At 45.8% G+C, this 65,242-nt stretch overlaps 4 protein-coding genes and 1 long non-coding RNA gene across 6 annotated transcripts in view; 2 read left to right on the top strand and 3 right to left on the bottom strand.

The window, feature by feature from the left end:
- The window catches only part of xylt1 (xylosyltransferase I), a 39,360-nt gene extending 38,127 nt beyond the window's left edge, over positions 1 to 1,233 (bottom strand). The window contains exon 1 of the mRNA XM_030348038.1: positions 684 to 1,233. Within this exon, the coding sequence (XP_030203898.1) occupies positions 684 to 983 (300 nt within the window). The 5' untranslated portion in view covers positions 984 to 1,233. The remainder of the gene's footprint in view (positions 1 to 683) is intronic.
- A 20,507-nt stretch (positions 1,234 to 21,740) lies between these two features.
- LOC115557234 (uncharacterized) lies at positions 21,741 to 32,498 on the top strand. The gene is made up of 2 exons (XM_030374901.1): positions 21,741 to 22,594; positions 32,316 to 32,498. The coding sequence occupies exons 1-2, from the start codon at positions 22,130 to 22,132 to the stop codon at positions 32,496 to 32,498; spliced, it is 648 nt and encodes a 215-aa protein (XP_030230761.1). The 5' UTR covers positions 21,741 to 22,129.
- An 8,254-nt stretch (positions 32,499 to 40,752) lies between these two features.
- LOC115557886 (uncharacterized) lies at positions 40,753 to 41,923 on the bottom strand. The gene is made up of 3 exons (XR_003979271.1): positions 41,605 to 41,923; positions 41,171 to 41,305; positions 40,753 to 41,031 (listed from the first exon to the last, which is right to left on the bottom strand). It is a non-coding gene; the product is annotated as an uncharacterized LOC115557886 (long non-coding RNA).
- Positions 41,924 to 43,436: 1,513 nt separating this feature from the next.
- LOC115557228 (cholinesterase-like) lies at positions 43,437 to 49,312 on the bottom strand. Its single transcript, XM_030374889.1, has 8 exons — positions 49,123 to 49,312; positions 48,623 to 48,692; positions 48,268 to 48,368; positions 47,535 to 47,771; positions 45,390 to 45,700; positions 44,972 to 45,181; positions 44,709 to 44,866; positions 43,437 to 43,593 (listed from the first exon to the last, which is right to left on the bottom strand). Exons 1-8 carry the CDS (start codon positions 49,276 to 49,278, stop codon positions 43,541 to 43,543), a joined length of 1,296 nt encoding a protein of 431 aa, XP_030230749.1. The 5' UTR covers positions 49,279 to 49,312; the 3' UTR covers positions 43,437 to 43,540.
- Positions 49,313 to 55,767: 6,455 nt separating this feature from the next.
- On the top strand, positions 55,768 to 57,738 carry LOC115557848 (uncharacterized). 2 transcript variants are annotated; one of them, XM_030375972.1, is made up of 3 exons: positions 55,768 to 56,124; positions 56,570 to 56,848; positions 57,091 to 57,738. In XM_030375972.1, the coding sequence occupies exons 1-3, from the start codon at positions 56,013 to 56,015 to the stop codon at positions 57,474 to 57,476; spliced, it is 777 nt and encodes a 258-aa protein (XP_030231832.1). In that variant the 5' UTR covers positions 55,768 to 56,012; the 3' UTR covers positions 57,477 to 57,738. The 2 variants fall into 2 exon arrangements, with proteins under 2 accessions (XP_030231832.1, XP_030231821.1); XM_030375961.1 differs by having other exon boundaries at positions 57,088 to 57,738.
- Positions 57,739 to 65,242: the final 7,504 nt, after the last annotated feature.

Below are 65,242 nucleotides of genomic sequence, written 5' to 3'. Positions count from 1 at the left end.
CACGCACACACACACACACACACACACACACACACACACACACACACACACACACACACACACACACACACACACACATGCATGGAGAGGTCCAACACACAGACACTGTCTCAAGACAACGTGTCGTCCAGTGCGTGTGTGTCTGTCTGTCACAGACTGCGCTTGTCATTCACGGTGACATGATTTCGGTCCGGAATCAACAGACACCCCTCGATGTCGGACGTGGTGGCGGGACAGCATATCGCTCCTCAGCCTATACGACCCGACACACGACCGTGTTGGTGGACTGTAGCCTCATCCCCTATACGTTGTTATATGTGCGCTGTCCTGCGCTGTACATGCAGCTATCAGCGCGTCTCTTCCATGTCGATCCTCCACGGTCGTGCAGAGAGAGAAATTACTTTCGGCAAAATATCGTCTATTCTGATATTGACAACAGCCTCGATTCGAGCTGGCAAACAGCAGCTGCTGCCGTCTGGATTGGGGGGGGGGGTGGGGGCGTTAGTGGTTGATAGCATCCTCTCAATGGCTCAGCACGCGGGTACCCCACACCACCACCACCCCCAACACCACTAACCCCCTCAGAAAAAAACCAACATCTCCGATCCGAGACCGATCTCGGCTCCAGACGTGGACCTGTGGTGCGGTGTTGACGACACGATGGAAGGAAAAACAACACTCACCACCCGGACCTTGTTGTGCCGAGCGACGGCCGCCTTCCCCCCAGGCTGCAGCTGCGGCGAGCCCCGCTTCAGGAGCCCGCTGCGGGGGTACTCGCTGTAGGCTTTGTTGACCCCCCCTCCGCCGACTCGATGGTCCCTCTTCTCGCGGCTCCTGTCGGCGCCCTTCCCGCCGTCCTCGCTCGAGTCCAGGGTGCTGAAGTTCCACACGATGAGCGTCTGGATGAGCAGCACGCTCAGTGCTGCGATCAGCGCAGACTTGGATCGCCGGGCCAGCTTGCGAGCACACGGGTTGCCGACCATCTTTGGTTCTCCTCCTCCCCCCCCCCTGCCGCGGGTCAAGCTGCCAGCGGCCCCGCGTCCGCTAAATGCCAACAGCGGGTCGTGAACGCTCCCCTGCTCCGTGTGCTGCTGCGAGGTGCTGCTGGCGAGTGGAGGGAGAGAGAGGGGGTGTAGTAGTAGGAGGAGGTGGAGAGGAGGAGGGGGGAGGAGGAGTAGGGCATTTGGCAGGCGCTTTAAATGAGGAGAGCTGGGGAAACTACATAGAGAGAGAGAGAGAGAGAGAGAGAGAGAGAGAGAGAGAGAGAGAGAGAGAGAGAGAGAGAGAGAGAGAGAGAGAGAGAGAGAGAGAGAGAGAGAGAGAGAGAGAGAGAGAGAGAGAGAGAGAGAGAGAGAGAGAGAGAGAGAGAGAGAGAGAGAGAGAGAGAGAGAGAAGGAGGTTGAGACAGAGTTGGAGGGAGAAGGAGGGAGAGAGAGAGAGAGAGAGAGAGAGAGAGAGAGAGAGAGAGAGAGAGAGAGAGAGAGAGAGAGAGAGAGAGAGAGAGAGAGAGAGAGAGAGAGAGAGAGAGAGAGAGAGAGAGAGAGAGAGAGAGAGAGAGAGTGGGAGGGAGAGAGGGAGAGAGGGAGAGAGAGAGAGAGAGAGAGAGAGAGAGAGAGAGAGAGAGAGAGAGAGAGAGAGAGAGAGAGAGAGAGAGAGAGAGAGAGAGAGAGAGAGAGAGAGAGAGAGAGAGAGAGAGAGAGAGAGAGAGAGAGAGAGAGAGAGAGAGAGAGAGAGAGAGAGAGAGAGAGAGAGAGAGAGAGAGAGTAGAAGTGAGTGGACATTGCCCCCGTGTGGCGCAAAGGAAATGTACATCTTGGCAGCGAGATTTATTTATTCCACTAACGTTGAAGAGCCAACATTTGCTTGGAAAAAAAAGGGACAGCAGGAATATGTGAAGAGGTATCTGCTTGTTCCGAATCATGCATACGTATTGCGTACGCATATGAACGTGTTTTACGCAACATGTTGGAGCGTCCCCATGAAACGCGGCCAACCACCAGTTGACCTCACGGATCGGTCGCCTCCGATCCTCCCTAAAGTTTTTACGTGTCGGGCGTTGGCTTCCAGTTGTGAATGAATGTGCCATAAAGTACAAGGCTATAATCAGACGGCACGTGTTTAGGATACAAACACAGCATTCCACCACTGCGTCACAGGCAGACAGCCGCCAAGCACCTCGCACAGAGACCTACTATCGTCCACATTTCTCCTGCTGAGGTAAGAGTGGAAAGCTGTGATATCCCCAGAAATGCTCTGGACATAGGACCACACAGGACCACTGGGTGTGCGTGTGACACACACACACACACACACACACACACACACACACACACACACACACACACACACACACACACACACACACACACACACACACACACACACACACACACACACACACACACACACACACACACACACACACACACAGAAACAGGACACATACACACACACACATACACGACATCAGTTGCTCTACACAATCAAACATATTCGGAACGATTCATAACAACTCATGTTATGAACATCCAATATCACAACAAACGAAAGTGGTGGTGACAAAAGTTTAAGTTGAAAAGGAACAGCTCTGCACCACCAACCCCTGCCCACCCCCCTCCCCCCCTCTAACCCACCGCTGCACCCCACTGTCAATCAACCTCACCCGTCCATCAAACGCATCACAGCTGGAGATTCGGAGACGGTGTAAATACCATTGACAGGAGGATGCACCCTGCCTGTACAGCACAATGGCTGTTGCTGCTGCTTTGAGCGGTGATCAACGCACACTGATTGACACTTTATATGTAATCTAGAGGACGCTGTTGTTTTTCTTGTATAATATTATCCTTGTTTGTTCCCTCTGCCTGTCTCGGTGTTGTGTGACGTCAACACTCGTGAGGGCCTCTTTCCCCGATTTGTTTGGCAAGGAAGACGTTACACCGCTCTATTATAGCAAGACTGCTGCTGATTTTCAGAAAAGACTCACAACTTTTTTATACCAAATTTATTTTTATAAATTGTTTTTGGGAATGACACGATGAAAAACACAATTTCTTTAAAATTCAAATGTATCAAAAAGCAGAGCTTTGGCCGAATGGGGCAAATCTTCTCATATTTTTAACCTCAAAAACAGGTGTGCTCCCACTTTATTAATAGCAGCGATGGCCGGGCATTTGCCCATCCATAGGGGTTGGAGCCAGGCAGTGGTGTAGTGGTCCCTGGAGAAGTGGGTATACTCTAAATGTTTGCCCTTTTTTAACGCAGCCCAGAAAAACGCCCTGTTTTAAAAACAGTGACATGTGAGACTACTCTATTTAGTTTTCTCCAAAAATGCTTCAGTAGTATTTGTTCATTGTCACATAAATTCTGCTGCTTGATCACAGGGAAGGATTATGAAACTAAACCAATACTGGCCCACAGACTAGTGACAGACAACTATGCATTTTGAGTGAACTATTCCTTATTCCTGGAATGACACCTATTCTCTCACTTAGCAAGTCAGTAATTTATTTAGTAAACTGTGTCTTTGAACAGCTGATTTGCAACACAGCATGCGCCAGAGTGGGCCACTATTATACAATTAACATGACTAGATCAGGAGCAGTTTGTAGGTATTACTGGTCACACAGGCAGCCTGCATGAATGTAAAATATAGATGAGGCAAACATGGTGTTTCATTAATTTTTTTAACATTTATTTAAATAAAATACCTCAGATCTGAATTTGACAATGCATCCTTGTTCATATTTCACCTTAGATTATAAAAAGCGCACATCATTCTCTTCCACATAAATCATCTCGTTAGATATATATAATATCGATATATATATAAATATATATATATATATACTCGAATCAGTAAAGGCAGCGAGTATTAGCCAATAAGAGGCAGAGTAGCGCTGCGTGGGTCATGACGCAGAGATTTTGGCCCTGATATTATGTATACACAATTATATTATATTATATACTATTATATATAGAGCTCCGGGAGTCGCAAACGGCAACATTCACTTTCTCCTCCATGCTGCAGTTCACCCCGGACTGCACTGCACTGTGTTTGACGGTTGAACGCTGATTGGCTGTTACGTTACATATGTCACTCAGTGGCCACGCTGTTGAACGCTGATTGGCTGTCATCACACGAAATTCGCGTCAAAGTTGAAATATTTCAACTCGAGCGAATTTGTCGCTGCACAAATCCTCGTGAACGCGCTCGCCTGTGCACGGCGAAAGTGTTGCGCGACAAATCAAAACTTGTCGCCGGTTTTCTCTCGTGAAAATTCGCCCGATAAGCGTCTCTACGTTCACTTGTATGGGATCTTGTCGCCCCGTCGCGTTTGGTGTGAACGCAAAAAAGTGGGCAATTTGGCTTGCAGGTGTAGTCCAGGGTATACGCGGGTATACGGCACGCCGTATACCCGCGTATACCCTGGACTACACCAGTGGAGCCAGGGCCGGCGCTCGGCATAGGCGAGCTAGGCGACAAATGCGTTGGGGGCGCCCTCTGGTGGCGCCCTTAATTAGTCAATTAAAATATACCACGCGAACTGAGAAGGGAGGGGGCGCGGGAGCAACTGCCAGTGCGGCTCGAAACCGTCATCGTAATGCGCGGGACAATGCAACGAGCCCCCTCCGGACGCGAGTTGATTTCGAGTTGCCTCGGGCGCCGAAACGGCCAGCGCCGGCTCTGGTCGGAATGATACACTTGGCTATCGTGATGCGGCTGGGGTCCCAGACGCAGTCCTCCTCCATGCCGCTCCTCGTCATGCCGCAGTCCGGGGGGCACCAGGCAGTGTCGTAGACCTTCCCGTACCGGCTATCGTGCCAGTTCTTCCGGCGAGGATGGCCCTGGTAGTTAATCGCGATCACGTTCCCCACTCTCACCTTCACCCTGATCACCGCCCGCTGGGAGTCAGGAGTGCCGATGGGATACTTTCTGGCCTTGTTCAGGTCACGGCTGAGGTAGACGCCACCGCCCAGCATCCCGTCCGTAGACTGGCGGAACCCCTCTCTCCGGATGGCCTTTGCCTTGGTCCTTGTGGTGCCGTGGTACATGACGTAGGTCTGACCGCAATTTGGCTGTCCATGGCCACATTTCCTAACTCCATATGGAAGCTGAAAGTCATCTTCCTTCCAAAGGTAGGACGGATGATGGTACATTTTTGAATAGGAATGTGCCTGCAAAACACAGTCATAGCCGTTAGCGACTGTTGAAGGAATCAATACACGAGACGTTGCCTTGCAGAGCAGATGTAAAACAAGTAGGCCTACAGTCGTATAGACAAGAGTACAAAACATGTGGAGGTTTACTTTCACTTTTGAATACTTTCTCTCTCGTTAACATTTATTTAATTGAGCTAAAAACAGCAGGGATAGACAGGAATTCGATTTTTTTTATCTCTGAATCCACAGAAGTACCAGTGGACGCACACGCCTACACAACAAATGAACAGCCACACAAAGACACACACACACACACACACACGCCTCTGACTGGAAAGGATGACCTTACCCTAACAAAAGGGAAAAAATGTAATAATAATAATACTTACAAATACTAAAAGATACTACTACTAAAATAAAATATATTCATTGATAATATATAGAATGGATCAAATCCCAACGACATAGCAGAGAAACGTAAAATGAAATGAAAAACACACTGAGGAAGGGGGGAGGGAGATTACTGAGAAACTTCCGTAGAAGAAAAGTGCACCATTTTTTATTCCCTGACCCGGGTCGTATGACTTTTCCCAGTTTAGTGAAGAACATGAAGTCCCTCATCCAGGGAGAATACGAGGGTGGGGAGGCACCTTCCATGACCACAGTCTGATCTATAAAATCGTTCAATTTATGGACAATGTATCAATGTAAACTAAAACAGAACATTCTTTCTGGAGGAAACCACAACTTTCTATTTAGTTCTACCTAAGAGGCATGTAGTTGACCATGTGGTCTTTTAATCTTTTGAATAGGGTTTTTTCAGACTAGATTTTAAATAATTGCCTACTACAGTTTAATCAAAACCAATGCTATGCAAAATAATTTGCTCCCGCAATGGAAAAGCAAAAAGCAATATCTGGCGCCAAAAGAATACAGATAACTTACCTCTGGGTAAAACTAGACCTGCTCAGTGTGTGGGTAGAGTGTGAATGACTATAACTGGGTTGTCCCTAATATATGGCATGTAACAGTGTGACGTGGAGTTTTGTTTAACTTTCACCTTCTTGTCACTTTTTTTTCCTCCTCAAATTTCGAACAGGATGCTCTCAGTGGAGGCGGGGCAGAGGGAGCAGACAGAGACACAACAGGGTTCAACGTCTTTATTTTGTCAAATGCAAAGCAAGCATGCAGTAGCAGTCATTGCTGGCAATTCAATTCCAGTCTTCTAAACCAAGTCTCCTCGACAGTAATTTAATAAAATAAAGTAAAACTAAAAAGAGTGATAACATTTTCATATATATGTCCAGTAGTATACATAATACCTAAGTTCAACGTTATTTTGTGCGTGTTTGTTGGGGTGATCACAGTGCAGATTTCGATAGTCTTCTAATCATCGCTCTCAATCTCTAATCATTTGTGAGAAGAAGCTGTCCTTGAACCTGGTGGTTCGTGTGCTGATTCTCCTGCTCCAGGTTGTAGAGGGCAGTGTGGAGGGCGAGGGAGATGGCGTCCTCTGTAGACCTGTTTGGCCTTTAGTGAACTGTAGTGGCTCCAAGGAGTGTTAGGTATTACAGTACCGAACATTTATTTTTATTTAACTGAAACCAGCAGGGATAGACAGGAATTCTTTTTTTTTTATCTCTGAATCCACACAAGCACGAGTGGACGCACATGCCTACACAACAAATGAACAGCCACACAAAGACGAACACACACCTCTGACCGGAAAGGAAAAAAATGTAATAATAATAATAATACTTACAAAATAATACTACAAAAATAAAATAGATTCATTGATAATAGAATGGATCCAATCCCAACAACGTAGCATAGTGATGAAATGAAATTAAAAATACACTGAGGAAGGGGGGAGGGAGATTACTGAGAAACTTACGTAGAAGAAAAGTGCGAAAAGTGTTTGTTGGGGTGATCACAGTGCAGATTTCGACGGTCTTCGTTTCTTCTAATCATCGCTCTCAATCTCTACTGGCTCCAAGGAGTCAGGCATTGAAGAGGTGATGTGGGTTTTGACTACCCGCTCGAGGAACTTCCTGATGACGGTTGTGATTGGAGGGCAGTAGGCTTTGTGGAATGCTGTCTAACTGGAAATCATTTCATTAGTGCGTGGAAGAACACAGGGAAATTCCTTCACCCACTCTTCTTAGTAATCCATGATGATCCATTTAGGAATTTGTTGCATGGAAAACTTTAAGGTATTCATGTGGCGAAGTGGGGTCGAGTAAGTGAGGTCTAACTGCCAAACGGACAGGAAGTTAGCCGATATGGCGTCATCGCGCACATTGCTTTTAACACTTACATTATTATGTAATTTATAACAGTACTTGTAATCCCAAGCATTAAAAGAGCTATGTATTGACTGGGTTTTCCGCCTAGAGAAAAAAAGGCGCAGGGGTGACGCTTTTGGTCGGTGGCAACCGTCTGGGATAGGCCCGATTCCCACATCGGAGACGTCCACCTCGACCACGAACTGCCGTTCAGGACCCGGCATGACAAGAATGGGGGCCGAAGTGAACCTTGAGGGCCTGGAAGGCGTCATGGGCGGCCAACGTCCACTGGAAAGGCACTTTTGAGGAGGCGAGGGCCGTGAGGGGGGCTGCCACCGCGCTGTAACCTCTGTTGAACCTCCGGTAGAAGTTGGCGAAACCCAGGAAACGTTGAAGCTGTTTGCGGGAGTACGGGACGGACCAGGTAGTGACGGCGGAGACCTTGGCTGAGTCCGTCAGCCCGGCCCCCCTCCCTAGGATGTACCCCAGGAAGGAGGCAGAACTGGACCTCACACTTTGACGAAGAGGGAGTTCTCTAATAGGCACTGCAGGACCGCCTGGACCCGGTGGACGTGTTCGTCTTTCTTTGCAACAAAGAAAAACCCCGCTCCTGCCGGGGATGAGGAAGGGCGGATGATACCCGCCAATAGAGAATTATTAACGTACGTGCCCATTGCTTCTACCTCAGGGGCGGCCAGGGCGTACAGGCGGCCCGTAGGCGGAACGGAGCCGGGTTGGAGGTCGATCTCGCAGTCGTAAGGTCTATGCGGTGGAAAAGAGGTAGCGCTGACCTTGCTGAACTCCTCTCTGAAGTCAAGGTATTCTGCGGGGACCCCCAACACGTCAGGTGCGGAGCTGGAACTTGTTGCCTGCTCGGGTCAGGCCCGGTTCAACGGGGATGCATAAGCATGCATTGCACCCCCAAAAAAAATTGTTTTCACCCTCAATTGAAAAAAGGAGGGAGTTAACATTGTTTATAGAAATATGATAAAAAATAATGAAATACTTGCTCACAAGACAAATTGTAATTAAACTTGTGACAATTTACATTAAATACAGTTGTTTGCTGCGTTTATTTTGTTCACTTAACCGATAAGAACGTTATTATTATAATGACAGGTGTGCAACTGCACCCCGGACGGCGGCTGGCGTCCGGTGCAAAATGCGCGCACCCATGTGTATAGTATATCTATGGCGTGCACGGCAGCGACATTTAAGCATTTAGCAATGGATATCCGAAAATGTCTCAAAAGAGCATCGCAGAATAATCAAATACATCAGACATTAACCAGAGCAGGGAGGAGGATGGATCCTGTGCCCCCTGGTGGATCAATTATGCCACTGTCCTGGAACCTCCGACCTACGGTCTCCACTCTCCAGCTTGTTGTTCGTTCATGAATACTTGACAAGCGACAACATGGGACAGTTTGAGAAAATGGATTCTGACAGCCTGCTGTCTGCACAAGTTACAATTGGAATGACATTGTTAAATCATTTGTTCTCACAAAGCTATGTCAGCAACAGCTTATTTTATTAATGTATTAAATGTATTATGTTCATACCCATATTTGCCAGTTGTGTTTTGATTGTATTTATTTACAATCTTGTGTGCTTTAAGAAAGTCACTATGTATTATTGATTACCTTTTGTGAAAATAACATTACTAATTGGGTTTTATCTGTCAGCATTAAGAATTTTGGGCAGCAGAATAAGCACTTATTGACATTAAGTGGTTCACATGTGCAGTGGCGTCTTTGCATTAGGGGCCAGTGGGGCACGGCCCCACCAGAGAACGCTGCCGTGCAGGGCACGATTATACTTTTCTTTTTTTTTTCAAAAATGTCATTGAGCATAAGTTAATAATACATTAATTGTTAATAATTAATTACATGTCCGTAGTTTTAATTTGATGAACGCAATTGTTGTATTGTAGTAGTTGTGTGTGAAATAGTTCGTTGCTCCGTCCGTCTGTTCCGCTCGGTGGGGCCCAGCCGAGATGGCCCTGTCTGCTGCAGTGTAGAAAACTGGTGCTGTTGCGCGAGCAAGCGCGTGCGCAGCGCCCGCTTCTGTTTCGGCGGTGGGGCCAGAAGTTTAGTGCCCCAAAGCTCTTCTCATTGGCTGATTTGTAGAAAGGGCGGGGTTTACGGCGGGAGCCGATCAGATCTTGATAGCTAGCTAACGTAGTTACTGTTACAGTTACAGTTACAGTAAATAACAACAAATGGACGTTTCATTCATTAAATGATGAATCGTGTTGAGTATCTGTCTCATGTGAGATTTAGCACTTGAACAGAAGTTGGAGATAAAACGTTTGGGACCACATCGCCCGACGGATTTAATCATTATTCAAGAGGGAAAGGACAAGAATAGATCGTTCAACCAGGAGTGGTTCAAGCGGAAAAAAATGCTTGTGTTTCACCTCAGCCACACAAAGGAGACCAGACAGCACTGTCCTTAAAGCACAGGTAATTACCATCTTAGCCCAAACTTACTTAAATTTTCACCCAGGATTATCCAGGTCTGAATAGGCAACCACTCTATCAGGCTAGATTCATTGTTAATTGTACAGTATGGTGGCCTGCAAACTTAATACAACTTAAACCATACTTCTTCTTTTTTTGGTATATTGTGAGTGGTGGCTTTGTATATTGATTGCTGTGTAAAGGGTGTGCGCCATTGTGTTTTTATTGTTGCCACGTTGTTGTTTTCTTGAGTTTTGATATTGTGAGATCTTGAACGCTGCCATTTGGTGGTGCTATTGCTATAGTAGCCTAATGCCGCTTTTCCACTGCATGGTACCAGCTCGACACGACTCGACTCGACTCGACTCAGCTCGCCTTTTTTGCGTTTCCACCGCGAAAACATGGTATCTGGTACCTGAAGTGGCTGCTTTTTCTAGTACCGCCTCGCTCTAGGTTCCAAGCGGCTGAGCCGATGCTAAAAGGTGACGTCGGCAGACGGCCGGCCACTGATTGGCCAGAGTGTGACGAAGTCACGAGAGCGACATGGCAACCATGCTGGTAACAGCCATAGCAGCGCCGCAGCCGACATATTCCACTTCTTCAACATGCCAGCTAATAATACGAACACGAATACCATCGCATCGATGTTCTCCATTGTTGTTATGTGGGTTCTGTCCATGTGTGGGTTACGTAGGTGTTGTTTGCGTCGCGTACAAAAATACGTCACGGCCCTTTCGCGCAGCCGACCCCGCCCACGTCCCGGAGGTACTATTTGCGGTGGAAAAGGACCCGCGCTGCTACCGTGTCGAGTCGTGTCGAGTCGTGTCGTGTCGAGTCGAGCTACATGTGCGGTGGAAAAGCGGCATAATATATGTCGTCAGATTCGCGTTTGAGTGATGGCATTATTCAGCTGCAATTTTGGTCCCCTCTGTCACTTGCTACTGTTTTTGTTGTGATGGTAGTAATATGTGGTATTTCTGGATTGCGTTATAATATTTTCCTGCATGGGCCCCACCAGAGTTTCCAAACCAAAATCGCCACTGCACATGTGCATCTCATAATATTAGAATATCAGGGAAAAGCTCTTTTTTGTAATTTACTTCAAAAGGTGAACGTTCCATATAATCTAGATGTATTAGACATTAAATTATATATTTAAAGCATTATCTTGTGAATGTTAAATTATTTTGTGACATTTAGTGGTTCACTTACTATAAATACAGAGCATGTTTTATTTTGAAGTTACAATGTAGATGACAATGTTAAATTATTTGGTCTCACAAGGCTACAGTGCTGCTTGGTAGTATGTGAACCTCTAATTTAACCATTATTATATATTTTTTTTTTCATATAAAAAATATATTTTTTATATTTTTTATATGAAATAACAGATGTGTTTATAAATTCCACATTTAAATTTTCCGAAAAACAATTGTTAAAACGAATTATTTGCCCACTTGTGTGTGAAAAAGTAAGTGAACCCTGAGCTGCATTGCTTAAATCGAGCAGGTAAACACAATCAGGTGGGACAAATGTAGTGATGAAATGGACCAATGTAATGAGAGATCATTAGGGAAGAAATTGGGCGTCACTAGATAAAACAGATCAAACCAGGTAGGTTTAGGCTCACCAAAGTGAACCCATTCAGGTTAATCACTAAATGTGTCCCACCTGATTGTGTTTACCTGCTTGATTTAAGCAATGCAGCTCAAGGTTATCTAACTTTTGCACACAAGTAAGCAAATAATTGTTTTATTTGAATCTTTAACTACACAATTGATTTCTGGAGATTTTTTTTTTAATAGATAAACACACACCTGTTATATAATGTAAAACATAATATTGATAAAAATGAATTAATAATGGTTAAATAAAATTCCAATTAGGCTCAAGAGGTTGACATACTTTCTACCAGCACTGTTTGTCAACAACAGCTTATTTTAGTTATGTTCAGTATTATGTCCATAAGAACCCATATTTGCGAGTTGTGTTTTGATTGTATTTAATTAAAATCGTGTTAACTTTAAGAGGCACTATTACTCATTACTTTTTGTGAAAGTAACATTAATAATTGGGTTTTATTGTTCAAAGCAAGACAGAGAAAGGCAGTGCAAGAAGCCATGACATTTTGTGGTTCACTTTGGTAAATGCAGAAAAAAGTTCAAGGTTTGAAGTGTTCTTTCCTTGTTCAGCTGAAATCTGTTTTATTTTTAAGTTACAATGTGAACGACAATGTACAATTATTTTCTCTGTCAAATATCCTGCCACAATTTAGTAAAAAAAATGTTATTTTTGCATTGCAGTCACATGTTGTTGTTTTTTCCAGTGTAGATTTCTGCTATTTTTTACACCTCACACATCGCAAATATCAAAAACCTATCTCATATCCAAAGCTTGGATATCAATAAGCTAATGTTGCAGCTGAAACGTTCTCCGGAAAGTGTTTTTTCCCAACATGTCAGTAGAACTACCCAGAAGTGCTTGCCCATCTACTGGCAGAAAGGCCTGTGTAAAAAGACAAGCCTGGACTGAAGCTGGGTAGCTGGTTTTAGTATAGTACTGGACTGGTGCACCCCTGTAATCCAGTGTTGTGCCTGAACGCGTTCATTGAACGTTAGTTCTCTGGCTCATAGCTCAGCGGACTAGAATACCTCCTAGAATCATTGCTTGTTGGCCGGAAACGGAAAGGGGGGGGGGTTCACGTTTGGTTGTAGTCTTTTCGCTTGGTTCTCCGTCTGGACATAAAAAGAATGGACCACGGACTGAAAAATATCCGCCCATTCATTCCTATGAAAGCTGCTCAGTGGCGCAGGGGAACATCAAGGAGAGATTTTCTTACGCATCATGGGCGCCTAGACACGCCCTAGTCTGTGACATACCGGATGCAGAAATATTCTTGTTTTCTAGCATCTCGTTTGTTAGCATTGTAGCATTGTAGCATCACAAACGAGTACACTCGCATTGTTTACCGACCATGGAAGTATACGTTTCTAACCCCCAATTTATATAATTCATATTTATAAATAATATATAGCAAGTGTTGACACGTAAATTAAAGGACTTGCATATGTAGGTTACAGTTACAAAATATCTGTTCGCTACAATCAAGCATGGCACGTTGTTGTCAGATGACGCACTGCACACGTGATTAGCGCATAGCGTGAAGGACAGTTCAAGCACCGGAGAAGACGACCCATCTACTGCTTGAAGTCAAGAGAGAGAGATGATTCGTGTTTGTGTTTCCCCGGCTTCGGAAAACAAATGAAAGGTTACACCCAGAAACCTTCCATAGACTGCCATCACGGTACAATGATCGATCTCTGGTAGACCAGTGGCTTATTGTTTTGATTATGGACATTGAGACGCCAATCGAGATGCTGATGCAGAAGGATCACCGTGTCTGCAGTGCCCATTTCGATAAGGACGACTTCATCATAGAGAGCATAGACATCCCATATCAGAACAAACGACAACAATAGCGTATTTAAAGCTGTAAGTGACGAAAAACCTACATCAAATGCCTTGTGACCTCCTCCTAATCACCAACCAACATTCTCGTTCTTATTCGACTGTTTTCCTTCGTTATGCTTCGGACCAAACTTCAGACTCCAAACTTTTTTAGACAAAATTTATTTTTATAAAATGTTTTTGGAAATGACACGATGAAAAACATGATCTTTAAAAATCTGACTCCTCCGACCCATCCGACCCCCGGACCCATCCGACCCCCCGGACCCCCCCGACCCCCCGGACCCCTCCGACCCCTCCAACCTCTCCGACCCCTGCGACCTCTCCGACCCCTCTGACCTCTCCGACCCCTCCGACCTCGTGATCGGAGCGATACACCTGTCTATCTCAATGCGGCTGGGGTCCCAGACGCAGTCCTCCTCCATGCCGCTCCTCGTCATGCCGCAGTCCGGGGGGCACCAGGCAGTGTCGAAGACCTCCCCGTACCGGCGATCGTGCCAGTTCTTCACCGCGGTCAACAATGATAGTTACGTATTGTAACTCTAGATTCTATGAGTATAGGCGCAGCCTTTTAAGGCTATCGCTATTGGGTTATCCCTAGGCGTGAGCTGTAGCACTGAGGCACGTCCGCGTGCGGCGTGCCTCAACAACGTCCGAATTTCGCAGATATAGTCGGGCGCCGGCGGACGTTCTGCTCCCAATAAACAGCTTTTCTTCAGCTATTTAAAGGACAATGAGGCCGACACTTAAAAGGCTGCGCCTATACTCATAGAATCTAGAGTTACAATACGTTACTATCGTTCTATGTCGTATAGGCTTCGCCTTTTAAGGCTATCGCTATTGGGTTAAAGGGCGAAGCACGATGTAGTCTATGCCTCATTGGTCCCGATCAGTACCGGAAACACAGCTACATACGCGCTAGTATCATGCATCAGACGTAGCATAACATACATCATGCGTCTAACGGCACGTCATCAACGACCACCTCCAATGTGTCTGATAAGACGCAAGAGCTCTCAGCATGAATATTTGACTCCTCCTCACATTGTCTAATATGCGAGGGGAATAGTCACACAATCACACTCACTCTGACAAAGCACCTAGAACTGAGTGCGTCATAGAGAGGCGCAACATGTCTCTTAGGTAAAACCTAATAAAAGAGCATGGGGAATCCCAAGAGGCTGCTGTGCAGATATCCTCCATAGGCATCCCTCTTTGCAGAGCGACAGAGGACGATAATCCTCTGGTGGAGTGAGCTCTGATAGTCTCAGGCGGCTCTGCCCCCGCTGACACATAAGCCTGTGTGATAGCATCACACAGCCAATGTGACAGCCGTTGTATCGTCAGGGGGAGGCCCTGGGAATGTTCTCTGTAATGCACAAATAACTGTTGTGATTTGCGCAGAGCCTCCGTGCGATTCACATAACAGGCAAGCGCGCGTACGGGGCACAAGAGATGGGCTGTTGCCTCCTCCTCCGATTGATGAGGAGGGAGAGAGAAACCATTGAGTGTTATTACTCTCGATCTGAACGAGCTAGTAATACTCTTAGTAATATGGCCGAACTGCCGTCCCCTTGTATTCTAAGACAAGAAGGGGTTACAGAGAGTGCAGACAGGTCGCTCACTCTCTTAGCTGACGTCAGGACCAGCAGCAAAGCTGTCTTGGCTGACACAAACTTGAGGGGCACCCGGTCAAGAGGCTCAAATGGGGCTTTAACCAGTGCGCACAGCACCAGTGTTAAATCCCATTGTGGAGTGAGAGAGCGCATCACGGATCTCTCTCTCCAAACACCTTTTAGGAAGCGCTTCATTAAGGGGTGACTAAAAACAGTTTTATCCCCGAAGCCTTCGTGGCATGATGAAACAGCAGCCGCGTACGTCTTATCCGTGCTAAAGGCCAGCCCTCTTTCCATCAGCGTCTGGAGGAAAGAGAGCACACGCGGCAAAAGGCAGGAGATGGGATCACAACCCCTCTCCGTGCACCATTTCTGGAAAGCCGCCCATTTAGCCGAGTAACACGCTCTGGTGGAGTCAGCTCTGGCACCCTGGATGGTCCGTACGACCTCTCTGGGTAATCTTTGATTGCTCCCCCTGCCTGTGAGAGAGCGTCCCGCCGCCAAGGGAGTTCCTTCGGCGGCCCCGAGAGCAGACGCTGGAGGCAGGGAAACCACGGTGCACTCGTGCGTTGCGGTGCTATGAGAATCATACACAGCCGCTCCTCTTGGACTCGGTCCAAGACTTGGGGAATCAGAGGGACGGGTGGGAAAGCGTACAGGAGTGTGTTCAGCCATGGTCTGTGAGCGAACGCTCACAGACCACAGTGGGTCAAATCGGGGCCCACTGATAGGGGAATGGTCACTATGCGCCGCCGTTGGCGCACCGGGTCGATGCGCAGGCGAGAGAACCATCTCTGCAGCCGCCTCATGTGAAGCAGCCCCAGCGGCACCACCGTGTGAGCGGCTGACATCATGCCCAGCAGCCTCATGACAGTGAGGGCTGTCACGACGCTGCCCGGGGAACAGCGGCGGAGGAGAGACCACAGCGTCTCCATCCTCTGCTGTGCGAGCCTTGCTCTCATTACAGCTGAATCCAGCTCTACCCCCAAATACATCACACTCTGTGAGGGGAGGGGGGAGCTCTTCTTCCAATATATGGTGAAGCCTAAATTCGACAGGTGAATCAACAGCTTTTTTGTTTGAATAGCTGCCTCCTCCTTGGAGCGAGCCATCAAAAGCAGATCGTCCAAGTAGAACAGTACTCTCATTCCCGTTGCGTGAAGCGGCCGGAGAGCCGTCTCCACGCACTTGGAAAATGTTCGTGGGGCTAGAGAATAGCCGAACGGGAGACGGTTGTACTGGTAGTGTGACCCTTGGAACTAGAAACGCAGGAATTTCCTGTGTTTGGGGATCACTGTGACGTGGAAGTAGGCGTCCTTCAAATCTATTGAGGTGAACCAGTCGCCCGGCTTTACACACTGTAACACTCGTCTGATTGTTAACATGTGAAACAGCCTCTCCGCAATGCATTTGTTGAATAGGGCTAGATCGAGTGTCTCAGCCCTCCTGTTTTCTTGGGTACCAGGAAATAACGGGAATAGAATCCCTGCATTTCCTCTCCCTTCGGGACCGTGGAAATCACTTTTTTCGCTAGAAGCTGCTGGAGCTCCGCCAAAAGTGACAGCTGTTGATCCTTGGATGACAGCGTTGTTTCCACAATCCCGTTGAATCGCGGCGGAACGGAGGTGAACTGCAGGGTGTGACCCTTGCTGATCAGCCTGTCCATCCATTTGGCCAGGGTGCATGCGTTCAGCCATTCTGAGTAATGCTCTGAAAGCGGCTGTGCAGCCCCTTGTTTTGATGCGGCTGTCATGGAAACGAGCCACGCTTGAGCCCCTGCCGCCGCTGCGAGGGGAGGAGTCCTCCCCGCAGCCCATGGGGAGCTCTGCCCGAAAGGGCTGGGTGTGTGTGTCATTAGCAGAGGCATGCCCTGCCTGCTCAGCTTGTGACAAGAGTGTAGTCCTCTCTCCTGAGCGTTGGGACGCGAGGAGGAATAACACTGTGACTGGGCGGCAGACTGCTGACACTGAACGATCTGCGTGTCATTCGTAGACAGAGAGCTCGTTTTAGCGGTCGTCTCGCCACGTGTCATGCCAGGCATGACGTGGTGAGGGGAAAGTAATGTAGGGCTGGCTCGATCAATAATACGAAGTTTACTGACGGCCTGCCTATATGTGGGGGGGATGCGTGTGAAACAGTTATGGCCGGGCCGGTAGGCTCCGGCGTTAACTGTGTGGGGAGAAAACAGCCGTCTTTAGTAAAGAGGTGTTTCTCGCTGTCACACGTTTCTCCCTCGCCCCGTAATAGCCGGAAATGTAAATGCCCGAGGCTCCTGCTGGCCGCTCACCGCCGCCTGCGATGGAGGCGGGCGGGGCTGGTAAGCAGGGCGAGGTCGCCTTTTTAAAAGCAATGAAGTGCTGGCTCGACCAATGACACGAGGTGTATTGACGGCCCGCCCATACATAGCAGAAGATGCGTGCAAAACAGTTATGGCCGAGGCGGTAGGCTCCGGCGTTAACTGGGGCACGGGGAGAAAACAGCCGGTTCTAGTAAAGAGGTGTGTTTCGCCGTCACACGCTTCTCCCTCGCCCCGTAATTGTCGCCGGCGCTTGTGGGGCAGGGCGCCCACTAGCCGAGGCTTTTGCTGGCCGCTCGCCTGGGCCTGCGATGGAGGCGGGCGGGGCTGGTAAGCCGGGCGGGATTGCCTTTTGAGGCAAGGCAATGAAAGGCTGGCTCGATCGATAATACAAGGTTTATCGACGGCCTGTCCATATGTAGCGGGAGACGCGTGTGAAACAGTTATGGCCGAGCCGATAGGCTCCGGCGCTAACTGGGGTGTGTGGAGGAGACAGCCGTCTTTAATAAAGAGGTGGGTGGCTCTTATAAGAGCCGTTGTTTCCTCGCCGTCGCACGCTTCTCCCTCACCCCATCACAGCCTTCGCCGGCGCTTATGGGGCGGTGCATTGCCCCATGAGCCCGTTGCCCGGGGCCCTTGCTGGCCGCTCGCCGCAGCCTGAGACTGAGGCGGGCGGGGCTTGTAAGCCGGGCGAGGCCGGTAAGCCGTGGGGCCAGAAGGAGGAGCTGTCGGCGCCTGGGGTCTGCTGTAACCACAGGATCCTCTGGATGAGGTGCTGCCACGCCGCCGTCCGGGCCGCTGTCACCGCACCGGTGGAGCAGAGGCAGAGGATGACGCCGGCGGCTTTCGCCACGTCGACTGCCCGTTCGGCCAGACGATGAGGGTCGGCCGCCATGGTGGAGATGTCATGTGCCATTAAGACGATGTTGTTCATGACAGCCTCCTGCTGCATCATGCACTGATGCGCTCTGTCCGTCAGCTTCGCCGTCAGCTGGTCTTTGGGAGTGGGGCGGCGGCGGCCGAGCCCCGGCTTCACTCCAAAGACAGCACACAGAGCGGGATCCAGCGGCGGTACCGCCCTGTAACCCCAGTCCGTCAGACCCTCCGTCTTCGTGACATGCAGCTGGCCAGGGCGGTGGGGGGCCTGAGGCAAGGGCACCGCAAGGCCAAGGTTTGCGGCTGCCCTGGCGATAATGCCCGGGAGCTCTGCCACCAAAGCCCCAACCACTGGAAGGGAGGTGGTGGCAGAGACGGGCAACGCTGCTGCCCCGGGCTCCGACCCCTCCATCCGGAAGGGGAAGCCGGGGGAGACGCCCCCTCCTCGCCGCGGGCGGAGTCGTCCAACTCCGAGCCCACGAGGACGGAGAGGGCGTCGTCGAGCGGGACGGTGAAGTCGTCGGCACCCTCAATGATGGCGGCGGCAGTGTCGGCCCTGCGCTGTCGGTATTCCACCGACAGCGCCTTACAATGCCGACAACAGGCAGAGCGGCGAGAGCGCCAAGAGGGCATGGTCATGCCCCAGACAGCCCTCGCATACTTCATGGCCGTCGTGAGGCAAGATGTAACCCGTGTTACACTGCTTGCAGATGGTGACCGTCCTGGAGTCCATGTTCGTATCTTTCAGTATGCTCGGAATGCTGAAGAAAACGGGGGCAGAACGTCCGCCGGCGCCCGACTACATCTGCGAAATGCGGACGTCGTTGAGGCACGCCGCACACGGACGTAATTGAGGCCCACGCTGTTGGTGGGTGGGGATTACAATTTTTTCTGTGCTACGGCTCACGCCTAGGGATAACCTAATAGCGATAGCCTTAAAAGGCGAAGCCTATACGACATAGAACCACAGGCAACAATCCCTTTCTCCTCCATGCGATACATCCACTGTAAACAGAGTGCATGGTACCGTGGCCGCAAGCTGCTCAGGGCCACACCCCCACCCTCCTCCTTGACCCACCTCTCTCACCCTCATTTGCATCAAAGCTACCGACACCAAAACGGCGTGTTTGGGGAAAGCTCAATGTGCGAGTGGTTCGTAGTGGCTGTAATTCTGCACCACGGCTGGATTTCGGGAACGTCTTCAAATACTGTGTTAGGGGCCCACTAATATCTATATTAAAGCATCCATAAAGTAGCATGCCATGGAACCCTTAACATTTAGGGCCATTAGTAAATTTTTTTATCCAGTTTCATCAGCAGCTCTGTGTGTGCGCGCGCGCACATACACATACGCAAGCACGCACACACACATGCACGCACCCACGCGCACACAGTGGTCCTGTGTGGTCCTCTGTCCAGAGCATTTCTGGGGATATCACAGCTTTCCGCTCTTAGCACTTTGGTCAACTACCATTGTTTTAAAATGTGCTATATAAATAAACTTGACTTGACTTGACTCTTACCTCAGCAGGAGAGATGTGGACGACAGTAGGTCTCTGTGCTGAGGTGTGTGGCTGCCGCCTGTCTGTGACGCTGTGGTGGAATGCTGTGTTTGTATCCTAAACACGTGCCGCCTGATTATAGCCGTGTACTTTATAGCACAGTTGATATGTGCTGTTCAATGTTGTTTTTCTAAAATGACTGGGAATGACAGAATGTTATGTTCAGCTTGTTCATAATGCTCTATTTGGGATTCAAACACTCAACCTAAGGAACACCAGTACAAGACATTATCCCATTGAGCCACTGACATTCCTGAACTGCATGAAGCCTCATTCACTTGGTGAAAATTTCTATTGATAAGCAGACAACATCAAGAAAACTCCAAGCACACATTTCACAAGAGAATTAAGGGCTTCCTTAAAAGAGTATAGATCTGAAAATTTGCGCTGTTAATGGTATACACCTAATGATAGCCGTATGGTAGTTATATATTAACAAAGTGGTCATATAGGCAAAATGGGTTGAGACTGTGGAATTTGGCTTTTCTATGAAATTGTGGGAAAAGTAAACAGAAGCAGAAGACCAGGGTGAAAAAGATGCATCTGACTTTTGAGATTAATATTATGAAAGAATTTTGAGTCAAGGAGAATCTAGTAAGGAGAAATAAGGCCAGTTCATAATTTTTCTAAATAGCGCCACCTTTGGGTACAGTACCACAATTTGGGTGTATGGGTAGTGGGGGGTATTAGCCTGGCGATGTCATACTCATAATTCTAGTCAGAATATGAGTCTGAGACCGAACCATTGGGCTGTGATTATAGGGCGGAACCAGGAAGGAAAATGCCTCTTCGCTCAATTGGATAGACCTAAAACCAATCAGAGCAACGTAGTATGTGACGTATGTTGTGCGAAGCACAGCTATTCTCAAACTAACTCAACTGAGCGCACGTTCGAAGAAGTAGAAAAAGAAGATGGACATAAACGAATTATGCCTGTTTTGTAAAAAGAATTTAAGGATACACGGACAAATTGGCAACACGGTCAGCATTTTTGGGAAAAAAAGTAAAAGCGCTGAGTGCTCTTTGGTGACGTGGTTGATTACGTTAATGTGTATCATCTGTCCATCAACGTATAAAGCCCGCCCTTACAATTTGATTGGTCAGATCACTTTTTGATCTGACCTAATACCTCCCAACGAGCTCAATTCCAGACTGAATCTCTCAGACCAAATATTTTGTGGGCGGAGTTCAGGCTGGTATCCAAGATAGGGGGGTATTGGTATCAACCCCAAAAAAACAAAAAAGTTACAGAAACAATAGGGGTCCAAGCAGCTTCGCTAAATACACAGAATGATAACAGACATGACATACATTACATGAATACATAACATAAAACAAAAAGAACACACAGACAATATGCAATTACATTTCACATAAAACATGGTTGACATCAAAAAACAAATACAAAACAAAACAAAACAATAAGACAGTAGCATCAATTAAAGTTGATATTTAGATAATGACTTTAAGTTGTCTTTTAAAGCTATATAGATTTAATTGAGTAATATGATAAGGGAGTGAGTTACACTTCTGCATTGGCCATTATATAACTGAATGTTGAATCATTGTCTTGGATCTTGGTAAAGTGAAACAACCTCCAACTGCATGCCTTGTTGAATAATTATGTGCCACTGAACTGAACAAATTTCTATAAATAATATGGGGTGATTTTGTTATTATGACAATGACCAAAATCTCGTTTTTACATCTAACCAACCTAATGATTTGTGCATTTCAATAACATTAGTTCTCCATCCACAAGAAAGAGCTACTCTTGCTGCTTTATTCTGGAACAGCTGTATTTCCAAACCAAACCATTATATTTCCAAACCAAAGCCTGTAGCACTTGCCTAACAAGTTGGTGCGTTCAATATTTAGCACACCTTTTGATTATTGATATGGCGTTTCCCATTTTAGTCACACCCATTTGCATATGTTTATCCCATGATAATTTATTGTTAATGATGACTCCTAGAAGTTTTACATCTTCTTGTTGCTTTATCAACATTTTATTTATTGTGAGATTAAGCTTTGACTTTGGACTCAAAGAATGATTTGTACCGATTACTATGCAATTAATTTTAGACACATTCAAGATCAGTTTATTGTTATTGATCCAGTCTACCACCTTAGTCATCTCAGTGGCTAAATTCACATTTAAATCATCAACTGTTGCTGCTAAATATATAGTGGAGTCATTGGCATACATTGAGATATGAGCTTTGCTTAATACACGTGTAAGGTCATTAGTAAATATAGAATAAAGGAGTGGCCCCAGGCAACTGCCCTGAGTCACTCCATACTTCACATTTATGATGTCAGAATAGCTTCCATTGAAGTACACCATTTGCTTTCAATTACTTAAATGTGATATGTTTTGCAGGCACATTCCTATTCAGAAATGTCCCATCAGCAACCGTTATCCTGGGTGGAAGATGTCTTTCAGCTTCTATTTGGGGTTGAGCAAACTGACCATGGAAAGCCAAATTGCAATAAGACCTACGTCATGTACCACGGCACCACGCGGACCAATGCAACTGCCATCCAGCGCGATGGTTTCGTACAGTCTGCGGGCGGGATGCTGGGCCGTGGTGTCTACCTCAGCCGTGACCTGAACAAGGCCAGAAGGTATCCCATCGACCCTAGTCTACCTGACTCAGAGCGGGTGGTGTTAAGGGTGGAGGTCAACGTGGGGAACGTGATCGCGATTAACTACCAGGGCCATCCTCGCCAGAAGAACTGGCACAAAGGTGGCTGGCTCGGGAACAGGGAGGTCTTCGACACTGCCTGGTGTCCCCCGAACTGCGGTATGACGCCAGGGGGCACGGAGGAGGACTGCGTGTGGGACCCCAGCCGCATCAAGATAGTCGAATGTATCTCTCCGACCCAGAGGGGTCCGAGGGGTTGGAGGGGTTGGAGGGGTTGGAGGGGTTGGAGGGTTTGGAGGGGTCGGAGGGGTCGGGGCACCCCTCCGAGAGCCACCATCGTTAATATAAGCGTAACGATGGTGTCAATGTGAATCAGTGTGAATGTTGTAGGAGGAAGACCAGCAAGCACTACAGTAAAATATACAACTGCTTACAAAAACGTGGTTTTGAAACTTTCTTTAACACTTTACTTTCTAAATAATGGCACCTCAAGTAAAATTTGAGTAAAATTGCAAGTTGTTTTTATTCCCACAAGTGTATTTTCTATTTCATAAGACTTAATTTCACTAATGTTATAGCCAATAACTGGATACATCAACAAACCACTCTCCTACCTGATAAATGATGAGTTAGGCCATACTCTGGAGACTACATTTGTACTGCATGTCAACTACGACATTGAAAATATTAGTGTGTTGGTGGATGCAGATGTATAAAAGACAAGAAATTGCTATTTTTTTGTAGATAACCACAAACGTTTGTGAAACCAACGTGTTTGTTTTCACTGTCGTGGCTAATGTTGGTAAACAGCGACACCTAGTGGAGCTGTAGGAAAGGGGCATCTCTGATGCCAATTTATTAATTGAGTTGCTAGATTCTGAATATTTTCAGACAACCCTAGATAATGCATTTTTTTTCCTAAAAGCACTACAGCTGATATATTTTATCCGTTAACCTTTAGCAACATTTGAGGGGTGACTCAAACACTACAACGCACAAGCTTTCCTTGACACAAAACAATGTTCTCACTAACACAACACATGGTCCGTCCGTATGGAGGTAGATTTGTGTCTTTATTATGCAATCAAAAATAATAGGTTTGAGAGCAAAACTTTCCACACTGCAATCAAAAAATAGGTTTGAGAGCAAAACTTTCCACACTGCAATCAAAAAATTGATTTGAGAGCAAAACTATCGACACTGCAATCAAAAAATGTTTTTGAAAAAAAAGATAAGTAGGTGTAGGTCCCGCCCACGAGATTCAGCTCAACAGCAAGCAAAGCTTTTGGATTCGCAAGCTAAACTTTAGGATTCGCAAACAAAGCTTTTTGATTCGCAAACAAAACTTTTGGATTCGCAAACAAAACTTTTGGATTTGCAAACAAAACTTTTGGGTTTTCAAACAAAACTTTTGGATTCCCATTAATATTTTTTTTATCACATTAATTTATCTTGCAATAAAACATTTTTTGATTGCAGTGTCGATAGTTTTGCTCTCAAATCTATTTTTTGATTGCAGTGTGGAAAGTTTTGCTCTCAAACCTATTATTTTTGATTGCATAATAAAGACACAAATCTACCTCCATACGTCCGCCTTGCTGCAGAAGTGCATTGAGATCAGCAGTCACTGAGTGTTTCCGGATTGGGCCAGATTTCCCGCACAATCTGGCCCAATCTGGCAACACTGTCAGTAATTGCTCTGTCTCCTCAGGAACCATTACTGGCTGACTGCATTCAGGCAGCAGTAGCATGTATTTGACCAAAAAAAAACCTACATCGTTTTAATTTGAACTCTGAGTCTATAAAAGAAAAGTCGGATTTAGGATTTATTCTGCTTATTAGCGTTAATGTAGCCTGGGTACCATACCGCGTTGAATTATTTTTAAGTGGATATTCAATGGATATTCAGTCCGGTTCCAGTGTTACACCGAATTCTGCGACCCATCGAAAAGGGTGACCCCAGTGGGCGCTGTTGTACATTTTCTGCAACATGCACGTTTGCATTATAACAAAAACAAAAATAAAACATAAGATCTCCCCCCAACGGTGGGTCTTTCTTTTCTTGATACTAACATTAATTCTAAACAGCGTTTTACAGAGTAGCCTATAATAGGAAATGATCAAAGGTAAATCAGCGTAATTTAACACTGACTGTAGCTTTTTATGGGTTAAGAAGCAACGGTGAAGGACCGTACTAAACGCCCTATTTTACAAAGGCGTATTTTAGCATTTTACAGACCCATACAATGGTATGGGTCTGTAAAATGCTAATCAAATCAAAACAAATGTATTTATCAAGCACCTTTAATAAAAAGGTAATTGGTTGGGGGGAGATCCTATGTTTTATTTATGTTTTTGTCATGCCTGTCTACGCTTCAAACTCACGCATATTGCAAAAAATATGCAACAGCGCCCCCTGGGGTCACACTTTTCGGTGGGTCGCAGAATTCGGTGTGAAGGTGCGGCCACACTGAACGCGTTACGCGTGTTAGAGGTTTTGGAAATTGGCATTTTTGCATAGGGAACTTTTGGTTAAGGCGCGTAGATGAGTTACACGCGCTAAAGCAGCGCGTTAGGAGCGTTAGGCGCGTTTCACGCACCTAAAAAACGCGCCCAACACACCAACGCATGGAGTTCAAAAAATGTAACTTTCGACGCGCCTACGCATGACGCTTAGCCGCGATAGCCAATCAGCGTTGAGCTTAACCCGATGTCACTGGCAGAGAGACGGAGGACGCACAGAAGCAGAAAGAACATGGACGACCAAGTCATCGTTTCAGTGTGTGCTGAAACGATGAGGAGGTGGTGAAACTCCGGGTCGGGCCAATATTTCCCACCACTATCCTCGGGCCGGGTCGGGCCGGGCCTAATCATTGCTTTATTGGCCTCATCTGAGGAGAAATCTATGCCATAAACAGAAATATTATATTACACGGGTCTTCTCAATGCAATGGAACGCTCCATTCACTTGTGTTACGTATTTTAAGAACATGGCCACATAGCCTCTAGGAAGCAGATTCAAACACACAAGCTGTATTACCCTCACATAACCACTAGGAAGCAGGACCAAACATATAAGCCGTAAATACTATACATAGCCACAAGGGGAGCAGGACCTTACTGAAGGCTGTGTCACGTTAAAATTGTACCGGGGGTGAAAATTGTACCGGCCTACGTCATCAGTTGTTGACAAATTCCAAACCTGCCTGGCAACGGGCGATCGCGTCGAATGACGTAGGAAGGTTCTTGAACATCCGCGAACTTTCATGCTCGTTCATTGCAAAAATGAACGGAAAAAAAAAATTGTACCGGGGGCGAAAATTGTACCGGCCTACGTCATCAGTTGTTGACAAATTCCAAACCTGCCTGGCAACGGGAGATCGCGTCGAATGACGTAGGAAGGTTCTTGAACATCCGCAAACTTTCATGCTCGTTCATTGCACTCCTTCATTGAGCATGACAGGTTTTTGAAACCTGCTTTAAACACTCAGTTTACTAGCTAAATTCGATTAAACAATTCAATACAATACAAATATAAAGTAAAAACAAGTGTTATCTAGCGATCCGTTATCTGGATTATGTTATTTCGTCTTTGGAAACATGAGCCGAATGTTTTTTGAAACCTGCCCGGCAACGGACAACCCAATCAAATCAGTTGTCAAGTTGTCAACAACTGATGACGTAGGCCGGTACAATTTTCGCCCCCAGTACAATTTTAACGTGACAGCTGCAATAGCTGCTCCATCCACAGAAGGCAGCACCTCAGACAAGTGAGGAAGCCGAGGCTAATGCGTCACACCGGCCACGGCCACTTCACACAGGCCACGTGGATTTGACCATAACAGTCTCTACAGAGAGGTGGGACGCCAGAATCTTCAGGTAGCTCAGGACTCGCGGGCTAGAGTTTTGATCAGCTGGGAGACGCTCAGCACGTGTTCGACACACTTCCCCTCCTTTTGCTCCGTAGTTACCATACCGAAATACTTTGACAAATAAAGTGAGTTAAAAGCGATCCGGATTGGACTACTTTCTTCGAAGAATAATGCTGCACTTGCATAGGTAGTACTCCGGTAACTTGTGAACCCCAGCGTCTTTGGTTGCTAAGCAACATCAACGTCTTTGGCGGACTATTTCTCTACTAATCAACACTACGAATGCTGGTAACGAATAAATTGCAAAAAGACACACCATGTGAAGTTATTTTTTCGTCTTGGCAAGTAGCCTTGTAATAAACGGGATAATGCATAGAACGTAGGCGCGTTAGGCGTGTTGAACCGTTTTTGTGACACACAATGATCAAGCGTCAGGTTTGGCGCGTTACGCGCATAATCTAACGCGCGTAACGCATGTGGCCGCACCTTAACACCGGCCGTGACTTTACTGAGGCTTTCCTAGCGTTAGCAGCAGGAGAACGGTTAGCTCACCTCCCAGCATAGATAGATAGAGTATAGATACACACAGCATAGATACACTGACTAGATATCGTATTCAGCCTCTAATGGTGTGTTCCAGGTGCCTCTTACAGCGACCGCAGGAGTTGCAAGGGGAGAAATCTCCCAGCTTTCTTGCGGTATTTCACAAAGGAACGCCCCCTTCTGGTCGGTCCTGAGAGATAACGATAACTTTCATTTATCCAATATCCACAAACAAGGTATTATTGGAATCCTTTGGCCAAGCCGAGTTCAACGCACCCATGTCATCATTTTGCGCCATGATGGATATTCCGCCATCTTGGTTTATGTCAAAGACCTTCAAAATGCTACTCCTATCACACATTTTGTCCAATCATCTCGAAACTTGGTACACATGATCTTCAGGCCATGCTTGATATAAAACAATGAAAAATGTTTCAAACTCAAAACCGTTTGGCCGCTACAGCCAACCAAATTTGCCGGCAAAGCCGCCAAACAGGAAGTCAGCCAATTTCTCAGCAGCCCTTTGACATGACTGCTTGAGCCTCTCCCCCCGCGACCCGACCCCAGATAAGCGGATGACGATGAGGACATATCATAACCAAACTTAGATCCATGACCTCATCATGGTGACACCAGAGAATGTCTAATATGAGGAGAATGGGCACTCGCTGGTTAGTTCCGGTTTTCTGGAATGGTTGCAGTAATAATCTCTGTCCACGCGGGGCGCTCGTAGGCGAGTCCAGAATGAATGGGAGCCTATGGGGTTTTATCCTCAGAATCCACCTTTCTCACGATGTAATTTTTTGTCAAGTAATTTGAAAGTTGCGTTCAAAAGGTGGGGCTAAAATAATAAACTCAGCTGAATATTGCATTTTTTAAGGTCACGTATCTGTTCTAAAAAGGTCTTAAAAAAAATACGATGGCGTCACACATTGTCATACTGTCAGAGGTACTGCTTTACGGCAGTTTCTGAAGCACTTCCCGCAACGATAATACCAGCTGTTGGAGGTAAGGCTTTTTCTTGCTTACTAGTTCCCGAGTTTTAGTGAGCTAATGTACAAAAAAGAAATGCGCGAATGTTTTACATATGTATGTAACTTACAGAGTGTTTTTTTTTAATACTCACTAGTGCCGATGATAAAGCTTTTTTTTTAGTAACGATTATGAGCCATTTCTTTCTCCTGAAATAGAAACCTGGATTAGAATCATAATTTTAAGACTGCATCCACTAAGTTTACATCAGTAAACAATTTCCTAGAGAGCAGTGTTCTGTTGTGCTCCTCCTCATGCCTCTTCTTTTCTTGATCTCTACAGTTGGACATTGATGCTGTGACAACGGACAAGTCTTCTACCTCTGTCCTTTTTCCCTGCCTCTGTTCTGCCTCTGTTCTGTATGTTTAGTGTTGTTAAACACTTTTTTTATTTAAAAAAAGTTTACTAACTAAAAGTAAATTTTTTAGTTTATTTACTATTAGTTACTGTTCTTATTGTGTTCTTGTTATTGTGATGTTTGAATAAACTTGCCTGTTGCAATGTTGGTATAATGTTTGGATAATTACTGTTTCAATGTGACCCAGACCATATTTCTCATTTAACAAACATGCGTAGCTTATAATGTGTTGCAGGGCAGAGCAATTATATTCAATGGCTTAAAACAAACCCATCTGTAAAGATCAGTGAATGCATAGCAATCAATGACCAGTGGTGTAGATGGTTTTCGCTCTGTGCAAGGTCATTAGCCCAAGTAAGTCCTACAAAAAAAGAACTAGAGTAATAGCAGATGTTGAAGTTGTTAAATCGTTAACAAACAATTTGTATGGAACAATTGGTTAAGGTAAGTTAAGTGCTTGAGTCTCGACACTCGCGATTTTACCCGGGCTCCAGCGCAACTTTCCCTACCAGGTGCAGCCTCAGGTAGCCTAGGACCATTCATACAGGAGCAAGCAAGAACGTTACCCTTTTCTGTGTTTGGGAAACGAAAAGACGGACAATCCGTTTCCACTGTTAGAGCAGTTTATCATTGCACATTTACGAGGCATTTATTTTTTAAACTATCTTTATTTTCGAAAAATAGACAATGACAGATGAAATTATATTGAGCGGGACATTGACTGTATTATTTAAGGTGGTCATACCGTACCTACCATGTATATAACACGTTGAACATTGAACACAAGAAATGGAAGAAATTCCATTATGCCCATGTACTTTGGCCATACATAACTAGGCTATATAAAAAATAAAAGGGCCTGCAGGAAAATATAAATACAGTACACAAAAAATTAACTTCGACGGAATGTTTCTGATCGTGCTTCAGCTTCAGATGCCGTCAAGAGGAGTCTCTGGTCGTAATCAGTCGCAAGTCCGTCCCTGACCAATCAGCATTCATTAGCAGAATGCTAGCGTGTACGGCCAACAACGGCCCAAAGTGTAAGAAATCGAATCATTCGACTTTTGACCTATAATCTATATTGAACTTGCGGAATCTACAATAAGATTTGCGATATTTCAACGACAAGCAGGTGAAAGAGACATATTTAGCCGTCTAGCCCAGGGATGGGCAACTGGTGGCCCGCGGGCCGCATACGGCCCGCATCCTCACTCAGTCAGGCCCGCACATAATTTTTATTTAATAAAAAAAAAGCAAAAAAAGAATCGAGTTAAAGAGAACTTAAGAAAGAAGAAAATCAGAGTATCTGTTCATAGAATTCAAAGGCAAACCCATGTGTCTAGTTTGCTTAGAAGCGATATCAGTCATCACTTAAGTCGCCACCACAACTACTACAACTGCCCTGAAGTGAATATCACGCTTGTTGGATTTGAGTCCATTGAGTTGTTGCACTTAATGTTGGGCCACTGTTTTTCAGTTATGTGACATCATTGAATGATGATGTATGTGAGCCCTTTGCACTGATCAAAATACTAAGTAATCAATTATTTTTGGGTCTAGACACAGGTTGTCTGCTAGGCCAAAATAAGACTTGTATGTGGACAAAGTACCAATTAAACAAGTGGAGAAGGTACAATTACTTGGCATGGTCATTGATAACCATCTGACATGGTCAAAACAGATTGATAACGTCATTAGAAAAATGGGTTTTGGCATTCATATGACTAGACGATGTGAACCATATGTACCATCTCATATTCTTGAACAAGTGTGTCGATCTTTTATACTATCCCATCTGGACTACTGTTCAGTGGTATGGGCCTCAGCCACAAAAACAGTATTATTAAAACTACAAGTTGTCCAGAACAGGGCTGCTAGGCTTATTCTTGGTTGCTCGTCAAGAACTAGCATTCGTAAGATGCAGTTTAGTTTATCATGGCTTAGTGTTGAAAATAGGCTTGCCTCAAGCACAGTGACATTTCTTGGCAACACATTGCGGACACACAGACCTGAGTTCTTGAAAGAGCAAATTGTTCTTTGTAATACTGTGCATAAACACAATACAAGAAAGGCTAGCAATGGTGATATTGTGCAAGCTCATCCAAAAACCAATTTTCGGAAAAGAACAGTGCTTTACAGGGCAAGTAAAATTTGGAATGAATTGCCTCAAGATATCCGTCAAGAAAAAAGCAAAATATCCTTCAAAAGGAGAATAAAGGTGCACTTTTCTTAGTGGTCATATGGACGCTGCTTTTTGTAGGAACAATGTATGCTTTCATTCATGTTGTCTAGGATTACTATCAAGTATTCTAGTTTAAACTGTACTGTTTTAGTTATTCATTATACTGTATTAATAATTGCTGAACTTTTGTGATGTATTATGTATACTGTTATTATAGTTGTGTTTGTAGGCCTATGAACTGTATTTTAATACACTTAATAGTATTACTTGTAATGTGGATTTTATGTGGACCCCAGGAAGATTAGCAAACTGCTATGGCATAAGCTAATGGGGATCCTTTAATAGAATAAAAAATAAAAAAATAAATGTGGCTGTTTGAGCATTGAAATCATGAAATAAATGTATGTTGGTTCAATCAACATACCATACATAGTTTATGAATGTGGAAGATTTTGTAGGTAGTGGCCATCCCCAAAATGCACCAGAATACAGGAAATCATATCCAACTAATTCAAAAATGTGTAGCTTCTCTCAGTTTACGTCGGGTTGAAGTCACATGGCCCTTCTGATGGTGATGATGAAGAATTGTGGCCCTCTTTATCATGAAAGTTGCCCATCCCTGCTGTAGGCGAACTGTAGTGGTTCCAGGGAGTCAGGCAGTGAAGAGGTGATGTTGGTTTTGACCAGCAGTTCGAGGCACCTCATGATGTGAGTGCTACGGGCCGGTAGTCATTTCACCTGAGGGTTTTGGTTTTCTTGGGGACGGGGACAATGGGCTCCTTTTGAGACATGTGTGGACTACAAACTGTTGAAGATGTCCGTGAATACATCTGCCAGCTGGTCTGCACACACCTTGATTACTCTGCAAGGGATAATGTCCAGGCAAGGGGGCATTTTTTGTGCCAGGTACTCTTTTCTGCTTTTTGCTGTTTTCAAAGGGGACACATTATGAAAACAACACTTTTCCAGGGATTTGGGATGTTGATTTGGGTCTCTGATGCTCCCACACGCATACAAACTTTGGAAAAAGTCTGTACATGATCCTTTGAGTGAGATATGCATTTCTGAAAGCACCCCGCCTACAGTTACCAAACGAGCGAGTCAGTTTCGGCGCCCACTCCTACGTAGGAAGGGAGCACAGTTGAATATTACCTCCCACTTCCCCCCACTAGCCCAGCTCCGGGGGTACAATCCCTTTCTCTGCCGGACTGCCGCCGAAGCTTCGGCCGCAGTCCGGAGGAGGAGACATAGAGGAGAAAGGGATTGCACTCCGCTGAGCTACCCCCGCCGAACTGCCGCCGTCGAAGCCGTCCGGCCGCCACCGGCCGTCCAGCAGCTCCGGCGGTGTACTCCGGGAGCTGAACTGCCGCCGAAGCTTTCCGGCTGCTCTGGCAGGTGTACTCCGGGAGCTGAACTGCTCCGGCGCGAGGAGCTCGGCGGCAAGTCCAAGCTCCCGGAGTACAATCCCTTCTCCTCCATGCTGTGGTTCAGTCTGACAGCTCATTGGTCAATGGACAGGAGCTAATTTGCATTAAAGCTACAGACACCAGAAACAGCGCATTCTGAAGGGACTTTAATAGGGGGGAATAGCGGTAGGCGAGATTTCTTTCTCCTAAAATCTATTTCCAGCAAACCGCTTCAAAAACATATTTTCTGGAACCCAAATACTATGTCTATACGATGAGCCAGCGTACAGGGGGAGGTCCAGCACCTAACTACGTGATGTTTAGACAACAACCTGTCCCTCAACCCCTAGAAGACAAAATAAATGATCGGGGACTACAGGAGGTCTAAAGGTGGAACGCTCACCCCCCTCTGCATCAACGGAACGGAGGCTGAGCGTGTCACCAGTTTTAGGTTTCTGGGGGTCCACATCTCTGAGGACCTCTCCTGGTCCATCAACACCTCCGCCCTGATCAAGAAGGCTCACCAGCGCCCAACTGCCGCCTCAGAACCTGGTGAACTTCTACCGCAGCACCATCGACAGCATACTGACCAACTGTGTCACAGTGTGGTACGTTAACTGCTCCGCCTCTGACCGGAAACCACTGCAGAGGGTGATGAAAATAGCCCAACGGATCACCGCTTCCTCCCTCCCCTCCATCGACTGTCCAGACAAAGCGGTGCCAGCGTAAGGCCTGCAGCATCGCAAAGGACAATTTTCATCCAAACAACTGTTTACCCTTCCTCCTCTGGAAAGCGGTACAGGGCCCTCGGCACCGGGACCAGCAGGATCAATCAATCAATCAATCAATCAATCAATCAATCAATCAATCAATCAATCAATCAATCAATCAATCCTTTACTTAACCAGGTAGAAATTCATTGAGATTAAAATCTCTTAAGATAATGCTCCATGATAAAATAAACAGAATCAAGTCACATAAATTCTCACAAGCCACACTCAGCACCAATCATTGTAAAGTACAAGATTAGGGACACGACTATGTATGAAAAACGGGAAGCATTGTCCCTCAGGCTCTTAGCCTACTGAACCCCACACCCCTGTGAACTTCTGCGGGGGTACTCGCTGTAGGCTTTGTTGACCCCCCCTCCGCCGACTCGGTGGTCCCTCTTCTCGGGGCTCCTGTCGGCGCCCTTCCCGCCGTCCTCGCTCGAGTCCAGTGTGCTGAAGTTCCACACGATGAGCGTCTGGATGAGCAGCACGCTCAGTGCTGCGATCAGCGCAGACTTGGATCGCCGGGCCAGCTTGCGAGCACACGGGTTGCCGACCATCTTTGGTTCTCCTCCTCCTCCTCCCCCCCTGCCGCGGGTCAAGCTGCCAGCGGCCCCGCGTCCGCTAAATGCCAACAGCGGGTCGTGAACGCTCCCCTGCTCCGTGTGCTGCTGCGAGGTGCTGCTGGCGAGTGGAGGGAGAGAGAGGGGGTGTAATAGTAGGAGGAGGTGGAGAGGAGGAGGGGGGAGGAGGAGGAGTAGGGCATTAGGCAGGCGCTTTAAATAAGGAGAGCTGGGGAAACTACAGAGGGAGAGAGAGAGAGAGAGAGAGAGAGAGAGAGAGAGAGAGAGAGAGAGAGAGAGAGAGAGAGAGAGAGAGAGAGAGAGAGAGAGAGTAGAAGTGAGTCGACATTGCCCCCGTGTGGCGAAAAGGAAATTTACATCTTGGCAGCGAGATTTATTTATTCAACTAACGTTGAAGAGCCAAAATTTGCTTGCAAAAAAAGGGACAGCAGGAATATGTGAAGAGGTATCTGCTTGTTCCGCATCATGCATACGTATTGCGTACGCATATGAACGTGTTTTACGCAACATGTTGGAGCGTCCCCATGAAACGCGGCCAACCACCAGTTGAACTCACGGATCGGTCGCCTCCGATCCTCCCTACAATATTTACGTGTCGGGCGTTGGCTTCCAGTTGTGAATGAATGTGCCATAAAGTAGGCTACAAGGCTATAATCAGACGGCACGTGTTTAGGATACAAACACAGCATTCCACCACAGCGTCACAGGCAGAGGGCCGCCACGCACCTCAGCACAGAGACCTACTATCGTCCACATTTTTCCTGCTGAGGTAAAAGTGGAAAGCTGTGATATCCCCAGAAATGCTCTGGACAGAGGAGGACCACACAGGACCACTGTGTGTGCGTGTTTGCGCGTGCGCGTGTGTGTGCGTGTGACACACACACACACACACACACACACACACACACACACACACACACACCCCCACACACACACACACACACACACACACACACACACACACACACACACACACACACACACACACACACAACATCAGTTGCTCTACACACTCAAACATATTCGGAACGATTCATAACAACTCATGTTATGAACATCCAATATCACCACAAACGAAACCTACCAATAGCGTATTCAAAGCTGTTGCAAGATGAAAAGGAACACAACTCTGCACCACCAACCCCTCCTCCCCCCCCCCCCCCCCCCCCTCCCACCCTCTAAACCACCGCTGCACCCCACTGTCATTCAACCTCACCCGTCCATCAAACGCATCACAGCTGGAGATTCGGAGACGGTGTAATTGCCCTTGACAGGAGGATGCACCCTGCCTGTACAGCACAATGGCTGCTGCTGCTGCTTTGAACGGTGATCAACGCACACTGATTGACACTTTGTATGTAATCCAGAGGACGCTGTTGTTTTTCTTGTATAATATTATCCTTGTTTGTTCTCTCTGCCTGTCTCGGTGTTGTGTGACGTCAACACTCGTGAGGGCCTCTTTCCCCGATTTGTTTGGCAAAGAAGCCGTTACATCGCTCTATTAGCAAGACTTCTGCTGATTTTCAAAAAGGACTCAAAACTTTTTTATACCAAATTTATTTTTATAATTTTTTTTAGGAATGACACGATGAAAAACACAATTTCTTTAAAATTCAAATGTATCAAAAAGCAGAGCTTTGGCCGAATGGGGCAAATCTTTTTCATATTTTTAACCTCAAAAACAGGTGTGCTCCCACTTTATTAATAGCAGCGATGGCAGGGCATTTGCCCATCCATAGGGGTTGGAGCCAGGGCCGGCCCTCGTCATAGGCGAGCTAGGCGACAAATGCGTTGGGGGCGCCCTCTGGTGGCGCCCTTAATTAGTAAATTAAAATATACCACGCGAACGGAGAAGGGAGGGGGTGCGGGAGCAACTGCCAGTGCGGCCCGAAACCGTCATCGTAATGCGCGGGACAATGCAACGATGACTTTAAATTAAAGGACTTGCATATGTAGGTTACAGATACAAAATATCTGTTCGCTACAATCAAGCATGGCACGTTGTTGTCAGATGACGCACTGCACACGTGATTAGCGCATAGCGTGAAGGACAGTTCAAGCACCGGAGAAGACGACCCATCTACTGTTTGAAGTCAAGAGAGAGAGGATGTTTCCCCGGCTTCGGAAAACAAATGAAAGGTTAAACCCAGAAACTTTCCATAGACTGCCATCGCGGTACAATGATCGATCTCTGGTAGACCAGTGGCTTATTGTTTTGATTATGGACATTGAGACGCCAATCGAGATGCTGATGCAGAAGGATCACCGTGTCTGTAGTGCTCATTTCGATAAGGACGACTTCATCATAGAGAGCATAGACAACCCATATCAGCACAAACGACAACAATAGCGTATTTAAAGGAGTAAGTGACGAAAAACCTACATTGAATGCCTTGTGACCTCCTCCTAATCACCAACCAACATTCTCGTTCTTATTCGACTGTTTTCCTTCGTTATGCTTCGGACCAAACTTCAGACTCCAAACTTTTTTAGACAAAATTTATTTTTATAAAATGTTTTTGGAAATGACACGATGAAAAACATGATCTTTAAAAATCAGACTCCTCCGACCCATCCGACCCCCCCGACCCCCCGGACCCCTCCGACCCCTCCGACCTCTCCGACCCCTCTGACCTCTCCGACCCCTCCGACCTCGTGATCGGAGCGATACACTTGACTATCTTGATGCGGCTGGGGTCCCAGACGCAGTCCTCCTCCAAGCCGCTCCTCGTCATGCCGCAGTCCGGGGGGCACCAGGCAGTGTCGTAAGACTCCTTGAACCGGCGATCGTGCCAGTTCTTCTGGCGAGGATGGCCCTGGTAGTTAATCGCGATCACGTTCCCCACGTTGACCTCCACCATTAACACCACCCGCTCTGAGTCAGGCAGCTTAGGGTCGATGGGATACCTGCTGGCCTTTTTCAGGTCACAGCTGAGGTAGACGCCACGGCCCAGCATCCCGTCCGCAGACTGTTTGAAACCATCGCGCTGGATGGCCGTTGCATTGGTCCAGGTGGTGCCGTGGTACATGACGTAGGTCTGATCGCAGTTTGGCTGTAGATGGCCAATTCTGTCAAACCCATTTAGAAGGTGAAGGTCAGCGTACTCCAAGGACTTGAACAGCTGATGGTACATTTCTGAATAGGAATGTGCCTGCAAAACACAATCATAGCCGTTAGCGACTGTTGAAGGAAACAACACAAGACGTTGCCTTGCAGAGCAGATGTTAAACAAGTACAGTATAGACAAGAGTACAAAACATGTGGAGGTATACTTTCACTTTTGAATAATTTCTCTCTCGCCAACAATTATTTTTATTTAACTGACAACAGCAGGGATAGACAGGAATTCGATTTTTTTTATCTCTGAATCCACACAAGCACGAGTGGACGCACACGCCTACACAACAAATGAACAGCCACACAAAGACACACACACACACACACACACACCTCTGACCGACAAGGATGACCTTACTGTTAAATAACAAAAGGGAAAAAAAAAATATAATAATAATACTTACAAATAATACTACTACTAAAATATATTCATTGATAATATATAGAATGGACCAAATCCCAACGACGTAGCATAACGTAAAATGAAATGAAAATACAGTGAGGAAGGGGGGAGGGAGATTACTGAGAAACTTCCGTAGAAGAAAAGTGCGCAATTTTTTGATGTAGAAGTTCCCTGACCCGGGTCGTATGACTTTTTTCCAGTTTAGTGCAGGACATGAAGTCCCTCATCCAGGGAGAATACGAGGGTGGAGAGACACCTTCCATGATCACAGCCTGATCTATCAAATCTTTCCATTTCTGTGCAGAGCTCCTATTGCACTTCTGCAATAAAATATCCACTTCGGATTAACAGGCTCGATTGGCAGATCGTCAAGACGACACGAAGGCAGTGCCGTGGAGCTCACTCACTCTCTCTCTCTCTCTCCAGAAAGATTCTGGAGGAAAACACAACTTTCTATTTTGGCCTACCTAAGAGTCATGTAGTTGTGTATGTGGTCTTTTAATCTTTTGAATAGTGTTTTCCAGACTACCGTAGATTTTACATAATTGCCTACACGTTTAATCAAAACCAATGCTTTGCACAAATATTTGCCCCCGCAATGCAAAAGAAAAAAACAATTTCTGGCGCCAAAATAATACAGTGACAGATAACTTACCCGTGGGTTAAACCAGACCTGCTCAGTGTGTTGGTAGAGTGTGAATGACTATAACTGGGTTGTTCCTATTATATGGCTCATAACAGTGTGGCTTGGAGTTTTGTTTCACTTTCACATCACTTTCTTTTCCTCGTCAAACTTTCGAACAGGATGCTCTCAGTGGAGGCGGGGCAGAGGAAGCAGACAGAGACACAACAGGGTTCAACGTCTTTGTTTTGTCATATGCAAAGCAAGCATGCAGTAGCAGTCACTGCTGGCAATTCAATTCCAGTCTTCTAAGCCAAGTTCTCCTCGACAGTAATAAAATATGAATAAAATAAAGTAAAACTAACAAGTGTGATAACATTTTCATCTATATTTCCAGTAGTATAGGATAGTACCTAAGTTCAACGTTATTTTGTGCGTGTTTGTTGGGGTGATCACAGTGCAGATTTCGATAGTCTTCGTTTCTTCTAATCATCGCTCTCAATCTCTAATCATTTAGAAGCTGTTGTTACACCTTTCCTGTCCCTTGGCTCTCAGGCCGTAGTCGGGCAGCACAGGGGAGACGTTCCCTCCAGGGCCGATGTCCTTTCGGGGGTAACACCCTTCACTATAACCGGCAGTGGGTCTGTTTATAGGTCGGAAGACACGGGCACGGATTCTTGGTGTTTGGTACTTTATTTAACAGTACACGTAACTCGAAAAACACAACCGGACTCGTTTAATTCCTCCTATAACTCCCCTCCCCTGTTGCGCTCAGCTTCCTCTGATCCCTATTCAACCCGGCATATAGACTCTCATCTCAGTTCACTCAGTGCCAGATTGTCCTACGTCATCCGTACTAGACTCTCCAGCGTTTTCCGGACTGATTCCCCGGTATCGACCCTGCCTGTCCCCGACCTGCCTGCTCTGTCTCTGTCCCGGTGGTCTCGAGCCTGCCTTCCGCCTGCCAACAACAGATTCTGCCTGTGCCCTGCCGGATATCTTCATGTGCGGTTTCTCCTGGTCCAGGTTGGAGAGGGCAGTATGAAGGGTGAGGGAGATGGTGTCCTCTGTAGACCCGTTTGGCCTGTAGGCCAGGGATGGGCAACTGGTGGCCCGCGGGCCGCATACGGCCCGTATCCTCACTCAGTCAGGCCCGCACATAATTTTTATTTAATAAAAAAAATGAAAAAAAAGAATCGAGTTACAGAGAACTTAAGAAAGAAGAAAATCAGAGTATCTGTTCATAGAATTCAAAGGCAAACCCATGTGTCTAGTTTGCTTAGAAGCGATATCAGTCATCACTTAAGTCGCCACCACAACTACTACAACTGCCCTGAAGTGAATATCACGCTTGTTGGGTTTGAGTCCATTGAGTTGTTGCACTTAATGTTGGGCCACTGTTTTTCAGTTATGTGACATCATTGAATGATGATGTATGTGAGCCCTTTGCACTGATCAAAATACTGAGTAATCATGTGGCTGTTTGAGCATGGAAATCATGAAATAAATGTATGTTGGTTCAATCAACATACCATACATAGTTTATGAATGTGGAAGATTTTGTTGGTAGTGGCCATCCCCAAAATGCACCAGAATACAGGAGATCATATCCAACTAATTCAAAAATGTGTAGCTTCTCTCAGTTTACTTCTAGTTGAAGTCACATGGCCCTTCTGATGGTGGTGATGAAGAATTGTGGCCCTCTTTATCATGAAAGTTGCCCATCCCTGCTGTAGGCGAACTGTAGTGGTTCCAGGGAGTCAGGCAGTGAAGAGGTGATGTGGGTTTTGACCAGCAGTTCGAGGCACCTCATGATGTGAGTGCTACGGGCCGGTAGTCATTTCAACTGAGGGTTTTGGTTTTCTTGGGGACGGGGACAATGGGCTCCTTTTGAGACATGTGTGGACTACAAACTGTTGAAGATGTCCGTGAATACATCTGCCAGCTGGTCTGCACACACCTTGATTACTTTTCAAGGGATAATGTCTATGGAGTCAGTTTCCTGCCATAATTCAAACCTGAAAAAAAAAGTTTCAAAGGCTTGTAAGTCTGGGTTTGAAAACTCAACACCTTGTAAAAAAGGTTATGCAACACTGAAAAAAGAGATTATAACCTGAAAAAAACTAAAACTAAAATTCAAACATCTGCAAACATGATTTTGTGTTTTATTTTATCTTCTTCATCATTTTCACCAACACATTTTCAAAGTTCAAACTATTTCACCAGCGCATTTGAAGAGTTTCAAATCTGGCACTGTTCTAACAGTGTATTTCATTGTTGCCCGGTTTTGAAACCTTGTAAATGGGATTCTGCAAACAGGTGTTCATACATTGAGAAATACGTTTTGAAAGGTTGAATATTTAGTTTTAAAAACTTGTAAAGGTGTACGTTTACGACATTGCAACGTATTTTTTCAGAACTGACTTTTCAGCACTGACTTTTCAGAGATTTGACCACACAGGCGCAAGCTTTGAGTCACGTGAATATTGGCAGTGTTCTGACGCCACTCGTTTTGAAACTCCTGACAGTCGAATCTGAAAAACTAAAAAACGTTCCTGGGGGCGGGACCATTTAGCTCTAAACTTATTGGTTGCTCTCGGCTGACGTACATTCCAATCACATGTGCCGTTCACCGGGCTGTGCGTGATTGACAGTGCTCTGCCGATGACACGAATAACAAGGGACTTTCGCGGTTGATTTTGATTTCTATTTTCTGGAACCATGGCTGTTTCCCAAAGTGAAGGCTGCAGCCTTGCTAGGACGCGTCCTTGCTAGTCGCGTCCTATGGAGATGAGACTCTGGTTCCAGAAAATGGAAATCCAAATCAACCGCATTGGGGGATTATCACGCTGATACGTAGTACTTCCGCATTCAGTGTTCTTTGTGCACCGGTGAATCACTCATCACTCTGGCGAACTGATGATGGAGGACCGGCAGTTCCCTTTCACAACATCCCTGGTAAATGTACCCAAAGTCACGTTTTCTGAAGTTCACAGACTTACCGAACAACACTCCATAACAGCCCGCTCCAAACTGGACAAGGGATTGTTTATTTTTCGAGAAATATATCGACTACGAATAGGAGTGTCTGCTAGTTAGCTTACGCTAGGTAGGTTGGCTTATGCTAACGTGAAACGCTTATGCTAACGTGAAAACGTAAGACATGAAAAATAAGGTAGACTTGTACTTCTTTGGTACATATATGAATGTGTATCTTCAGCAGAAAGTGAAATGAATGTGAAATGAACTGAATGAATAAAGGAACTGAAAGAATAAAAGGATTTAATTCATTCCCATTTTCTGAGTACATAATTTACTACATTACATATTAACATTATTTTGAATACTTTCAGGATGGACTGTCTGGACTTTAAAATTGATTATAGATGAAAGACTTCTCATTCAATTACATACATGTCATTCAATATATACAATGTTTTCAGTATACAGAATTGCAGCTCCGGAAAAAATGAAGGGACCACTCCAAATGTTCAGTGCCTCTCGTTTAAATATTTATATATTATATTTATAGGTACATGTTTGAGTAGAAACACTATTCAACAGGGATGTAGCCTTTTAAATCAAGTGGTCCCCGGAAGTTGGTCATCACACAGCAGACGGTCCACAGCTGGTTGACTGTCGCAGACAAGGTGAAAGGACAGTGCGTTCCCAGATGCGGTATTCCTTGACTCTGCCCATTGCTCTTTCTACGAGGATTCGAAGTCGGGCGATTGCTTGTGTTTTCAGAGCATCCTCTTCGGTGAACTGCGCAGTGGTTAGAGATAAGTTAATTAGCATTATTATTGTGAGTGCTTCAGTCCATCTTAAACATTTGTCTACATATCTTAATGGCCACATTTGGGTCAAAGTTTTAATTTGAAATGTTCATTCCTTTCATGCCTACCTGTCATCTTGAAGAGTGGTATAATCAGCGTTGCCCCACGATCAGCTAGTGGCTTCTCGATGGTGAAACCCTTGTCTGCCATGCAGCCATCTCCTGGCTCCAGTAAATCCAGTAGTCCACTTCGTTCAGTCAGCTCTGGGTCGGAGATGGAGCCGGTGAAGCGACTTGACACAAAAGTCACAGCACTACAAGGGGCAATCCCAATCAAGGCCTTAAAGGTTGTTGTGTTCTTGTAAGATGATGTTCGGGTAATCATCGACTGCACCGAGGTGCAGTCGATGATTACCCGAACATCATCATCTGGACTGTACTGCACAAATTTGCTTGGCATGGTGGACTTGCTGTTTACTTATCCAGATGGGGAGGGAGCCAAGGAGCAGGTAACGGTAGTTGGCCCACGGTATAACAACATGGGAGACAGTGGACACACTGACCTGAAACATGTCAGCCAGCACCTTCTCTTGCAGGCCTGCAGCAACCCGGCAGCAGAAGAGAAAAAACTCAACCAGTTGCAGTCTACACGTTGGATTGGGAGAAAGGGGTTCAAATGTTTGTTTCTTTTTCTGAGCTTTTGAACAATAAACCAACATGGAGGCAGATGGTTGAATAACCTCCCAGAAGTCACAAAAAACATCTCTTGATGTGAATCTGGTGTAAAAAAGGATGTCCTTGTCTGAGACACAAAATCTGTGAAAAGGCACTTGAAGTCTTGAACCACTTTCAGCTGTGACAGCTCTCATCAGCTCCTTAACTGTTTCTTCCAATTGCTGTATGCGTACAGCAGCAGCATCCAGTGCACCTGTATGAGATGAGGAAAAAAAATTAAAACATCTAACCCAGATTTTGGCTGTGACTTGCATATTGGAAGCAGTTTGGACCTCTAAAGAAATTGCCTTTTGTAGCTCAATATTGCTTTTAAAATTTGCTTTTTATAGCTCAATATTCACCTTTACAGATATAGAATGCAACATTTGTACTTGTGATGAAGCTTTTCACATTGTGGTTTGGTCAAATGCTGGGACATCAATAAGACTAAACATTTTGTGCCCGAGTTCTGAAAAGTTGACCTACCTCCTCGGTATAACCTACTAAGAGTCCATTCTGTGATTAAACCATAGGTAGCACATCCTGTCAGGTAGGTGGTTTAAGAACAGTATGGGGTAATAGTAGGCCAATATTTCAGAATACTAACAAACACTGACAAACCTGGTTTAGGAGCAGAACCGAATTCATGTTCTGTCATCACCACCGAAGCTGAGATCTCCTCCATCGGCTCTTATTCACAGGGCAGCGGTTGCTCCAGAGGAAGGGCTGGGTGAACGTCATGGCCTAAGCGAGTTGATGCTCTTTTATAAACAGACCCCCTTCTTGGCAGTCCCCAGTTGTTCCACTGGAAACAGGAGGGTACAGACCCGATTTTCAGTCGCTTGGTGTGACCCCGGTTGGTTGCTAGCTGTAGCGTTAGTGTAGTCTGATTCACTAAAGTGCCGGCTACAAACAAACGTGCTACCTTGTTTTATTTTAAAGTTTGGCCCTTCATCCCGGCGAACCGCTTGAATCCACTTCTTCCATAGACTCATTTCAGTCGGGAATCCATGAAAACTTAAGTAGAGTTGGTGTTGTTTGTTAGATGTACTAAGTGGAACAGAGCAGTGACATCTAGCCTTTGTTTCAGCCATTGTTGTGCGCCGGAAGTGTTCATGCACAACGAAATCAGAGGCAAATCCCGCCAACGGAACCCGGAAGCGTGATAATCCCCTGTGATTGGAATGTACGTCAGCCGAGAGCAACCAATAGGTTTAGAGCTAAATGGTCCCGCCCCCAGGAACGTTTTTTTTTTTTTCAGATTCGACTGTCAAAAGTTTCAAAACGAGTGGCGTCAGAACACTGCCAATATTCACGTGACTCAAAGCTTGCGCCTGTGTGGTCAAATCTCTGAAAAGTCAGTGCTGAAAAGTCAGTTCTGAAAAAATACTTTGCAATGTCGTAAACGTACACCTTTACAAGTTTTTAAAACTAAATATTCAACCTTTCAAAACGTATTTCTCAATGTATGAACACCTGTTTGCAGAATCCCATTTACAAGGTTTCAAAACCGGGCAACAATGAAATACACTGTTAGAACAGTGCCAGATTTGAAACTCTGCAAATGCGCTGGTGAAATTGTTTGAACTTTGAAAATGTGTTGGTGAAAATGATGAAGAAGATAAAATAGAACACAAAATCATGTTTACAGATGTTTGAATTTTAGTTTTATTTTTTTTTGAGGTTATAATCTCCTTTTTCAGTGTTGCAGAACCTTTTTTACAAGGTGTTGAGTTTTCAAACCCAGACTTACAAGCCTTTGAAACTTTTTTTTTCAGGTTTGAATTATGGCGGGATACTGACTCCATAACACGATTCCATGCAAGAGTCGAGAGCGTCTAGAAAACAGAGGATGAGGAAATGAGTTCCGCTTTCATATTTCAAATATTTCACAAAAAGCCACATCAAACGGAAACGGCACCCGTGAGTCATATCACAAGGTTACAATTTGAATCTATTAATGAGAAGAAATCAAACTAGACTGAATTTAACTGTGTGGCTTTCATTGTCAATATAGAATGCATGATGTTTTTGGAAAGATACTTTCCTTCTGGGACTTGTGCTTCAGTTCAATGTGTGTGTTGGGAGGTGTCTCTCCTTTGGAGCCCACTAAGTGGATATTATCGGGAAAGGCAGTCTTCAGTGCGCACAGGAAGGGTACACGCAATACACTTTAAAAGAGATATGATTTTCCCCAAACAAGGTAAATCATTATGAGAATTCCACCGTTCCTCAACTCTGACTCCAATCTTTGTTCTTACTCTGACGATTACCTCAAATGAAATATGAAGTGAAACTCATGCTCATGCTTTTCTTTTGAGATATAAGAATAATATCAGAATATCATTGGAATATATACATAAACTAAATGAACATAAACTTTTCTAAATGGAAAAAAAATTATCCATGAGTGAGTTGATGCTGACTAATTAGTTGAATAACAGCATCTTGACCCATGACTAACTAAAGTATACAGAGACAAACAAGATGAGTTGTGAAATTACAATGTTGTAATCTATCATCAAATCAGATTTTCCAGTCTGAGGAGCTTGCTTACCATGCAAGTATGGGAGGAAGTGTGTGTGTTTGTGTTCATTTTCATTTGTGGGGAGTGCCTATGAGTAATAGTGGAGTCAGTGCAGGGTTGTGCGAGTATTATTGACCAACTGTGTGATGAGCATTCAGTGAAGTGGTGAGGGGCCATCCTCCCACTCAAATCTGCAGTGTTACTGGGAACTGAGCTGTGTATGCCTGGGTAGGAACCGTGTTTAAATGACTCAAAGAGATCACTGAACATCCTCACCCGATGCGTACACTTTGGCTTGCCCCGTATGGATATGCAAGTGTGAAAATCAAGTCTCTCAAAAGGTTCAGCATCCATATTCATGAGATGCCCGATAAGAAAGCATAGAAAAGAGGGGGAGAGGGGTTTGGTGTTTGTGTGACTCCATACCTGACACTCCTTGGATCTTTGGTACTAAATTGGTCCAAAATTGACACTGTTGAGCGATCATCTTGCTCCTTTGTAGAGGCTGGTTGGTGTTCAGAGTCAGATAGAACTGGCTTTCTGCCTGAAATAGGGGCCAGGGAACTCCGCTGTTGCTTGGATTTCTGAGGTGAAATAGTGGGGAAAAACCATCCTATAATCATCAGAAATACCTGCAACATGGGTTGATATTCTGTGGTTTCAAAAAGACCACGAAAGTCAGTTCATACCCTGTCCGGGCGAAGTTGGCCCACTGCTTCATGATGCTCCTGCTCATGTTTACTTCCCTCTCCGTGTATTTAAGAGAGGCATTCAACGGCATCCCAAAGACAAACTCTATCTCGCAGGCATGCATCACGCCCATCCATGCTGGCCAGGGGCTGGCAGATGAGCGGTGATCAAACAGATAGAAAAATGCTTTTCCTCCGTGCTCGGAATACCTGGAAACAGAAAGTAGAATGTATTCGGAATACTGTAGCGAGCAAGCAATGTGCCACTCAGACTAGCCCATTCTAGAAGCCCATTCTAGTAGCCCATTCGAGTAGCAGGAACAAGGCTTACAGTAGGATTATCTTGTCTACTATTTTATCTGTAACAATTACATATGCATCAATAAGCATTACGTATCCCTGTCACATTGCTGATTACCTGCGTGCAAACTCTAATGTAGGACAACTGATGAACCGATGTCCAAACAGGTCACCCATGGCATCTCTGTTCTTCACCTCATTGTCCACCTCACTCCAGCTGGTGTACTGGAAAATGACTGCCTCTTTTGTGATGTTGCTGGTTCCTGGTAGTGCGAGTGGTATGCCTTCAATAAACAATTTCCTACTGATGGGGCTCTCGCCAGCGAGACTATAGCCAGGCATGCCGTGGACTAGAAAGGACGTCCCTTCATTCTGGTTCAGACCGAAAAGCACCTCAATCTTCGTGAAGTTGCCAGTCTTGAGCAGCACCTGTAGATCAGCAGAGAGGCAGAGAGATGTGATGTGTGTGTGTGTCTTGCGTCACACATGACTTCAGCTTATTCCAAAAAGCGACCTCCTCCAAGAATACACTCCCTCCCGCTCCCTCCGCTCAACCTCTGCTGGACTACTATGTATCCCCACATCACGACTCACTACAATGGGTGCCCGGTCATTCAGCTGTTCAGCACCCAGGCTCTGGAACTCCCTCCCCCCCACACATAAAACAGTCAGACACCATTACAACCTTCAAGTCACAACTCAAAACTCACCTGTTCAAACTCGCACACAACGTCTAACTGATCACTGTTTTGATTGTTTGTTTGTTTTGTTTTGTCTAACCCTTTATTTATTTCTTATTTCTTATGTTTATTTATTTATTTATTTATTAATTTTTTCCACAATGTCTTGTTTTTTAAAAACGATTTAGGATGACTAAATGCTCTGTAAGGTGACCTTGGGTGTCTTGAAAGGCGCCTCTAAATTAAATGTATTATTATTATTATTTAAAAAGCAGAATAATAAGACAGCCAAGTAGTTCACTTGTGGGTATGCAGTTACACAGTACATTGAAACACTGGCAAACAACAATTAACACAATGGAGATTTGATTGTCACGAACACTTACCACCTTTAATTTTTATCCCAGGATGAGGGATTCATGATCAAGTTTGTTGTCAAATAACAGTTGTTACAATTGAATGAAAAATAACAAGGCACAATGAATAAAATGAGGTAACTCAAGTCAAAGGACAACATTTGTGTAATGAACTGTATTACGTTTATAATAAAGCTGGTAGCACATCTGCTGCACTATTCATAAACATAAGATCATGGTTCATAAGATAAGATTATATTATAAAGCATCAGTTTGTAAAATTTAAATCTATAAATCATTTGGATATAATGCATTATAAGTACCCAAATAATGTTGCAGTTCATGATTAGGTCAGGGAGTCAGAAAGCATTAGATTAATTATTTCTGTGAGCTCATCTAAAATGAAGGATATCTATGCATTACTAAGCATTTATAAACGGCATCTGAAGGCTGGATTGATCAATTCAGGTAGTTAGAAAGTATTGGTATTGCCTTACTAAGCATTTATTAATGAAATGCTGGATGTACTGGAAAGGCCTCAAGTACCATTTCAGAAGTACCAACTAATAAGTAATTAGCAGGAAGTCCTCACTTTAGTAGAGCTAAAGCACTTAACTAATGGTTTATAACTAGGTTAACAAAAAAAATATTTATTATTTATTTAGTGTTTACAAAGCATGATTAACACATGTACGTAGTTTGTAAATCATCCACTTACGATCATAAATAATTGCATAATCAATCGTTTCATTATCTCATTAATAATTTACAGCTGATTCTGAATTGCTTCCTAATGGTCGGCTTAGCTCAGGAGGTAGAGCAGTTGTCTTGAAACCGAAAGGTTGGTAGTTCGATGTTGATGTGTCCCTGAGGAAGACACTTAACCCTAACTGCTCCTGATGAGCTGGCTTTCGCCTTGCATGGTTGACTCTGCCGTCGATGTGTTGGATAATAGTCTCTGCTAAATGCATGATTGTAATTTTTGTTATTTTTTCATGGATGTGGAATTCACTACTACTTCATTAATCCTTCATTAATACATGCTGTTGCACGTATTTGAAAGAGCTACCAAGGATCTTACAGGCCAGAAAATATATATCTGTAACGTAATTGCGCGTAAGTAGTCGTCACTTAACTCTTGTAGAGTGCATATAAAAATATCATTATCAATTGACATACCCCCGTTATAAAAAAAAAGAGTTGGGACACAAAGGTTCCAACGCATACCTCTGGTTCGTCAGGTAGGAAAAGCCCATCGGCGGACGGCGCGAAGGGAGCCGCGAGGATGGAGGCCTCGGGCAACACCTGGAACTGCTTGGTCACTATGTCCACACGGTCGACTCTCTGGAGACAGCGCTCCAGATCAGCAGCAGGGGACCGGGGACAGCCCAGGAGAGACGCCAGGCTCAAGCTCCTACCACAAGTTGTGTGTGTTTGTGTGTGTGTGTGTGTGTGTGTGTGTGTGTGTGTGTGTGTGTGTGTGTGTGTGTGTGTGTGGAGGGGGGGGGGGGGGGGGGGGGGGGGGGGGATTCATTGGATAACAAATAAAGGGATGGCGCAACAACACTGTCACTAGTTCAAATGATTTTCGGGGAAAACCATTTCAGGTCCTCAAGGAGCAGGTGGGGGGTCTTCTGGCTTCTATAGAACCTTAACTACCAGACTCTCCTGCCCCAATGAAAATAAATGATTTATTGTTGTCATTTTGGTGTATATGTATATATATAAATATATCTCTTTATGTGGTGTGTATCAATTGTATGTATATATACAATTGATACACACCACATACATAAATAGAAAATGTATATATATATATATATATATATATATATATATATATATACACAAATATTAAAACAACTCTATTGAGAGTGTGAAAATAGAGGGCACAACCCAATATTTATATCCATCAATGAATTAAAGTAACCAAACAAATAAATGATTGTTACAGAATCTAACAAATCAAGGGCCACCTCTTCCAAGTCTCTCTCTGGCTGAGGCTGGCCCAGAGCGCGGTGGGGACGCCGCTCTGGAGGATGGGGGGTTTGTATCGTAGACCTACGGATTTCAGTGACGGTTTCATTCCATCTATACGAGCAGGTGTGCGCCTGCAGCCAGAGGGGGCGCCAAAATACCTATTCCCCACACAATGTTATGTCGTACTTCATTGATAACCGCTACGCAGCGCATTGATTGACAGTATTTCTTGTGTTGACGAACTTCACCAACTACCTATCACATCTGGGGTGGCCACAGGGGTGGCCAATGAGCTTTCAGGGGGCCACCCCCTAGAATCGCCACTGGGAACAGACCGTGGCTGCTGGGGGCCAGGAGGTGGAAGCCTACCGACGCTGCTCCGGCACTCTCCCCGAACAGAGTGACCTGGAAACCAGGACACATCCACACCCACGCTCAGTTTTGTCAACAATTACCCAGATGAAAGTATACATTTATCCCGTTAAAACCAACCCTTAGAGGAAACATGAGGAACAAAGACATCCTGTACTACTTGTTATCTTCTCCGTACAATTTGGCGCAGAAACAAAAAAACATATGCGATTTACAACTGTACAGGAATTTGTAGAAAAGATAACGTGCATCTGGTGTGTATCAATTCCGTATGTAGGCCTACAAGATAGCAGGGCTGAACCGGATAAGATAATGAGTAATGCAGAATGGTTAGATAAACTTTTTCGGATCGTCCTGAAAATATGTTGTTGTTGCCTCTGAGGGACAACATGAATCACAACACAATGCATAAAATGTATGCAAACGCATACATTTTATGCATTGTTTTATGCACAAACGCTACCTTTGAGGAGTCACCTCCAAAAAATGCAATGTTATCTGCGACCCAGCGGAGAGCTAGCTGCTGGTCCAGTAAGCCTGCGTTGCCACGGATATTATCGTTTTCAGGAAGCGAAAGGAAGCCCAGCGCCCCGAGCCTATTACAAGAAAAAAAGAACATTGTGATGTCAAACTGTGTCTGACTGATAAGTAGTGGTCATCTATGTCCTGCTGTGTTACAACAGAACTTCTGCGGGGAGACACAGCCTGGGCCAGAGGCCAACAGCTGCAAGGGATGGAGTTACGCCTCATTCCCCTAATTTAGTTTTTGTTTTCTTACCGAAGAAAAAACAAATGTGTGTGAGTGGATGAAGCCTTCAGAAGGGGATTTTAACAGATTTATTTCAACAGTGGCCAGTGGCCACAGACGGGTCCCTCGCACCTTCCCGTTCAGCGTGCCGATGGTGAGGTCTTCCGGAAGCTGGCCCAGGGATCCGCTGCACAGGTGGAGCACCAGGAGCAGGAAGGGGGTAGACGTCGCCATGGGAAATGAAACCGAAAATGACATTTCCCTTGCAATGAAACCTGCAAGGGAAATGAAACCGTAAGTGAGTCATTGTACGTTTAAACTATAGGCGAGGATGTATTCCACTCAACTAAACATGTCAAATGTGTTTCCCTGAATGGTAGGCAGATTTCACCCATCATACACTGTGCAATGCTCAACCGAAGCTTGAGAGCATCGATGTCGGTGGAACACAGGGCATTAGAAATGCCTCTATGAATTTTATTCATAGAGGAAACAACAGCAGTAATGGCAAGCAGCCAGCGTAATTCCTACCTGGCACAAGCTACAGGATTAGAAGAGGCACATGCATTGTAGAAACAGAGCAGCACAGTAGAAGCAAAGATCAGCATTCTGTTAGTGAAGGAATCATTGAAGGTTTCATTATTTTTTGTGTCTTGTAAATGAAGGCCTACCTTCTGTCACAAGCTGGTTTGGTTCCAGTGTGCTGGTGAGTGCGGCTGCAGCAGCTATAAAGCCAGGGAGGCTGGACCGCCCACTGTCCGTCTGTGACGGTTGGAGCAGACCACTCCATCTCTGATACGGGCCTACACACTGGATTCCTTTATTGCTATTATTTCGAAATAGAACTCCCTCTCTCGTTACTAACTGTGGATGTTGCCAAGCTGTCACTCCGATCGAGACTGGTCAATAGAGACGTGTCTTACATCTTTCGGCGTAGGTCCCGCCCACGAGATTCAGCTCAACAGCAAGCAAAGCTTTTGGATTCGCAAGCAAAACTTTAGAATTCGCAAACAAAGCTTTTTGATTCGCAAACAAAACTTTTGGATTCGCAAACAAAACTTTTGGATTTGCAAACAAAACTTTTGGGTTTGCAAACAAAACGTTTGGATTCCCATTAATATTTTTTTTATCACATTAATTTATCTTGCAATAAAACATTTTTTGATTGCAGAGTCGATAGTTTTGCTCTCAAATCTATTTTTTGATTGCAGTGTGGAAAGTTTTGCTCTCAAACCTATTTTTTAATTGCAGTGTGGAAAGTTTTGCTCTCAAACCTATTATTTTTGATTGCATAATAAAGACACAAATCTACCTCCATAGCGCTCGCCTGTGCACGGCGAAAGTGTGGCGAGACAAATCAAAACTTGCCGCCGGTTTTCTCTCGCGAAAAATTCGCCCGATACGCGTCTATACATTCACTTTGTATGGGATCCTGTCGCCCCATCACATTTGGTGTGAACGCACTGGAGAAGTTTCAAGACAGACAGCCAATATTGACAGTTTTATTCAGAAAATAGCCGGTCCTTTTGCTTCCTGTAAAAAGCATGTTTGTGACACTGGATAACGATATGTAGCAAGAGCAAGGTACGTTTTATTACTCTGTTTTCTGGGAATAATTGACGCAAGCACAAACCAGAAAACAAGCCGTTTTTTCGTTTTGTCAAAAAAAACGAAAATCAATATTTCAGTTTGTTTATTCGTTTTTTGGTTCTTACTGAGCGAAACGAATTTACAAGTCAATATCTGGTTTCCGCCGGTGGGCGGGTCCTCTTATTGGCTAGCGTGCTTCATTGACCTGTGCTCTTCATAATAAAAGTTCTTCCGTTTGATAATGTCGACAAAAATATTACTTTATTATTAGTCTCGCAAAGCCAGACCAGACTACAGCAAGTAGAATGCTTTATTATAGACACTAGCAGACACAGAGGACCACACCACCCACAGTCAAGACTGACACGGCTTCAAATAACAATAATAGTGTTCATAATCATTTGACAATGAGAACTTATGAAGTTATGATGACTTCAGTGCAGTTGATGTTTAGCCACAGTTAATACATGCAGAATAGACCTGAGGGCTTTACTACGACATCATTGTCCGGCTCTGAACTATGCGCTCTGTACGCGTTCACATCAAAGGAGCTGCGATCGCGGGCTGCTGATTTCCTCACAGCCTGAGAGCTATGAGGAATACAAGTGATTACAAAACATTTCTGACAGCAGAACATTGCGCATGGCTCTCCGTGAGACGCACGCAATTCAACCCATGCACACGACACACAACTTGCGCCGCTATTTAACAGTGGAAGGGTAGGAATCAAATGCGTCCGGGTGAAATTTCAAAATCGTCCGGGATTTTATTAAAGCGTCGATACATGTTCACATTTAATTTGCGTTGCGTTCTTCTGGGTCTGTCACAAACTAGCAGAGATGGGAGTAAGTCCCATACATGCAAGTCTCAAGTCAGTCGCAAGTCTTAGCCCTCAAGTCTCAAGTAAGTCCAAGTCGTCAGTAAGGAGGATCAAGCAAGTCAAGTCCAAGCACAGCTTTAGTCAAGCAAGTCAAGTCAAGTCTCATCATCAAGTCAAGTCAAGTCAAGTCATTATCAAATTCGTTTTTTTCAAATGTCTGTATTTCATCAAACCTGTTTTTCAGAGTCATTTTTTTTTAAATGTAAGAAGATAAGTTACGTAATGAATCAGCTCAACATGAATGAATCTCAAACAGCTTTTTATTTGTGTGTGTGTGTGATGTGTGTGATGTGTGTGATGTGTGTGTGTGTGTGAGAGAGAGAGAGAGAGAGAGAGAGAGAGAGAGAGAGAGAGAGAGAGAGAGAGAGAGAGAGAGAGAGAGAGAGAGAGAGAGAGAGAGAGAGAGAGAGAGAGAGAGAGAGAGAGAGAGAGAGGGGGGGGGGGGGGGGTGAACATCAGAACATGTTCATCAGAACAACTGACCGTTGTGAGCCATTTACAAATGGCCATTACACTTGCAAAAAATCGTACGTTTTAACTATGTTACCATACCAGCTGGCCAATTTAATCATATAATAAAGCCTATTTGTCTTTTCACACAATTCCAGGTGCACGTGTTATAAATGGCGTTTTCAACGATTCTGACCAAGTTGCGACAAAAAAATAAGGTTATGGAAGGTTAAACTATATCGCTGAGGCTTGAAATCTCCTGAGTTCTATGTGCTGCCATTGAGAACCTATACAGCTGGGTTTAAATCTGATTAAAGACCTAACGCTGTTTGAGTGCGTTGACAAAAAGAGGGGTGAACATCAGAACATGTTCATCAGAACAACTGACAGTTGTGAGCCATTACAAATGTCCATTACACTTGCAAAAAATCAAATTTGTCAAAACTTTTGCACTGAGTTGTGACCGATGGGGTCTTGGTGTGATGGCGCATAACACGCCATCACACCAACAGCAGAACGGTTATCCAAATAACAAGGAAGTGTACAACACTTGCGTTACAGTCCTGGAGCTCTATATCTAAATAATATCATATAATAGATAGATATCTATATCATATAACATATTGTGTGCGCCTCCAGACGATATGAATCACAAACGACTTTGTCGGGTTCTGCGACGTCTCTGGTTCTTCCACTTTCACATAAACCTGAAGTCGACTGAACTGCGCGCTGCCTGCTGCCGGCTGCCCGCTGCCGGGCGATGGTGCCTCGCGGCAACCGGCGGCATGTCGCAGTTCATGTACTTCAGCGAGTCAAACCAAAGTTCCTTTCCCCCAATTCCTTCTCAACCATGGCTCAGATAACCCCCACGACAGTCTCGTTGTGGAAATACAAGACACGTCAAAGAACCGACAAGAAACACTTGTGTTACAGTGTGTGTATTCACACACACACACACACACACACACACACACACACACACACACACACACACACACACACACACACACACACACACACACACACACACACACACACACGTGGCGCTCGCACGGTCGAGTCTCATTGGCGGGCCAACGTCTCTGGGCGGGCCAGGCAGAGTAAGGGAATGTCACGTTGCGTGGAAGAGGGCGGGTTGCCAGGTTGCAGGTCAGGAGCACTCGCGCACAATAAAACAATGTTCATCTAATATTTTTTTTATTATTATTATTTAAAATATTTAACAAGACTGCAATGACTTGGCAAGTCACATGACTCAAGTCAAGTCAAGTCACAAGTCAGGAAGGGGCAAGTCAAAGTCTAGTCAAGTCTTTCGTTAGTGTTGGTCAAGCAAGTCACAAGTCGCAAAACTGGCGACTCGAGTCGGACTCGAGTCAAGTCTTTGACTCGAGTCCCCCCATCTCTGGTGTGTGTGTGTGTGTGTGTGTGTGTGTGTGTGTGTGTGTGTGTGTGTGTGTGTGTGTGTGTGTGTGTGTGTGTGTGTGTCTGCTCCAGTTGATCTACAAGAATGACACTCTCAAACTTGTGTTTGAATATCAAGAGTTGATCCAAGACAAACTAATAGCCTGACTAGTCTTTCTTGGCCCCACTGTGAGTGTTAATGCAAATGTTTGGGTATTGGAAACAGCTTATGGACTTGGGAGAACAAATTGTCTGTTTTTGTCTACTTTTTGTATTAAAGTAATATTCTTATTTCAGTGGTTTCCATTTGAGTTATTAAAAGGCCTATTCTAAATAGTGCAATAAAAAAAAAAATCCAGTTGCCTGCGACGACGAATCAACATCAGGTGCCACCTCTGGCCAGCGGAACCCGACCGGCCGCTGTGACATCACCGCCTCTATATAAGTCCCCGCTCCTTAGTCCAGTCCTCAGTGGTGATCAGAGAGCAACGACTGAGCTGCATATCAATAACCAGCGACAGCAACAAACTGAGAGATCCACGATGGGGAAGAACAGACGCATCAAGAGGCAGGAGGGCGACCAGGAGACCCTGTGTGGGGACTCCTCGTCCCCCCCCGGAGAACAGCGTCCGGCACAGGTGAGGAAGGAGAGGACACGCACGCCGACCGTACACGCACACTTTGAGTCTGCCGACGCACATTTGTATTCTGTAAAAACTTGTGGTTGTACATGATTATATTAAGTTAGGGTCCAACTGACTTTCTTTAAAGAAGTGCAGGCAACACACACCCACACACATACACTCACACACTCTCTCACACACACGCACACACACGATTGAACACATTTAATATCAGTGCTTTATAAAAAATATATATATGATATATATATATATATACGTTTATGTTTGTTTTTCTTCAACTTATTCTATTGGAAAATACATCAAAATTATTGATTAATGCTTCAGCATATTTCTGCCATTTCCAAAAGAATGTATACCCAAACATCCCCATATAAGTCACCGCTCCTCAGTGCCGTGCTCAGTGGTGATCAGAGAGCGGAGCGATGAGCGTTACCTGGTGATCAGAGAGCGAGCACAGCGGCCAGTGAGCCCAGTTAGCAAAGAGCGAGGGAACTATGGAGAAGAGAGGGGCGAGGAAACCTTAACGGTGACGATCTCCTCCGACAGGAGGAAGAGGCCACCCCCGATCCGGACTCCTCCTCCCCCTCTCCGGACCCCCCCCCCGCCCCATCAGGTCTCCACCTCGTCTCAACAGAAAGAACGTCTGAGACAGGTGAGGACGGAGAGGACACCAACACGGACACGGAGCGACTGAGACGTCTTTGTGTTTCCTGTCGTGGGTCTTCAGTGTCGGTTCGTGTTTGACCCGAAGAGTTCCTGATGCCGTGTGTTTGTGTCCTAGGTGGTGATCAGATGGATGGAGACGAATGAGGAGGCGAATGACCCGGACCAAGGCCAGACCCCCCCGGACCACGGCCAGACCCCCCCGGACCAAGGCCAGACCACCCCGGACCAGGGCCAGACACCCCCGGACCAGGGCCAGACCGCCCCGGACCACGGCCAGACCCCCCCGGACTGAGGCCAGACCCCCCCGGACCGAGGCCAGACCCCCCCGGACCAGGGCCAGACCACCCCGGACCACGGCCAGACCCCCCCGGACCGAGGCCAGACCGCCCCGGACCGAGGCCAGACCGCCCCGGACCACGGCCAGACCCCCCCGGACCAGGGCCAGACCGCCCCGGACCAAGGTCAGACAGTCCCGGACCACGGCCAGACCGCCCCGGACCGAGGCCAGACCGCCAATGAACCTGGTGAGTTTGCGCATTGTTGTTTTTACCTGTTTGTGTGTGTGTTTACCTGTTTGTGTGCGTGTTTACCTGCTTGCGTGTGTGTGTGTGTGTGTGTATGTGTGTGTGTGTGTAGCTGCTTGTATGTGTGTAGCTGTTGTATGTGTGTGCGCGTAACTGCTTGTGTGTGCGCGCATGTGTGTGTGTGCGCGCGCGTGTGTGTGTGCAAGTGTGTGTGCGTGTTATACGTCAGAATAATCACAAAACACTGACTGAGCGACTCTCACACTCACGTCACTAAAACAGACCCCATAGCAGCAACAAACACACAGCAGCCACTATGGTCGTCACTAAACACAGTTCTGTCGTTCACTTCTGACAGAACCCCAACACCAGGGAGAAAGCTCAGGCCCTTTGGTGGCCTGGCTGCCTCCGACCGTAGACGGGCCCCCCAGGAAGGACCTGGCCCAGGTCATGGTGAACCTGAAGGTCCGGGTGAAGGGGGTCAGGAAGCTGAGGGCGAAAACAGCAACCATGGACCCAGGCCAGACTGCCCAGGACCCAAACCAGCTCCCCAATGTGCCTGGTGAGCTGGCTGCATTGTGTTTACCTGCTTGTGTGTGTGTTTACCTGCTTGTGTGTGTGAGTTTACCTGCTTGTGTGCGTGTGTTTACCTGCTTGTGTGTGTGTTTACCTGCTTGTGTGTGTGAGTTTACCTGCTTGTGTGTGTGTGTTTACCTGCTTGTGTGTGTGTTTACCTGCTTGTGCGTGTGTTTACCTGCTTGTGTGTGTGTTTACCTGCTTGTGTGTGTGTTTACCTGCTTCTGTGTGTGTGTTTACATGCTTGTGTGTGTGTTTACCTGATTGTGTGTGTGTGTTTACCTGCTTGTGTGTGTGTGTTTACCTGCTTGTGTGTGTGTTTACCTGCTTGTGTGTGTGTTTACCTGCTTCTGTGTGTGTGTTTACATGCTTGTGTGTGTGTTTACCTGATTGTGTGTGTGTGTTTACCTGCTTGTGTGTGTGTTTACCAGACAGCCCCCCCACAAAGGCCCTGGCCCAGGTCATGGGGAACCTGAGGCTCCGGGTGAAGGGCCTCAAAAAGAAGAGGGTTCAACTAGCAACCACCTCCCGGCTTGATGAGGAGAAGCCTTTGGGCCGCCTTTCAGGCCGGAGCCCCTTCCCTGGCCAGACCGCCCCGGACCAAGGCCAGACCGCCCCGGACCGAGGCCAGACCGCCCCGGACCAAGGCCAGACCGCCCCGGACCCAAGCCAGACCGCCCCGGACCCAAGCCAGATCCCCGAGGAACCTGGTGAGTTCGCTGCATTGTTGTTTTTACCTGCTTGTGTGTGTGTTTACCTGTGTGTGTCTACCTGCTTGTGTGTGTGTGTGTGTGTGTGTGTGTGTGTGTGTGTGTGTGTGTGTGTGTGTGTGTGTGTGTGTGTGTGTGTGTGCGTGCGTGTGTGTGTGGTTTGCATTTATCTTTTGAGTTTTATACGTCAGCATAATCACGAAACATTGACTGAGCGACTCTCTCACGGTCTCTGACAGCAGACAGGGCCCCGAGAAAGGACCTGTCCCAGGTCTTGGGGAACGTGAGGGTCCGGGTGAGGGCACTAAGAAAGAAGAGGGTCGAAACAGCTACCACAGCCCTGACGGAGCAGGAGGAGGAGAAGCCTTTGGGCCGGCCTTCACGCCAGAACCCCTTTAGGCGCATCAAGATGGCCTGGGCCGACCCAAAGGCCGTCATCACCACCGACGCCCCCCCGAACACCCCTGAACATCAGGATCTGGTCATCGAGGCTGAGGAGGGGGGGGAAGCCACAGCTCAGGCTGAGGGGACGGGCCTCAGGCCCCGGGTCAACAAGTGGCTGAACCGTAGAATGAAGGAAATGTCCACATTCGCGGCCCGGTTCCAGTGTGGGTCGTGTGTGCGCTAAGAAAAAAAAAAGAAAGAAAAGAAAGAAAATAGCATATAAAAACAAAAAAAAAATAACTGCAAGATAAAATGTATAACGGTGCCATTGTGCAGACAAAGTATGCACGTCAAACATCTGATGGTGCCCGACCAAGTCCACATCGATGTGAAGTCACACAGGAGGGAAACCCCAGCTTTGTCTAAGCCCGGGTGAATTTAAACAAAGTATTGAAACATCCGATGGGACTCAACCAAGTCCTCATCGATGTTGCGTCACACTGAGGTGTGTCATACTGCGTTTACATTCACCACGGTTGTCATGGTGGCGGCGCCGGTTAAGGCGAGCGAGCGACGGACTCCTCAACAACATAGCAGTATTTTACTTATTTTAGTGTTTTTATGCGTGATTTTACCCTGTAAAGTTGCGGGCTGCATTATATATGACCGAGAGACACTGTTGAACATAAGAGATTCGGGAATTATTCACGGTCAACCGGAGTTTTTCTACTGGGAACCCCAGCTGGCAAACGTAAACAAATGCCTAACAACGGCCCTACTACCGCGTCGGAGACGCCGGAGACGTGGGCGACGGGCTGGCCTGCTCGTCCGACTCAGACGGCGAGAAGGCAAAACACCTCTCCCCAGCATTCTGCTAGCCAACGTACAATCCATAGAAAACAAACTGGACGAGTTGAGAGCAAGGATTACCTTCCAACAGGAAACAAGGGACTGCCATATCATCGGTCTAACAGAGACGTGGCTGGGTGAACATATCGCGGACTACGAAATCTCTCCCATGGGCTTCTCTGTACATCGTGCGGACAGGTCAAGAGAACTTTCGGGGAAAAGTAAAGGCGGAGGTGTATGCTTCATGGTGAACAAAGCCTGGTGTAAACCGGTAAGTGTTCACTCACTCAAGTCATTCTGCTCCCCGGACCTCGAATACCTAGTCCTGCTCTGCCGCCCACACTGGCTTCCGAGAGACTTTACTGCTGTCATATGCATAGCAGTTTATATTCCACCACAAGCTGACACAAACGTCGCACTCAAGGAACTGTACGTAACCATCAGCAAAATAGAAAACAGTCACCCAGAGGCCGCTCTAATAGTGGTTGGAGACTTTAACCGAGCGTCGCTGAAGAAAGTTTTGCCAAAATTCTATCAACACATAACTGTAAATACGAGAGGCGGAAGATGCTTGGATCACGCCTACACTCAATTCCGCAATGCATACAAACCCCTCCTCCGCCCCCCGTTCGGCAAATCAGACCACTCTTCCATTCTCCTTGTGCCCGCCTACAAGCACAGGCTGAAAACGTCTCCACCAATCACGCGCACATGTCGATGCTGGTCTGACGAATCAGACGCTATCCTCCAGGACTGCTTTGATTCCATGACTGAGTTCGCGGAGAACAGTGGTGACGTCAACGAGATCGCGGAAGGAGCGCTGGGTCTCATTGGAAAGGTGATAGAAGAAGTAGTGCCCACAAAAACAGTCCGTGTATATCCAAACAGGAAACCATGGATTAATTTTGATGTTAATACAGCACTTACTATTAGGAAAACAGCATTCAAAACGGGAGATACAACTGAAATTAAAGCTGCCCGGTATAACCTAAGAAAAGTGATCAAAGCAGCAAAGAGGGATTATGGCAAAAAAATAGAGGCACAGCTGAGCAGCAATGACCCACGCAGAATGTGGAAGGGACTACACACCATCACTGATTTCAAAGAGACCTCTAGCTGCACAGCTGATACTTCTGTCTCTTTACCTGACGAGCTGAACAGTTTCTACGCCCGCTTTGAAGTGAGCCAAACCAGTCTCCTAGAGAGGACCTACTCAGAGGACGCAGATAATACAGCCAGCGCTCTTGTCATCACAGAAGAGGATGTACGTGTGGTGTTCAAACGCATCAACATCCGAAAAGCGGCCGGGTCAGATGGGTTACCTGGCCGGGTGTTCAAAGTATGTGCGGACCAGCTGGCTGGTGTATTCACAAACATTTTCAACCTCTCCCTCTCCAGGGCATAGTGCCAGCCTGCTTCAAGTCATCAGTAATCATTCCTGTACAAAAGAAGAGCAAGGTAACATGCCCAAACGACTGGCGCCCTGTCGCTCTCACCCCCATAGTGAGCAAATGCTTTGAAAAGCTCATCAAGGTGCTGATCTGCAGAATGCTGCCACCAGCCCTGGACCCCCACCAATTTGCCTATCGGAAGAACAGATCGACAGATGACGCCATTGCCACAGCACTCCACATAGCCCTCGCCCACCTCGACAAGAGGAACACCTATGTGAGGATGCTGTTTGTTGATTATAGTTCGGCATTCAACACAATAGTCCCCTCCAGACTTGACAGGAAGCTCAGGGATCTAGGCATTGATCCCAGCCTATGCAACTGGATCCTTGACTTCCTGACGGATCGAAAACAGGTGGTGAAGATGGGTCCTAAGATCTCCGCCCCTCTGACCATCAGCACAGGAGCCCCCCAGGGCTGTGTCCTAAGCCCCCTCCTCTACTCCCTATACACCCACGACTGCGTGGCTACACATGGATCCAATGCAGTGATCAAGTTCGCCGATGACACGACAGTCATGGGCCTGATCACTGATGGTGATGAGACGGCCTATAGGAGCGAGGTCGACTGTCTGGCTCAGTACAGCCAGGACAACAACCTCATTCTCAACACCGATAAGACCAAGGAGCTCGTAGTGGACTTCAGGAAGAAGAGACAGATTCAACACCCCATCTCCATCAATGGGTCTGCTGTGGAGAGGGTACACAGCATTAAGTTCCTGGGAGTCCACATCACCAGAGACCTCACTTGGGAGGAGCACACCAACCAGGTGGTGAAAAAAGCACAGCGGCGCCTATTTCACCTTAGGCGTCTGAAAAAGTTTGGCGTGGGGCCCAAGATCCTGGGGGCCTTCTTCAGAGGCACAACGGAGAGCATATTGACTGGATGCATCACTGCCTGGTACGGGAACTGCACTGCCCAAAGCCGCAAAATGCTGCAAAGGGTAGTGCGGACAGCTGAGAGGATCAGCGGATGTGAGCTTCCCTCCATCCAGGAAACCTACAAGGCCCGGTGTGTCAGGAAGGCCCTCCGAATCATTGGGGACCCCAGCCACCCCAACCAGAAACTGTTTGAGCTACTGCCGTCAGGGAGGCGGTACCAAAGCCTAAGGGCCAAAACCCAGAGGATGACAAGCAGTTTTTTCCCCCAAGCAGTCAGACTCCTGGAAAAACACACTACGCCCCAACCATCCACACGCACACCACAACAACAGACTGTTGTTACTTTTTAGTATTATTGATGCTGCTACTTACTTATTTATTTATTTATTTTTACTTTGTTCCTTTTCATATGGTTTCTTATTCTTATTCTTATTTATTTTATCTTTTACCGTTGCTGCTATGTGAATGTTGAGGAACCAAGCCTAAGATTTTTACTCTTGAGTACTGTACTATAAGATGTAATAAAAGTGATTCTGATTCTGATTCTGATTCTGATTCTGATTCCTACGCTAGGACAAAGCTGGGGTTTCACTCCAGTGGGATGTCACATCGATGTGGACCTGGGCTGGACTTATCCGATGTTTGACGTCCATACTTTGTCTGGGCCCAGGTGAATTTAAACAAAGTATGTACGTTAAACAACTGAAGTGACCCGACCAGGTCGACATCGATGTGACATCACACAGGAGTGAAACCCCAGCTTTGTCTGAGCCCGGGTGAATTTAAACAAAGTAGTCAAACATCTGATGGGACTCAACCAAGTCGTCATCGGTGTTACATCACACTGAGGTGTGTAATGCTTTGTTTAAATTCACCTGCGCTTGGACCAAGCTGGGGTTTCTCTCCAGTGTGATGTCACATCGACGTGGACTTGGTCGGGTCCCATCCGATGTTGGACCTACACACTTTGTTTAAATTCGCCTGGGCCCAAATGCAATTCATGTATATGTATAATATATGTACAAGCATTATCAAATAAAAATTGTTGCCGAAATCTTCGTCCTCGTGTCTGTTTATAGATGTATATGTATATCTATATTCAAAGGCAGACACACACTCTTTGACACACACACGTGTCTTGTGTGAGCGTGCACACACACAACAATAGCAGGTGGTGGAAGAAGAACCTGAAAGCCATACTTGAAGAAAGTACAGATATCTTCCCAGAAAAGGGCCCTGGTAAAAGTATAAGGCCCCAAATAGAATACGACTTGAGTAAAAGTCTTCACGTATCTGATATTAATTGCAATTAAGTATCAAAGGTCATTTTCTGATAGTATATGTACTGAAGTATTAAAGGTAAAAGTACAAGTAAATACTAAAGCAAATCAACAAATGTTTAGTCAGTCGGATGGTCATTTCCTTGCTTTATTGGGCGTCCCCCTAATTTAAATTAAGCTTGGGAGTCGAACGAGCAGGCTCAGAAATAGCTTCTGCCACAACACCATAACACTGCTCATCACTAAGATCTCACCCCTGCCCCGCCACTGTCCCTGCCCTTTCCCCTGCCCCGCCCCCCTCTCCTTTTGAACATGGACTATGGATCGTCTGACTACCACTGACCACTATGCCCATTATTAATGCACTTCAACAATGCACTTAGCGCATCGTGTTACAAAGTTAGGAGCAAAAAATGGTTTCAAGGAAATTAAAGTGAAGCAAAACTCCACGTCACACTGTAACGAGCTATATAATAGGAACAACCCCGTTATAGTCATTCACACTCGAGCCGCACACTGAGCAGGTCTGGTTTAACCCACGGGTAAGTTATTTGTATTCTTTTGGCACCAGAAATGTGTTTGTGCATAGAATCCTTTTTGATTATACCTGTAGGTAGGTGATAATGTAAAATGTAGTCTGGAAAAAGCTATTCAAAAGATTAAAAGACCACATACACAACTACATGCCGCTTAGGCAGAACTAAATAGAAAGTTGTGTTTCCCACCAGATAGAATGTTCTGTTTTAGTTTACGTTGACACGTTGTCCAGGAATGGAACGATTTTATAGATCAGACTGTGGCCATGGAAGGTGCCGCCCCACCCTCGTATTCTCCCTGGATGATGGACTTCATGTCCTGCACTAAACTGGGAAAAGTCATACGACCCGGGTCAGGGAATGACTTCTAAAAAAAATGCTGCACTTTTCTTCTACGGAGGTTTCTCAGTAATCCCCCTCCCCCCTTCCTCAGTGTGTTTTCAGGTTATATACTACTTCGTTGTGATTTGATCCATTCTATCTTTTATCAATGAATATGTTCTCTTTTTTGTAATAGTATTATTTGTAAGTATTACTACTATTACATATATTTTTTCCCTTTCGTTATTTAACATTAAGGCCATCCTTTCTGTGGTCTGAAAGGTCTGTGTGTCTTAGTGTGTCTGTTTGTTTGCTGTGTGGGCGTGTGCGTGCACGGGCGCATGTGTGGATTCAGAGATAAAAAAAATCTAATTCCTGTCTTTCCCTGCTGTTCTCAGCTTAATAAAAATACATTTCAACGAGCGAAATGTATTCAAAAGTGAAAGCTTACCTCCACATGTTTTGTACTCTTGTCTATACGACTGTACTTGTTTTACATCTGCTCTGCAAGGCACCATCCCTTGTATTGATTCCTTCAACAGTCGCTAACGGCTATGACTGTGTTTTTCAGGCACATTCCTATTCAGAAATGTCCCAACAGCAGTCCTACTCCTGGGAGGAAGATGACTTTCAGCTTCCACCTGGGGTTAAGAAAATTGGCCGTGAACAGCCAAATTGCGGTCAGACCTACGTCATGTACCACGGCACTACCAGGACCATAGCAAAGGACATCCAGCGCGATGGTTTCAAACAGTCGGCGGACGGGATGCTGGGCTGTGGCGTCTACCTCAGCCGTGACATGAACAAGGCCAGAGCGTATCCCATCGACCCTAAGCTACTTGACTCAGAACGGGTGGTGTTCAGGGTGAATGTCAACGTGGGGAACGTGATCAAGATAAACTACCAGGGCCATCCTCGCCAGAAGAACTGGCACGATAGCCGGTACGACACTGCCTGGTGCCCCCCGAACTGCGGCATGACGAGGAGCGGCATGGAGGAGGACTGCGTCTGGGACCCCAACCGCATCAAGATAGACAAGTGGATCACCCCGACCCCTATGGCTGGGGAAAATGCCCAGCCATCCATTCAATAAATAAAATGGGAGCACACCTGTTGTTGAAGTAAAAAATATGAGAACATTAAACAAATTCGGCGAAAGTTCTGCTTTTTGATACAGTTGAATTATTAATAGATCATGTTTTCACTGTTATTCCTAAAAACAATTATAAAATAAATTTGGTAAAAAAAAAATTGAGTCCGAAGTTTTGTCCGACGCATAACAATGGAAAAAAGTCGAATAAGAACGAGAATGTTGGTTGGTGATCAGGAGGAGGTCACAAGGCATTTTACGTAGGTTTTACATCAGCAGTTTAACTTGAATCCTATTTTATATTTAGGGCCTTTAGCCTTTTTCAAACGCACACACACACACACACACACACACACACACACACACACACACACACACACACACACACACACACACACACACACACACACACACACACACACACACACACACACACACACACCCAGTGCTCCTGTGTGGTCCTCTGTCCAGAGCTTTCCACTCTTACATACCCTCAGCAGGAGAAAGGTGGACGGCAGTTGGGCCGAATCCTGTTTCTTTGCTCCTAGCAAAATCTCGCTGTTGTACGTTCACGCACATCGAGTCATGTCCCGAAAGCCATTTTAGGGTAGAGTAAGGGGTAAGGGGGAGGGCTAACATCCCCTCCAAGTTAAGATTTTTGATGGGCATCCTTGCAACGCTACAGTTGTTACTTGCTCTCGCAATACCTTGCGAGAAAAAGGATGACTCTGCATGTATACGCACTGACTGTGATGTCGTTTTTTCTTTTATAAACCAGTGTATTTTTTCATTTATTTTGGTAACGCGTTACAAAGTAAGTAACGAGTAAATACAGTTACGCCTGTACTTTTTCATGCAAAAAGTAGAGCTGTCAGTTAAACGCGTTATTAACGGCGTTAACGCAAACCAATTTTAACGGCGTAAAAAAATGTATCGCGCGATTAACGCAAATCTTTTATTAAAAAAAAAAAAAAAATTTTTTTTTTTTTTTCTTTGGCTCAAAACAAAGAAGCAGTAGCCTGACTGCTATCTTCAAATGACATTTGTTCAAAGCAGTCTAAACGACTGCTTAGATTTTGATTGCACTCTAGGCTCTTTTTTTGTATCTTCCTGTTTTGATCAGTATATGCCAATGTTGTTATCAATAAAAAATCATTTGCACAAGGCAAGCCGATGCACTTCACCATGTTGATAAGAGAATTAAAACGAGAAGAATTAATGGGACAAAGAAATCAAGGGATATTTAGCATAGAAAACAAATTTGCGATTAATCGCGATTAATGTGAGTTAACTATGGCATTAATGCGATTAATCACGATTAAATATTTTAATCGCTTGACAGCTCTAGCAAAAAGTAAAGTTACGCTTAACAACTGAAGATATCGGCGCAACGTTACTTTTCCCAGGGACAGATTTGTTAGCAATACTGCCTTCTCAGGCAGCATGCTATTTTGCAAGCACGCAGGTGCGCTTGCGGAATAGTCCCTTCATGAGCTCTCATTCCACAACGTACGAGACAGATGCTGGTAGCGTGAAGCTGTCCCTGCATCTCAGACATCTCTTCCGCAGGCATTTTCCAAAGCAAGTCCAAAAAAAGCCAGC

The sequence above is a fragment of the Gadus morhua genome, chromosome 2 (assembly GCF_902167405.1).
Source record: "Gadus morhua chromosome 2, gadMor3.0, whole genome shotgun sequence".
Classification (NCBI taxonomy): domain Eukaryota; kingdom Metazoa; phylum Chordata; class Actinopteri; order Gadiformes; family Gadidae; genus Gadus; species Gadus morhua.
This window is presented reverse-complemented; position numbering and strand designations above follow the sequence as displayed.

Excerpts from the sequence above, each read along its gene's own strand:
- LOC115557228 (XM_030374889.1), bottom strand. The coding sequence starts at position 49,278 with ATGTTCTTTTTTTCTTGTAATAGGCTCGGGGCGCTGGGCTTCCTTTCG. Across the intron at positions 48,693-49,122 it reads TTGGAGGTGACTCCTCAAAG|GTCACTCTGTTCGGGGAGAG; the intron begins GTAGCGTTTGTG and ends CCTGGTTTCCAG. Across the intron at positions 48,369-48,622 it reads CCTGGCCCCCAGCAGCCACG|GTCTACGATACAAACCCCCC; the intron begins GTCTGTTCCCAG and ends TGAAATCCGTAG.
- LOC115557234 (XM_030374901.1), top strand. The coding sequence starts at position 22,130 with ATGTCCCATCAGCAACCGTTATCCTGGGTGGAAGATGTCTTTCAGCTT. Across the intron at positions 22,595-32,315 it reads ACCCCAGCCGCATCAAGATA|AACCTGGTGAACTTCTACCG; the intron begins GTCGAATGTATC and ends CTGCCGCCTCAG.
- LOC115557848 (XM_030375961.1), top strand. The coding sequence starts at position 56,013 with ATGGTGAACCTGAAGGTCCGGGTGAAGGGGGTCAGGAAGCTGAGGGCG. Across the intron at positions 56,125-56,569 it reads CCAGCTCCCCAATGTGCCTG|ACAGCCCCCCCACAAAGGCC; the intron begins GTGAGCTGGCTG and ends TGTGTTTACCAG. Across the intron at positions 56,849-57,087 it reads CCAGATCCCCGAGGAACCTG|CAGACAGGGCCCCGAGAAAG; the intron begins GTGAGTTCGCTG and ends GGTCTCTGACAG.